Below are 55,879 nucleotides of genomic sequence, written 5' to 3'. Positions count from 1 at the left end.
TTGATTATTTGACCAGCTGGAAGAACCTAGGAGGGTAGAGGAAAATTTGTTCTACCTCATTGTGGTGAATCTGAACTTTACTAACATTGCAAAGAGTTCTCACCAAGTGTGAACTTAGATGTGTTAGGTATAAATTATATGGCTGTCAGAAAGTCACTTAAAAAACTTTCTCTGTGCCTCAGAATTTCCCTGTCTGTAGAACATACACCAACCTTGCTTGTAGAGATAATTTCAAAATATTTCACTTGGAAAGAAAGTCACCAAATCTAAGATAGAAGATAACATCATGTTCACGTTAACCTTCCTATTGTTTATAATTTAAATGTCTTTTCTTTTTAATTGAGAGTTGGCAAACCTTTCTGTGTTTGAAAGTCTGACCAGGGGGAACACAGAGAAGGAAATTCGTTTTCTTTTTAAATATCTTTAAGGAAGATATTTAATATTATAGTCCATCAGACTGTTCTAATATCTAGCCTATAATTTGTCACGATAAGACATGACACATTACAATGTAGATTGATATAACTAGTTTGGAAAGGAATTTATCAATATTTATCAACTAACCTCAAAAATGTCCATGGCCTTTGAAGCAGCAATTTATTTTCTGGGCATTTATCCTAAAGAAATCATCCTAAATATATACACGAGGCTTTATACAAAGAGATGTTACTAAAAGTGCAGGTAACTGGAAACTATCTAACTGTCCAACAACCAAAATAGTGGAATAGATAGGTTAAATTGACTGACTTGACTCAACTTTATGTCCACTTAAAGATATTAAAAATTGTTTTTATAGGCCATATGTGATAACATGGGAAAATATTGTTAAAAAATAAAGCAGAATCTGGAATTTTGTTCACTGTGTGAGTATAATAGCATAAGAAAAGAAATCAAGCAAAATCCTATAAACTAACTGGTATAATCAAAGCTGTTTATCCGAAATTCCACTTCTGAGAGATGATCCCAGGGAAATGATTGACTGGAAGGAAATTAACCACTATGAACAAAGGTAGAAACAACCCTAATGGTTTTTAGTAAAAATGTGAAAACAACTCAAGTGTCCAACAATTCAAATATAAAGGATTAGTAAGATTCATTATGATACAACTATACAACAGAAAAATGAACAGCCAATAAATGATGTAGAAACATGTTCATTGACTTGACAACATATTCACAGCATACATATTAAGTGAAAAAAGATGCCGGTTAAAAAGAGTGCATACATTAAAAAGGTAAGAATGTTTACATGCATACAAGTCTAAAAGGATATTCTCCTCAAAGGTAGCTGGTTATCTTTGGTGGGACAATAGGGTAGTTTTTTTTTTCATTTCATACATATGTATTTTTTCATATTCCTATAGTAAGTACGAATACCTGCATTTAAAAAAAGAGACAGGAAATACATCAAAATGTTAGCAATGCTTGCAGAATAGGACTATGGACCTTATTTACTTTTAAATTTTGCTTCCTGTATTTTCCTGTGTGAAAAATAATATAAATAGAGCCACTTCAAAATGGAGTCAGAGCTCTGATCCCAAAGGAACTGCCTTGCACATCTTAGTCCACAAAACTTTGGAATGTTAAAACATTAGGGCAAAATACCTTTGAACTGGGCCTAAAGCAGCATTGTAGTCCAAACAACTGTCTGTAAAGATAATAGGAAAGCAGACATTATGACCATGGGACTGAAAATTAAAGAACATTGTTTAGAATTAGCATCACTACATTAGTGAGGGGAAGCAGAGGTTGTCACCATTTTTAGATATTGATTATTTCAAGTTGATAATTTTTAAGAAATGAAAGACTCAGGAAAAAACTTTGACCTTCTCCCTATGTAAAAGAATTTAGATAAAGGACCTGCTCTAAAAAGGAAACTATCATCCTAGATAATGACAGTTTAATATAAACTAGTATATGTCAAATAAGTAGGAACCTTGCAGGGCCCCTTTGGTTAAAGTACTCTCTGTGTCCCATTGTAGCCTAGAAAACATTTTTTATCAAACATTTGCTTTTCTAGCTCCATGTGAATTGCCTTCCTGTCCTTTGAGGTCCCAAACGACAACCACCACCCCTCCCCTTCTCTTTAGTTCAAGATGGCATGGAAGCCTCAACTGTCCAAGGTGTCTTCAGATCTCATAGTTGTATGTAATACTCATATGTATTTATGTAATGAATTTTGTAATTTTCTCCTGTTAATCCGTCTCATGTTGATTATTAGTTCAGCCAGAACTTAAAAGGTAAAAGGAAGGAAAAATATTTTTCCTCCTCCACATTAGCTTATTTGCCTCTATAGAAATTCCTTCCATGACTCATTAACACCCATAGGAATCTCTTCCTTCTAGTCATGTAATTTTCTCCTTTTATATCTCATAAATTTCTCTTGCCTTCATCTCCTAATCAGAACACCATTTGGGTTTCTGCCTGAATAAGCACTTCCAGAATGGCTATTCTTTTGGATCTCAGATAAACACTTGTTGCCTCTCTCCTTGAATTTTTTATTTTTAGGTTAACACGTAATTGTCTTTGCTTCTTTCACTATGAAAGAAACATCCACATACAAAGAGATGAACGATTAGAAGAAAGCACCATGCAGCGTTCCCTTTAGAGGAAATATCTTTGGTAAGTCACTTCCCTTCATTAAAACACCTGTGTCAGATAGGACAGGCTGAGTTCTGTTGCGGTAACAGAAAGTCCAAACAACACGCTGTATTTCCCACTCATGCTACATGTCCATCACAGGTCATCTCGGAGCTCTGCTCACCATAGACTCAGATACCCAGGTGATAGATCAGCCATCTCCTCAAACTTTGCCAGCGGCCACACCAGCGGGGAAAAGAGCTCTGGAAAGTCACAAGTCAGCGGCAAAATGCTCCACGATTAGTCACATGGCCTTATCCAATCTGGAGGGGACCAGGAAGTAGGTAAAACAGGGTATATTTGGCAAATGGCACCTAATAACACAGCCTCAAAATAGAGTAAGCAAATATTGAGAGAACTCTAAGAAGACCTCAAGAAACTTATAATCCCAGTGGTTATATTTCTGGCACCTGCTGCTGGAGTCTGTAGCCAACTTGGTCTTGTTAGATACAAGCATTGTAGAAAGTGCACAGATGTGTTAGGTGGAGAACAGAAATCACAAGAAAATAGACACGCTCTTTGTGAAATCATAAAGGACCAATGCATTTGTTGATCGTGCATGGCAAAAAGAGGATAGGGGAGCATGCAATCCATACACATGCGGCAACCTTTCAAATTTACTCACAATACATTTAGTTGGGCAAAAACTGTAGCCTTCTTATATCTCTAAGTCTGCTCTGATTTACCTTATGATCTCCCATCTTCTAGGTAGAAGGTCAAATCCAATTTATTAACCTCGGTTTAGTCGCATAATTTAAAACGTCTTTGTAGGAAAACAGCCTCTACTTAGATGACTCGGTTAAGTGCTTAACAGATAAGAAGAGTTCCGCCCCTCTCTCTGCTCCTCTCCAAGAAGGCATCGGGGTGTTTGAGGGAGGAGGGTGTCATTTCCTGAGTTCATAGTGGCAAAGGGCAGATGTTAATCCTACTGAAGCAAAGCAAGATTTAGAGCTGCACCCTCCTGTTTTCTGCTTTCCCAGCAGCATAGCTAACATACTTCCTGCCCTAGTTCTTCGACCTGGGAGGAGGCTAGCAGGACAATTGTGTCTTGCGGCCTCCCTCCCAGACTCCATTCCCCCTTTCTTTTCCCCATAACTGAATCCCAAAGTGGGGAGTGGGGGAGACTTGTCCCCTCTTCTTTACGGCCTGGGGGGCCTCCCTTCTGTTCTGCACACAGGGTCTACGTATTAAAAGGGAAGCTTTGTTATTTAGAAATCCCTTTCTTTAAAAAGCCTGGGTTTTATGCACATTGTCTTACTAAAAGGAGGTCAAGAAAATCAGCTTTGAGTGATGAATAGACTCTCTGCTCTGGGCAGCACCTGTCTGTCCTTTCCTTCTTGGGACAATAAGCTTGATGACTCTGTCAGAAGGCTACCAGGAAATAGGATTTAAAGGGGGAAATCAAAATGCATTGGTTTAAGTCTTCTAAAATGTGTTCACCAGAGAGGTGAAACGGGATGAACTAAAGTGACGAGATTCAATTTCTTGGGTGTCTCGAGAGATCCATGTCTTGTCTTCATTGAAACAAACTGTAATTTTCAAAACGCAACCCTAACGAAAATATAGAATGAACGCATGTCACAGGTTGTGTGCATTGATTAGGGAACCAGCAGGATGGGAAATGTGGTACAAAGGAGAATTCAAAGGGCAGATTTATATGTTCGAAAAGGAAACACATGCTGAAATAAATTTGCTAAACAGCAGCAAAACAGGGCAAACACACACACACACACACACACACACACACACACCCCTTCTGAGTTTATCGCTTCCCCTGCACAGAAGTCTTTTGCATCTTTACTGGACAAAAATCTACAAGTTAACATGTCTGAGCCTCAATCAAGCAACAAGGCATTCCTCTGGAGAGCTGAATAACCCTTGGGTGGGCCTGTTAGTTAAAGGCCTTTACACAGAGCTTTGGTCTGACTCTGAAAGGACAATCAGTCATCCTTTTGCCTTGTTTTCAAGCATTAGGTAATTTTTCTTAACCTAGTCAAACAATGCATGCATTCCACCCACCTTTACATACACAAACCCAGGCTGGTGAGAGCCGATGGAGTGAAGAGCCATGAATGGATTTATGAAGAGCCTATGGAAATAAAAGATGGAGCTTTAAAGCAAGTCTAGGTCTCTGCCTTAGAATAAGAACCTTTAAAACCTAAAATCATGCTGTTGTGTCAAACCCACGGATTTTAGAGGCATTTTTTTACTCACAAATTACCCTTTCCTTAGAATCATAATCTAGATAGATTTAATTGGGCATAAATGATTCCGTTACCAAAGCAAATTAATCGCGTTAAATGAAACCGTAGGGTACGCGGTAATTATTTTTAATCGTCATAAGTTACGTATGTTACCGTAGCCCATGAAATACATACTGGCCTCTCAGGTTACCGACAAGACAGACATTATTTCGTCAATAAGGCATATGCAGAGTCGGCTTAACTTGAAGGAATGTGACACAGTTCACATAGAAACCACTCTCCAACTGATAGGAGTTTCCAAAAACATCCGATTTTCTAAAATCCCATAAAAGTTCATTTGTAATACCATCTTCCCTGCTCAGATGGTTGTTGAAGTACCCTCTTGGCTAGAGAGAAAGAAAAGAAAACGAATATTATGAAAGAACAAAGCCTGCTCTGATGAGCAGTTTCCCCACGGAATTTCATTTTCTGAGTAGAGAACAAGATCATCTGATTAAAAAGCTCAAATTTTCCGAACCTTTCTATTGAAGTCTATGGTGTGTAACATGAGCACATTTCCATATTAAGGTTATGGAAAACGAGAACTCACAACACTTTCCTCTAAAAGTTGAAGAAATCTAAGACATTGCGTGTTGGTGCAGACGTGAGAACTCTAAAGGTGTTTCTCACAGATCGCTTGGCTATATTTTTATTTTTCCTACAAGAAAGCAAAGACAAGCATTAGGGAAAGTATAACTCAAAAGCATGACCAAGCCTAAGAAATTTAAGTGACCGTGTCACAGAAACATGGGAACATAAATTCTGCTGGCTAATCCAAATAGATGATTAATCATGTTCCTGACAGTGTGGAATGCAGATCTGCCTGCTATTTGCAGAGACGTTAGCCGCAGGCTGAGAGCTTTCTTGCATGCTGGGATCTGGAGTGGCTTGAGGAGCTGTAAGTCCGTGATTCTGAGATTTCTTAGACCAGTAAAATTCCAGAGTAATGTTGAAGACTAACATGATGCTAACATCTATATTTTGCCAAATAATATTGGGGGGAGAATTTACTCTTTATAATTGCCAACATTTCATAAAAGATACAGCTTCACAGATTTATTTATTTATTTATTTATTTGAGATTAGTTCATAATTGGATTCATTAGTGAGTTTGGGGTCAAGGTACCTTTAAGTGACTTAACGTCTTTCTCAAACCTTTCATTGGTGACTGACAGGATCATTGAAGTACCTGCCATCCATCGATGATAAGAATGAATGCTGCTGAGACAGGCGACTGGGACAGGATTAGACTTTGGCTCTAGATAGGGGTTTGCTTCTTGAGAGATTTTGTTAGGATCTGCGTGTTTTAAGGAGGATTTTTTTTTTCAAATAGAGAGGTGATAGGGAATGTCAGATATTTATTAAATATCTTTAACTGTTTCAACTTAATTGAAACATGAAATTAATATGAAATATCTGTCAAAGGGCAATTTAATAAATATCTGGCATAAAATAGTTTCCTTCTAGACTGTATTCAAAATTTCTTTAGATCAGTTAAGATGTTTTCAGTTGTGAATAGCAATATCCAACTAAAAACAAGGAGTTTATTGTCTTACCTAGGAAGAAGTTGAGAGGTAGATGGTCATCCCAGGCTAAACTGTCACCAGTGAGCCAGGCTCTTTCTTTCCCTATATGTTGTCATCCTCAGCATATTCAGTTTTGTCTACCGTTTAATGGCTGCAATAGGGCCTCCACAGTTCCCAGAGCTTATGAAATGACAGGAAGGAAGAGGTGGGAAAGAAAGTTCTCCTCGACTATCTTGCTTTCATCAAGATGGAAAAATCTTTCTAGAAGCCTCTAGAGAGTGCTGCTGAAAGGTTCATTGACCAAACCTGGGCACATGGCCAGCCCTACTTGGAAGGAAGATGAGAGAGAAAGTATCTGGCATTTTCAGCCTCTGTTATGGGGAGCAGACCCTGCCAGAAGGGGAAAGAGGGAGACGAATGGCTATTGAGCAGGCGACCCAAAGAGTGTGCCAATTCATATTTTGGGGGAATATTCCTAATTTAAAAACCTGTGATATTACCAAAGTTCTAAGAGCATTCCCAGTAGCTGCCTCTTCTCTATATTTCCTGTTTTGACTTGACAGTTTTAAATGGGCTCTAAGAAACCCCATTCAGCATGAGAAATATTTTATACTACATGAAACCACCGCAAGTAGGTTAAGGTAATAAGTAGGCTGTTCAAATAAAAGCCTGCTTGATTTCCCTTTACTAAGGGAGATCTTCTGAAAACCTGTGTGTTGCTTTATGTCCACAGATCTCGCAGTGTTCAAAAACGTGTGCCAACGGTGTTCTTGCAGAAACATTAAGGAAAATCATTTAGTACTTTCTACAACTTTACTTTTTAGGTTGCTTCCAGTTATTTCATACCATCACTCTCCAAAGTGTGCTAAAGGGCATGGCTCCGAACTCCCCTGGGGCAAATTCCTCAGTCTGCATCTCTTCTGGGTGCCTTGCATGAAGGAGACTTAGGCCAATCAAAGAGTAGCTTTTTAGGAGCAGATGGCCTCTGCTTTTAGACACACTCCTTTAATGTTCTGCTCAGGATGGGGACTGTGTCATGTGGACCAGGAGCAGCTCTTGCCAGACAAGGAGAGGAAGACCTTTGTGTTTTCTGGGGCTGCTCATAACTTGGCTATATTCCCTGCTGGGCTCCAAAGCCAAGTTTGCCTTTGAAACTTTACTGCTACATAGGGGTAGAGACCTGGGCATGCTAGTGAGAAGGGACTTGAAAGTCTTCACCTTCTCAAAGTCACTAGTGGGTAGCAGAGCTAAAACCTGGACCCAGAATATTTCTTTTTCTATTTCTCCTCTTTTTATCCTTTAATGTTTACATGAAGTATATAATAATCAAATAGCATTACAAGGCAAATGTGTCTCTAACACACTCAGATGACACCAAAGATTGATGACCAAACATCTGAAAAGTTCATTCTTGCCATGAGAAGAGTCACTTTTATTTTTCTCAGAGGAGGAAAAAAAATTACCAAACTCTCACTCTGCTCATATTACTAAAAGGCGAGACCCTTTTCTCTCTTTAAAGAATACTGCACATACATTTTTCACAGTGAGCAGGGAGCTAACTCTACATGCCTAAAATTCATGTGCCTGCCATGCTTCCAGCCTGGGGAAATGTCTCATGTCTGGCTCCCATTGCAATTGTAGAAGAAACAATTATGTTCATCCATCTCCTGGTCTCCAATAGCTGAGAATAGGAATGAAATTGAAATGTACAAGAGAAGATAATTTTCTACTTTAGAGTGGCCCATATCCATCCACAAGAGAGCTCATTGAGCACCGTTATGAACTAGGCATTATAGGGCTGGCCAAACAGCACAGGGTCATTGCCCTTGAGTTTATAATCCAGGAAATAGGACACATGATATCATAGGTGAATGTCGTGGGCACAAATGTTTATAAAACTTAAGGACACACGCCACAACATGGATAAACTGAGAAGACAGTATGCTAAGTTAAATACGACAGTCACAAAAGGACAAAAACTGCATGCTTCCACTTAAATGAAGCGCCTAAGGTAGTTAAACTCAGATACAGAAAGTAAAATGGTGGTTGTCAGGGGCTGGGATGTAGGGGAATAGGGGGTGTAGTGTTTAATGAGTACAGAGTTTCGGTTCTGCAAGATGAAGAGTTCTGGAGATGGATGTTGATGATGGCTGCACAACAATATCAATGTACTTAATGCCTCTGGATTGCATATTTAAAGTGGTTAAAATGGCAAATTTTATGTTATGTGTATTTGACCATAATTTAAAAAAAAAAAACCTGAGGAGAAATATCAAATTATGGTGTAACATAAAGAATGTAAGTCTTGGGCTAAAAGAATTCAAGTTCTCATGCTTGCATTTCTCCTGTGTGATTGCAGCTAAGCCATTTCATTTCATTAAATGTTCTGTCCTATACGGCAGCAATAATGATTGTAAGGTTATTGGGAGAATTCAAAGAGGTAACATATGAAAAAGCCATGTAGCTAAATGTGTGGTGTAGTACAAAAAAGTTGCTACTGTGGTGGTGATGAACAAAGTTTCAAAAGGGCAATGGGATTTGAACTGGTCCTGGAAGGGTAGGGAGTAACATTTATTGAGTGCCTACTGTGTGCCTCTCCGTTTACACAGCAAAGGTTTGAAGGCATTATCCTTAAACAGATGAAATTAAGACATGGAGATATAATATGCCCAAACCCAAAAAGCACCTCTGTCTTTCAAATTCCTCTTTCTTTCCACTTACAGGAAGTTGTGAAATAAAAAGGTGTTGAAATTGGAAATAAAGTAGAAAATAAAAAAGTTGAGCTCATCAATAAATGCAGAAGCGAGTTCTTTTTAAAAATCATTTTGAAATAATTTCAAACATGTTTCCAGAAGCACACAAAGAACTCCCTCATACCCTCATCCAGATTGAATAACTGTTAACATTTAGTCATATTTGCTCTGTTCTCTCTCAGCCATCTAAGAGTAAGTTTCAAACATCATGCCCCTCTACTATGTCACAGAGAAAAAACTTTTCCTCTGCCCTCTTGGGTTAATGATTTAGGGCCCGCAAATTAAACTAACAAGACAGATTAGCAAGGGGAAAAAAAAAAACATTTAATTACATACATAGCACAGAAGTTCACGAAGAAATGTGACTCAAGGAGGCCATAGAATTTTGGGCTTGTCTACCATCTAACAGGGGATGGGGAAAGTCAGAGGGACCCTTCTGGCAGAACAAATGACTAATCTTAGGAGGTGGGGAAGGCAGGGCACTTATGGAAAAACAAATGACTTTTTGGCAAGATAAAAGGGCCCTTAGGAGAATAGGTGGGAGATATACTCTCATGGTTTTCTAATTTTCTGAAGCTTGCTTCTGTTTCATCTTCCTTGTACTCTTTTACCTAGATGCAGGTGTTCTTAAGAGCTCTATCCTAGGACACCTCTTTCCTTTTCATTCTTCTACATTCTCCCCAGACTATCTGTCCATCCTCATGGGTTCAACTACATGTTTGCAGTGCATCGGCTTGTATATGATATTGCCAACTAATTTCTTCTGAGTTCCAGACCTGTACATCCAATGTCCCACCTGAATTCCTCCCAGGCATTTGAACTCACAAGTTCCAAATTGAACTGCTTCTTTTCTGATGTCCTCTTGCATTGTTAATGGCACCACCATCATTGAATTGTCCAAGCCAGACACGTAAAGTCTTCTTGAGTCCTTCCTGGACCTAAAGTACATATAACCATCAAGTACAGTGGATTGTACTTTTGAGTTTGTCCTCTACTCGTTCGATCTCTACTGCCACCATCCTATTCTATATCACCAGCATTTCTTGCTGAGGTGACTGAAATATTCTCCTAACCAATTTCATTGCCTCCAGACTTGCTTCCCTCTAATCCATGCTTTACCTTCAGCCAAGGTGAGCCATCCAAAATGCAAATCTGATTATGGCTCTCTCTTGCTTGAAACTTTCAATGACTTCCTATTTGTGATTAGACTAAAGTCTATATCCTCCTTAATGTATTTCTAAGACTCTGGCCTCTGCTAACCTTCTTAACCTAATCTCTTGCCACTCCATGCCTACAACACTTAGTAGTGTTCAGCATATATTTATTGTTTTAAAAATAAATGGTATTTTTTTCTTACGAAATGCAAAGGAAAAAATTGTCTTGCTGCTATATCCTCAGAGCCCAGAACAGGGAACGGAACACAGTAGATGTACAATAAATATTTCATAAATGAATAAAAGAATATATTTATCACTTCTAGTGACCGTAGAATGGGAATGAGCAATAAAAATGGAAACTTTTTAATCCAATAAGCATGTTTTAGAGTAGCATATTGACAAAAGTCATACTCTAAAAGTTGACAAGTTTAAAAACCAAGTACAATGATCTCAGAAGAAAAGTATTTTAAATAGAGGGGGAAAAAAGCAGTTAACTTTTTTTGAAACTGATCATTTATTACAAATAGAAAAAGTTGTTAAAATTTAACAATAAAATACAAATTCATGGTGTCCTCATTACCTCTTATTTTTATTATTTTAAATTATGACAAAAATTAATGCATATATTTGAACAAGTAAAGGAATGCTGCGTTTTATACTTAATCATTATATAATTAAATCAGATGAAGATGAGATACTTACTTTAAAATCAGGACATCTATTCCAAAGACACTTTTTTAACCTTTAAAGACTAATAAAACAATCAACAGAGAGAATTAAAGTTTGAAAATCTAAGAGAGAAAAAATATTTTAATTAAGTTGCCGAAAACAGTATCTTTAGGTAATGATATATAAGGATCATCTCCAGATTGCTAATAAACATTGTTTAGAAATGAGAAATGCTATTTCAAGAAAAATAAAACCACTTTAAGGAAAAAATAATTTAAAAACTCTATTCGATTAAAACATGTGTGAGATATATTCTCAATTCACTGTATTACTGAGTTGAAAAGTAAATTGAGTTGCCTCCTATATAAATAAGGATGACTTATCAAATGAGAGATAATTTCACTTGTATCTATTTTCTTCAAAGAATCTAACCTTATGCCTCTTCCTGGCTGGTATGAAATATCCCTTAAGACTAACTGTCTCCTTTGATTTCACTGGTTAATCATTTGGGGATAACAAAACAGAAAGTTATATCCCTACTGTGCACCAACATAAAAATACACTGCATGTAGATTAAAAGATTTGAATGTTCAAAAAAAGATGAAATCATAAAATTATAAGAAAATGTTTGTGAATATTTATAAAATCTTGAGACTTTCAAAACATATCACCGAAGGTGAACAACATGAGACAAATAGTGACAGATCATAATATACAAAAATATAAAATAAGCATTATACTTAATTTTAATATATTCACACGTAACAAATCAAATGGTAGAGCTGAGCTTATGATAAAAAGCAGTAATAATCACTCCCATAAAAAATGGGCAAAGGATGGGGATAAACAAAAAGAAAAAAATGACTAATATACTTAAAAATGTCCAATCTTTTTTCTAATCAAAAGAAATGCAAATTAAAATGAGACACCACTTTTGCATACCCAATTATCAGAAAAAAATGGACACGACAAGGCAATATGTATATATAAAACTTTGTTCACATTTTAAGACATCAGTTTTTTTTTTAGGATTATCTTGAATTTCTAGAATTATAAAAAAAAAATCATAGATACAAAAAAAAGATTTAGCTATAAGGATATTCCTTACAGCTTTGTTTCTAATATTGTAAAATTGGAAATAATAGGGATTGATTAAATTATGGCATATTTAACACTGCAATATTATATAGACATTAAAATAACACTAGATTAATAACATTGAAAAATGCTTGTAATACACCATCAAGTTTAAAAAGCAGCTCACCAGTTTATCTATAATTTTATTTTTTCCAATAAATTACAATTTACTTTCATTTAACGTGTTTTCTATAATGAAAGCATATTTCTTTTCTAGTAAGAAAGTTTTTCTATAAAGGCCAAAATAACACATTATCTATCTCCCGTTATGATTCTGCAGTGTCCAAGCAAAAAAAAGTGTCCTGATTATGAATCCTTTTTTCCTAGGTATGCCCACAACAGAAAAAGAATATCCTGGACTGGAGAAGTTAACATACTGGAAATTGCAAAATGTTACTTCTCATTGTAGATTACTGGTGATATATAAAGCCCAGAAAGAAAATTAGAAGCAATTAAAAGATGGAAAGAAAGTGGCTGAAAAAGAAGAAAAGAATGCTAGGAATAAAGTATGAAAGTCGGGAACCTGTAAAAGAAGCTAAGGTATGGTCAAATGTGTTTGCAAACCCTTTGTAAAAAATACGAGTCCAGAGTGTTGAAAAGTAGTAAGAAGGTGATTATCACTGCAGGGAAGTATGGGCAAGGATGCAGATTTTAAAAATCTATAAAAGAATGCACATTTAAAAAGAAAGTTTAGCCTCTTTTCTAATTAAAAAAATACAAGTTCAAATAAACATGTTCAAAAGAACTTATTTTGAAATACAATATCCCAGACTGTACACAGAGTATTGTCTGATTTAGTCCTCAAAATCCACCCTACCCTAAATTTGCTCCTATATTGGTTTGTCATGGTGCCTCCTTCTGAGTTAAGATACTGTTTGGTAAGACCAAATTTAAATGCCTATGTTACTATCAGTGAACACACCTGTCAACACAGGTTATTTTGAGCAAAAACCTTAACCAACATCTTAAATAGTACGATTTTAGGTTCATTTTGATAGGGGAAGAAATGTTTAAAAGAGTCAAAGCTTTAGAGATATAGTGGACAACAAGAGCTAGCTTGAAGGCACTGGAAGCCAAGAAGACATAACAACAGGAAGCAAGATCTAACACTCACTGAGAGATCAGGGCAAATTTATGTCATAATTCTGCATTCAGAAAATAAATAATAATAACTGGAGCATGCCAGGTACCATATTAAGAACTTTTTGTAAACTTCTATTTAACAATTTTCAAAGGGAAATACTATTGTCTGTTTTAAGGAGTTCAGTCTACATAGAAAAATAAACCGAGATTTCCTACCTCACACCATATAGTCTAGAAATTAAAGGGTTCATTGTGAAAGTACAACTCTAAAGCAAATAGAAGTGTAGAATATTATTGTGACTTTGGGTTAGGTCAGGACTTTTTTAGTTAAGACCCACAAAATACAAACAATGAATCAAAAAATTAATGGATTTGACTACAGCAAGCTAACGATCCTGTTCAACAAAGGACCTAATAAAGAAAATTTATAGATGGGCAATGGACTGGGAAAAATTATTTGCAATATATAAAATGGACAAGAGATAGATATCTAGAATATGGGTTGTTCTGTAAACAGTTAATTAGTAAAGATTTCAGGTTTTGTGGACCGGGTGGTCTTTGTTGCAACTGCTTAACTCTGCTGTTGTAGCATGACAGCAGCCATAAACAACACACAGCTGAACGAATATGACTATGTTCCAACGAAACCTTAGGTGGTGAGCAGGATTCGGTCTACAGGCTGTAGTTTGCCCACCCCTAATCTAGAATATACAAGAAATTCCTATGCATCAATAAGAAAAATTTAGGACACTCAATGAAAAACTGGAGAAAGAATATCAATAAGCAATTAGCAGAATAAAAAATCCAAATGGCTAAACAATGGCAGGAGCTGTTCAGTAGGAAAATTTTGAAAAATAGTCAGTTAATAATAAGGGACAATTATTAAACATTCATCAATTTTTAGCTAAAGAAGACTAAGATACAAGGGTGTTTTTCTCTCCCTTTAATGAGAAATTAAATTACATAGCATACCTGCTTTGTAATTAAAATTGCAGCTTCCTTTAGCTATTTTTTTATACCTCCACTCTAAGTATATTCTATTATGGCATTAGGTTATGAAATACTTCCCTTTCATTGAATTCATTTGTCATGGTCTAACAAAATATACAATGGATTATTCAAATTAGCATGGCATAAACAGAATAGCTTGCAAATGCACTGAATAAAAAAGGCTTATTTTCTCAAAGAAAGTATATCACATGTTACCTTAAAAATAAATTTATTATTCAACTCTATTCCAGTGCTTTAAACTATTTCAGAGTTAAAATAGCTGTGAAATAAGTTTTCTTCTTAGTCATTTATCACATGTTCATTTATCACATTTATCACATGTTCATTTACTTAAAGCATATGTGTACTATTGTTTGGTTACTCATTAAAAGAAAAATAGCTTACATTGAATTGTACCTTTTAAACACATGAACTTTGTGGTATTTAATTGTATCTCAATAAAGCTGCTAAAAAATGTGATTTAGATATTCAGTCATTTAGTTTTACAGCTTAACTGTAGTACAATGGGATCGGAGGCAAGAGGAAGGAGTGGACGTAGGCTGGCCTCTTTTATCTGGCCCTTGGTAACAGAGAGAGAATTAATAAGAGAGGTAGGCTCTGTGGACAAGGGAGGAGACACTAGGGCAAAAGGTCAAAAAGAATCAAATGTCACAGCTGAAAAACTTTTCTTCCACGAATTTCTAAAAACCTAGACTAACTTAAAGAAGACTTCCATCAGACAGTAAGGAAAGGGAACATGATAGTCCTCTTTCTTTGTCTATAAACAGGCTACATCCAAAACAGTAGCAAGAGCACAGGAATCGTATTCAAAAAAGACTTCTTTCCGTGACCTGCAATAACTTTCACATACAGATTGCTTGAGTGAAAATGGAAAGCTGCTTTTAGAATCGAGAATTTAAAAAACAACTAAGATCATACTGTATGCAAAGGGAACAAATATTTTTTAAAAAGACAACACACAGATGATGATAAAACATAGAATGCTGGTGCACATTTATTCTTTTATTGCTAAACATCAAATGCCAGCAACTATGGTATCTTCAAGTTAAATCCTAAGAATGAATTACAGCACAGTCAAAAGGTTTATAGAAAAAAGTATCTGTGCACCATCAGTATATGGACATTCAATAAATACCACAGGACAAGTGATGACTGAGAGCCATATATCCATGAAGCACATTTACAATTTACTATTAGAACAATGACCTGTAAAAGTGATTATCGAAAGGTCAAGTTTAACTGCAAGTCTTTTCAAACTGAGATGCTGAAAAGAATATATACACTCTTTACAGATTGTAGGTGATTTTTAAAAAATCCCCCGAAGTGTAAACAATGCAGAGTAGGAACACTGAAAATAAAGTTTTACTGTTGAACAAAGTGACAACAAAGAATGAACATTTTCTTCAAATCCTCAAAATAATTCATTTTTCTAATCACTCTACAGAAATTCAAATGGATTATTTTCATAAAGATAATATACCTGGGACACACAGACCTTCCAAGTTATTTTTTTATGTTAACATATATTTACAGTAGTCAATACTTGTTATAGCTTACTTAAATAGAAACATGCTTTTCTAATCCATAAATAACACTAATCATCATCTATTCAACCACATTTATTAAGGAATTATGATCTCTCATGCAGTGCGCAAAGATGAGTATGACATGGTCCTTGCTCTAGAAGTGCCTACAATCAAGCTGAAGAGAACATGTAACATTCCTTCCTTTCTTACGTGGCGAGGCTATTTTTATACAGACAGGACTAATCTGCTCAATATTCTAATAGAGTGGTTCCCAAATCCTGAGCCTGTGGAGCAACAGACCAAGGTGTTTAAAAGCTACAAGAAAATGATGTGTTTGGGAACACATCATTTTTTCATCCAGAAAAATATGTTAATGGGTAGGATTTCTCCTATTAAATTTTTTCTCAGCTTTTAAAAAACCGACCTGCACATATACATTTTCATTAGTAAACTGCTTAGTTCATGTAATCGAATTATGTATTCGATGGCATTCCTCAAGTTCTACCTGAACAGGTCCGAACATAACTGTGCTAACACACTTTGCTCCTGAACGACTGCCTACAAATAGAAAGAATGTCTTTTTCCTGAGATAAACCAATATTTCGTATGGTTTAAGTAGTAGTGGTACTAACTGATGAGTCATTAATCAAATGCTAAAATTACATTCAATTTCTGTTTAAGAAGGCAGGCAAACTTGTAATACAATCTAAAAAGTTTGTTAAAAACGATTTAAAAGTTTAAGTGCCTGAACAGTAACTCAATGCTCTAAAAAAGGTGAACCCCATGGAATTCCTCACTTAGTGAAGAAGTGGATACATGACTGTTAGTGTTCTTGACTGTATGAGAGAAGCATGTGTTTGTCATCAGAGAAAAGGATGCTCATATGTTTCTAAGACCAATTGCTTCATAGCGGCCTGCAGACTTCCCAGATTTCCAGGGCTGCATCTCTAGTCCAAAAGACCTCCAACTAGGTGGGGGCTTTTCTGGGCACAAGAGTCAGTTCCCAGGCTCTGGCAAATCCATGTTTGTACTCACGTGTAACCATTCTCACTGCACTACCAAGTCTTCTGTGGACCCAAAGAGGTAGCTTAGGGGAAAGATGGAAAGCAAGGACTGGACGTTTTACTACGCAACCCAGAGAAACATGGGAACTGCTGGTGAGGACAAAGTATGATTCAGGGCTTAAGGTAGTTACTCCTTGAAGACAGGAACCCAGGGGCTGTGGCCTCAGTTAGCCCTAGCACCACAAGAGAAAATGTCTACCCAAGCCCTGTAGAGAATAGTCACCAGGACTGCAGAGGTCCTGTGATGTGATCTGTCAGAAGACCCAGCTCAGTTCTGAGGTTTGATCCTAATTGCCTCAGCTCACATGCTGCAAATGGGAGACACTTTCTGCAGCTTACTCTAAATGTCAAGCTAAATGCTACTTTATGAGGGAATAGGGACATGTCATCAAAGAGGTAACTCTTACGGGGCAAAATGTGTCTGAAGATATTGTAGGCTCTACTTCCTACTTTATTTACTTATTTGGCATCATTTAACAAAGATGTTCCTTTTTGTGCCAGCAGATTCTTTTATAGAAGTTTATTAATTGTAATCAGACCCCAGTTGTCAGAGTACAAAATAATACACCATTAAATTTTAAAATACTTTTCAAACAAGACAAAGGGGGAGAGATATAGGCCAAGAAAATGCTCACCCTTCTACTTGGCCAAAGCCTGGTCTTCTTCAAATCTAGATTAACGATGCTTTTTCAAGAAAATTTCCTCAATTAATTCCAACTAATTCTGTTCTCCTTTAAACTATTGTGACATGATAGTCACACAAAATGGTTACATGAATCTGTACTTGTTTAGAAACTGTTTTACAAGCATCTGAAATTTGTTAAGTTCAGTCTTTAAAACTAGAATGGATTCAAGAACTATACCTTGCATTTCTTCTGTTTACCCCCCAACCCAGAGTTTGTATACTATGGATATAGGAGGAGCTTCAAGTTGTTGGCTAAAATGTAATTTTTAAGGAAACACTTTATATTTCATATCAAGTAATGGTTTTCTATATTGCCTATTGTAACTTGGAGATTCTGTCAGATGAGCACGAATATTACCGTGCTGTAACCATCCAGAGTCCCAGGGTCACATTGGCAGCTAAAAGTACACTGCCACCAAGCAAGATGAAAAATCCTATCAGATCTTTGACATCATTGTCTCCAATCACTGAGGTAAGGGTAGCATCCAGGAAAGAGTTTAAAATCCACTGTCCATCCAAAGCAAAGCAGGGCACTGCGTTCACAATAGCCAGAGCTCCGGAGAGGGAAATCAGGTACCTGGTTAAAATCAGTTAAGGAGCTGACAGTGGAAACTGTGGAAACACATTCTAAGCGGAAAATATTAAGTGGAAAACACTGGGAGTCAGAAGATATTTGACTAGGGCTGAATTTGAGATTACAATTGACTTTCCTCCTTTTTCAGAATCTCTGCCAACCAGTACAGGCTATTCGTTCTTAGATCTCTAGTATTTAAAACAAATTATCTATATTATTTTGAAGTTCAAAAACCTTGACTAGAAAACTAAAGGCCAATCATTTGCAAACTAAGGCAATCTATATATAATGAACTACTAAGAAGGGTAAGTCTTTCTAATTCTTTAACGATACAAGAAAAGAAATGTGAAAGGAATAAGAAATAAAGGAAAATTATTTTTTGACTCTTATGAAGTATTACTCTATATTAGGAAATAAAGGTTTTGGCCCTGTGAACTCTATTTTATCGTCATCTATAAGGTTATAGTGTAAATCTGAGACAAAGATGCAATCTACAAGATATAATCTTGATTATACGCAGTTTTTAGTAACTGCTAATTTGTTTTCTATTGTATTTTTTGCAAATCGTTGAGGAAATTAAAACAATTTTAAAGTGATGAAAATAAAGAGCCCTTCCAAACTGTTTAATTTCCTCAATTTCTAAATAATAATCATAAAAAATTTTTCATCTTGTATATGCTATATGATAAATAAAAAATTTTTCATCTTGTATATGCTATATGATAACATGCTAAAGAACAGAAGATATTTCATCCTCTGAATCCCTATTTTAGTAGTGGAAACCAGTTTGATTTCCCTTATGCATTCCTCCATTTGTTCAGAGCTAACAGGCTCAGATGGGGTAGAATTCACCTCACCTCACTAGTAACCGAAGTTTCCATCCTTTATGAACTTACTCGGAGCTTTTAGACCTATCGATTCAACTCTCAATTTGTATCCTGGGTTTCTTCCCTTTTGTGTCTTAACCTTTCTCCCTCCCTGATCAATCTCTCTACTTTGACTTCTTCCCTCCTAGGTAAAATCTGATCTTTTTCAACTTTAAAGTTTCTTTTTTAGTTATTAGAAATTAATTGATAGTTGTTAAGGTCTACGCGTGCTCTATTCAAGATAAGTCTGATCAAGTTCCAAATAACATACTTTTAAAACATTTTCTACACCAGAAAGGATACTTGACAAATGTCTCCACAACCACAGGCAGATCTATGCTTAGAAAGTTAAAACGTGGGATAAAACTGGTGATGCTCACTAAAAAAAAGAAAAAGAAAGAATAATGAACATTACTTATACAGATAAACAATTGCATTATGAATTTTACCATATGGTCAAAAATTGGGCTAGCCCATTAAACTGGTTGAGAAAGGCCTTCCCAAGCATATGTGGGCAGGCTATGACCTACATATAAAAACAATCAATTATTCTAGAACATCTAATAAAAATAGTGTAATACAGAAATTCATGTCCCAGTGTACTTATATTTTGAGGTAAGAATAAGTTAAACTGACTACATAACACATAAAAATATCAAATACAGAGACTGACTTTAAAAATATAGAATTTACATCAAAAGCATTCTTACCCTTTCAAAGAAGTATAAACCTTAAAATCACAATCACTCCAATTATTATGCCATTTAACCTCTTCCTGGTCTTGGTTTTTTTTCTTCATTAACAAAACAAAGCTTAAGGCTAGAGAATTTTTATGGTCTCTTCCACTCTGCGGATTCCATAATCCTATTTTTGTTTAAAACATTTAAAAATTTTCCTGTACTAGGTCGAACCCACAGTACCCATTTCTGAATTACTTTCACATGGGACATTTCTTCCTTTGTTGATGTATTTAATATTTGTGCACTAGAGTCACTTGGTGTGAAACTCAAAAATAAGAATGACCCAGGTTGTATCTCAAGACATGACTATGAAGCAATGAGAGCCTTTTTAAGAGTAATATAAAGCCTACATGACCATTAAGTAATGAATAAATAAAGAAAATGTGCTATATCCATACAATAGAATATTATTTGGCCATAAAAATGATGTAACATGCTACAACATGAATCTTAAAAACATTATACTAAGTGAAAGAAGCCAGTCACAAAGTAGTCTATTTATATGAAATGTGAATAACAGGCAAATTTATAGAAACAGAAAGTAGGTAAGTGAGTGCCAAAGGCTGGGGGATGTTGGGGAGAAATAAGGACTGACTGTGTTTAATGGGTATGGTGTTTCTTTTGGGAGTGAAAATATTCTGGAACTAGACTGTGGTGATGGTTGCAAAACTCTGAATATATTAAAAACTATTGAATTATATGCTTTAAAAGGGTGAATTGTACATGAATTATATTTCAATGTTATTTAAAAACAAAACATAAAAAAATCTTATATAATGAGATAGACTATACAATCTTCAGCCATTTGGAGAAGCTATATATTTAGCCCAATCATGCTGCAGCAAAACAATTATGCTGGCCAGGTTTTGAAATTATATTCATACAAAATTCATGTGCCATGCACAAATTACTTTATAGTCATATCCCTATGATTCCTGGCATTCTCTGGGGTATGCTGCTCTTGCCACTGTTTTGGGGGCTTGGATAATTCAGATTATTTTCCTATAGCCTAAATTTTATTTAATGTTTAAAAGCAAGTCAACAAGACTGAAAAATGATCAAATTTTTAATAAATAAAATTAATGCATGGATTTATGCTGCGTTTCTACCACTGAGAATACATGTCATATTAATGGTTTTCTGAGGGTCTACTACAATACCCACCTGTGTAGTGAAGGTGCAGTGGATGTCCCACATACAACATATCAATCTGAGGAGGGTGTTTTACTTTTATTAAGCGAGTATGTGCTTCCAAAGAAGGTACTATGCAGAAACTTGAACTTGAGCTTGTTTTACAGTCTTTATTGGTTCTACAAACTTGGGTGGCTTCAATTGCTTTCCGTGCAGGTAGACATGTATGCTACAAATAAAATATTAATTAGTCAACACTAAAAATGATTTATTAATGAGAAAAACAACAAGTTACAGTCCTTCAGTATCAATTATGTCACCTAGCATTTTAGCAAAGTTCATGTAAAAGAAATGCCATTTATGTGCACCTAATAGAAATTAGATTCAAGAATTCACTTCACTTCGGCCTAATAAGATCTTACCACTATAAATTTTTGAGGATTCTTAGATGAACTGTGACATGTGAAATGTAGAGGTTTTAATAAAATGATATAAAGCAAAAGAGAGAAGTTTTCATAGATTCCATTTCAACTCTATCTGCTTATTTTATAATAATTACATCAGACAAGCAGGAGAGACAACTTACCAAACGCTTATTAAAATTATTTCTGTAGGAAAAACACACATCTGTGAGACTTTGATTGTTACAGCATTCAGTCGAACCATCTAGCCGTTTGTATGCTAAAGAGAAATAGTTTATTAGAATCTGTTATATAGTACATTTATAATAAAAATTTTGCTTTCAAGATAAAAATGGTAAGTAAAATGTATATGAATTCAGGAACAATGTTATAGTTCAGAGTTCAACTTGATGGTTACTCACTGCAGAGTTTGATTTTATATTAAAAAATATATTATGTCCAATTTGAAATCAAGAGGCAGCACTTACCCTAGGTTAGCTGTCTTCATATAAACTTACCCACTCATAAAGCTGGAGCTCCAGAGTCTCAGTAGGTTTTGCAATAATTCCAGATGGTCAAGTACAAATATTTAACGAGCCACTACTAGCTGTCCTAATGCCACTGATTCAATATCACTAATTGAGCTCCTGTGCTGTGGTATTAGCAAACAGAGTGGGTCAGAGGATGCCTAAGAGACTCTCATCCTTAAGGAAATCCTTATGATATCAAATACCTATCCAGGCTTACTTTAGGGCTTTCCTCACAGAACCAGGGCAGCTCAATTTAACCCCACAGATGGGCACATATTTGCCTTCATGTCGATAATCTGGTTACCATTTTTGGAAGACAACAGAAACAGGACAACTGTTTATTCCCACTATTCATTTATTTTTTAAAGTTCTTTGGTAGACTGCTTCACTGATATCTGGAGCAGAATAAGGAGGCTAAATCACTGGTATAGGTGGAACAAAAAATTATTTCTGTGTATTTTGGAAGGTTATCTGCATTCAGTACATCAAACTTGTACAGCATAAACTGATGTATGTCAAGGACCAATTAAGCTTAGAAGCTTATATTCGTACAACCATACTCAGATGAGCTGAGAAAGACAGACTCAAGAGCAAAATTACTATAGTACCACAAAAACAAAAAAAAGTGTTTCCCAGTGCTACAAAAAGCCTTTCTATTACGAGAGTGTCTTCAGGAGTACAAGCATGAAAATGTTAGTCGATATGCAATGTATTTTTATAAGAACTTTGTATTTCAGCCAAAGGTTTTTGTTTGTTTTTAAATAGCTTTTTTTTAACTACATTTTTTGAGGAAGATATTTTGTATTGGCTACATAGGATCTCCCCTAGACACCATTGCTCTCTCTCCTTGGCCAACAGAAAGTGAAGAACAAAACAGAGGTGAAGCAAACTAACCGATCCATCGATTTATCCTCTGCATTGGTTGGCTGTATGGGTAGTTTTGTTTCCTTATCATAGCTGAAGAGGTATTAAACTGTGGGTGACAAGTCATATTTAAAATGTGAAAGCAAACTGTGAATACCTAATGGCACTGACAAACCTGTGCCTATAATCACTCATCGGCCCTAACGATAAAGTATAAAGTAAAAAGTTGTTTAGAATTTTTTAAAAAATTGATCCAGGCTAAAACTGAGTACAAGTCTTCCTTACTCAAGGTAATGCTTTCAGAAAAAAGAATTGTTTTTCTTTTTTTCAGACTAGTTCTTGTCTGTAACTTTTGGTTCCTTCAAATCACTAAGTGGCGTGTGGACACCTGGCAATCCTAAAAGCAGAGTCTTGAATGTGAATGGGAGAAAAATTTTGTTTTCTATTCTGGGCAGGAATGAGACCAGAGATCTATTCCAGGTACAAAGGGCTCACCCAGTGTCCTTTTTGTGGCTTCCGGAAAGGCCACTCATTCTCTAACAAGTGGGTGGGATAAGCTCCTTAGTCTTGACCCATGCACCAAGGGCAGAGCTGGAATTAAATCGGTTTTGACTGTTGGTGACATTCTTAATTTAGCAGGTTAATGTTTAAAAATCTAAAAGGAAAGCATTAACAGAAGAATAAAGCAGGTCTCAACAATGTTGTAAAATGTAGTCATTTCAGGTAGATTAACCATATTTTTCTAAATTGCCAGAAATCTACCTGTTAATATTTTATGGAGAACACCTAGTCTGCTTAATTAATATCTTGGAGAATATCTTTACAAATTTAACAATATTCCTGGGAAAGTCAGGGTATGACATAAGAGACCAGAAATGATTGGCTAGGTTAGCTCATGAGCATTCCCAGAGTCACAACTTTCCGAGGTGGTTTTATTGTTTTGAAGTGCTGTAAATTCTTAGAATTTTAATCATGTATACTGAATTCCATTCTACATTAAACAGGAATCTTTTCTGGATTATTGGTCACTTTGTATTACTATATTTAGCTCTATCTTTCTCCTCCACTCATAATGAAGGACATAAAAGGTACCTATATATATAAAATACTGTCAGTCCGTAGCTTTCTTAAATGTCAATAGCCCTAGTGGTCACATATGCTATTAAAATTAATCTAGAATACATTTTCAATTACATTTACAGTCATTAAGATCCCTGTGAACTGGCTAAGTATATGCACTATATGCACTCAATTTAAAAATGGTTAAATAGAGGTACAGTTTTATCAGATACAGTGATCATGTAAAATCAACACATATTGTAATATAGTCGCTTCTAAGGAGATGAAATAGATATTGAAGAAGAATCATTTTGGGATTGATTTTTTATTAGTGTGGAAAAGTAATATCCCCTTTAGGTTTTTAACCCATTTCCTGTTTAGAAGAAAAAAGTGCAGCTCACTGCCAGTGTTAATTTTACATAAACATGCTCTTTGAGGCTGGAGTAAATCTGACTGGTTTTCAATATGAAAATAAAATATAAAAACTGTTCTTGGAGTTATTTCTAAACAGAACATCTCTAATCCTAATGTAACAGAAATGTATATGGTGATCAGTATTTAATAATTTTTTTCACATGGTAAATTCCAAAGCATGAACCAATATAGGCAGAACATTACATTCCGCACAAAAACATCACCACAAACTTTGGGAGGAAGGTTAGGATTGTAATCTGTGAGTTATCTCGGAGTAAACACTGCAGCCACAAAGGCTGTCGGTGAGTATTCTTGGGACAAGCAGGAAATTGGTTAAACGAATATCTACAAAATATAGCATATAACCCGTAACAGTGAAATACTCAAAAAGTTAATAAGGAAAGGGTTTCAGAGTATTTCAGGGAAACTTTTCATTCCATTCTGACAGGAAAAGGACAAAACTTTAAACATGTGAAATGCAGATATCCTAAACAAAACAATCCTATCGGAGAGAACTTTATTTTATTACTGTTATTTTGGCTTTTGCAATTCAATACAGATTATACCAAATTTAGGGAAACTGGAGGAAAATGGTAAAGGATTTAAGAAGTATGCAATAATGAATTATTTCTCTTGGAGAAGAACACATTGTGGGTTATGTACCAAACTTCTGTCATCTAGAAAATAGTTAAGTGGCTCTTGAGAGTAGGAAAAAATAACAAGTATTCCAATCTTAAAGAATCAGATTAGCCCACTGAACAATCTTCACATCACCACAAGGGAGATGACAAGACACTGTGTGCCTCCTGACATGATGTAGTAGGAAGTACTGAGTGCTACCCAGAAGTAGTTCCCCTGATCCCCAAATGGATCCCGAATCTAATCAAGCCTCTAGACCTAATTACCATTTATAGGATATTTGGAGGAACGTCTGAACATGTTAATGACATCGCAAAGATAAGATAAAACCAGACAAATCCAGAATATGGGAAATCTGACAAAACAGATGACTCAGTTTCTTCAACAAACAAATGATAGTTAAAAAAAAAAAAAGTCATGAGGAATCATTAGAAGTTAAAATTGAAACTTAAGAGACATACCATCCAACTGAAACAAGCCAACTAAGAAAAAAACAAAACAAGGAAAAAAAACAAGGAAAACCAACTAGATATTAGAAATTATCACTGATTTTGTTAGGTGTGATAACAATACTGTGGTCATGTTTTAAAAGTCACCATCTATTAAAGACATGCTGAAGTTTAAGGATGAAATGCTAGGATGCCTGGGATATACTTCAAATACTCTCCCCAAAAGTGAGCTGATTGAATGAAAAAATTGGCAAAATATTGATAATTGCTAAAGCTGGGAGGATGTATGAGGTTTCATTTATACTACTCTTTTGACTTTTATGTACATTTAAAAAATTTTAATAAAAAAGTTCTTAAAAATGGGTTAAATGTGCAAAATTACATTTGAAAAAATTTCAAAAAATCAGTACTACTTTGCCATTGGTGTACACAGTACTTTAGTAAAGTTATTCTTGATGATTAATCTTACTTCCTAAGCCTAGTAGATGTGGACAAGTATCCAGGACATTTCTTAACTTAAAGATATAGTGTGTGAGCATAATTTGTATTTTACAATACTTTCAATAATTTGGGCCTTCATAATTTTGTATAGAGAAGCTGATTTTTCGGAGCTGATAAAACTCAAAATAAATTTGGCAGCTTCTGAGAATAAACTTGCTGTGCCCTGCCACCTGCTACACAGAACAATAAACCTGACTTCAGGGGGTATTTTCAGAAGCCAAGATGACTTCCTTTGGGTGCCTGCCACATAAAACAATTCGATCCCAAATAGCATTGGACATGCCACCATCCATACAGCATAGGGGTATTTAATTACTGGAATTTAGTTAATTAGTTATGGTTGACCTTGAATGCTGACTTAACATAAGTTTTTTTTTAATGTAGAAAGAATGAAATACTAGAATCCTGAAAGCAAATATATTATGAAATTAGAAGTTCAACAACAATATGTAATAAAGGCAACATGTATATTAGTATCCAACTTACCAAGAATGTTTACTAATTAGGGCCTATTAATATTTTACTGATTTGTTTTAAAGAAATTGGAACAAAACAAATCTATAGACAAAATCTAAGAATTGGTGAATGGCAAGTACTGCTGCTTGAAGCATTATATTATACTGAGGAAATATACATACCTCTAACTGGGAAGCTTAACTGTTGTAAAGTTGACGCACTTATGCAGTAACCAATTTGAGGTTCATAGGCGATGGTATCTAGACATTCATTCCAATCTTGTACATTAGTAACAGGGCAATCCTGTAGATGGGTGACAAGGTCTCCCACAAAAAGGCCTCTGGGTCCAATGGCAGGTGAGTCCTTGGGAAGAGAGCAAAACCAAATCAGATAATATGTGAAGATAAGCTATGATTAATTTGAGTAAATAACAGTTAAAGACACTGAATTAAGTAGAATATTTTAAATACAAAAAGCTTTGAATCTAAAATGTATAGTCCTAGAAAATTAACAAAACTGAACACTTATAGTTGCTTTTCCTACTTCTCCAAGATGTTGAATTTTTTGCAACTGAAAAATACACTTTTAGTCTTAACAGCCAATTGTTAAGATCAAAATCATAGTCTTTCAAAACTATTAGTTTTTTGTGAAAGCAGTCATCAGAGTGCCTTCATTTTCCTATATCTTCAGTGGATAAAACTATAAGACAAGTCTATATCTAGACAGAGTCCAAATACGCACACAAGACTGTCTGCACAATGAATACGTGAGCCAGATGCTCACAAGGTAATTTTCCTCTTCCCCAAGTCTGAATAGAAGGATTGATGCTTATCACAGAAGTTACTGTCTAAGGGAGTGAAATACAGAGTTGAAGACATAAGATCCCACGAAATGTTCTGGCTGTCTAGCCTAGGTTTCATCTTTCTTACTTCTTAGGAGTAAAGATATTTGACTTAAAAGCAGTCAGATATGTTTTTTATATTTTTAAAAAAATGCATTATTTACCTTTACTGTTTATTTATCAACAAACTACAGGTAGAAAATCTTAATACTATTTTTGTAACTTAGAACAGAAACAATTTTTGGTATTTTTAAAAAAGCTAGCAATTTTTACAAAACAATTTTTTCGATGAGAAAGGATTACCAATAACTTCTTCATGAGAAACTAGGCATTCTATATATGAGGAAATCCTGAATAAAAGTTTCTGACATAAAATGCTAAGTGTTGCTGGTGAAAATATAAATTAATACGGCCACTATGGAAAACAATATGGAGGTTCCTAAAAAAATTAAGAATAGTACTACCATATGACCCAGCAATCCCTCTTCTGGGCATCTACCCCCCAAATTTGAAAACATTTATTTGTAAAAGATGTATGCACTCCGATGTTCACTGCAGCATTATTCACAGTGGCCAAGACATGGAAATAACCAAAGTGCCCTCCAATAGATGACTGGATAATGATGTGGTACATACATACAATGGAATATTACTCAGCCTTAAGAAAAGATGAGATACTGCCATTTACGACATGAACGAATCTTGATATAATCACACTAAGCAAAATAAGTCAGACAGAAAAAGTTGAGAACCATATGATTTCACTTATATGTGGGATATGAAACTGAAAGCAACAAATGAATAAGACAAAGAAACAAAAACCCAAAGACACAGATAAAAGTTTAGTTGTCATCAGAGGGAAAGGGGAGGGGGTAGGAGGAAGGTACATAGAATAAAGGAGGTCAAACATGGTAACAGAAGGAGATTTGACTTCGGGTGATAAACACACAATGCAATATACAGATGATATATTATTGAACTGTACACTTGAAACCTATATTTCATTAATCATTGTCACCTCAATAAATTTAATTTAAAAAAATAAAATAAAATGCTAAGTGTTACATCACAAAATCTGGTGAATGTCCAAATAATCCATTATTTACCTCAGCAACTTCAGTGATAAGCACTCCGACTCCAGTGTAGTAAAAGGGCAAGAGAATTACAGGGAGGAGAACAAGAGCTAAAACACCCAGGAGTGCAAGGACAAAATTATGCCAGATACCTGAAAAGAGAAAAAAAGGGATAAGCTAAACCAGGGACTGGAATGATAATAGGTATTTGGACTTCACAACACCTGGGCATTCTGATAAATTAGAAGTAACCAGAAGAAGCTGTGAGGCAGATAAAGCTACTTATTAGTACAGAAGACAGATGTTCAGTTAAAGGCCTCTTCCATTTCAGATATTAAAATGTAAAATAAGCACATTAATATCATATTAGGAAGACCACATGCTAATGATTTAACACTAATAAACTATATTCTATTACACACTTACCTTTGATATATATATATCATAAATAGAATATTTTCTTTACCTTCTTTTCAGAAAATACACACATTATTAATATAAACATACTTGCGATTTTTGAAAAGAACTTTAGAGCTATTCAAACAAAAGTTAAGACAAAATAAAAAAACATTCTTGCTGAACGGGGGCATTGAAATTCAAATGGTATTTGGAGAGAGATTGTTTTAAGAATTAAAGTATTATGGTGCGCATTATTAGTGTATTAAGTAGAGTGCGTATCTTACATCATCAGATTATAACCATCTCCACTATATATACAGAGACCGTTAGGTGAACCCAGTGGTGTGCCGGAGCCAGCCAGAGCTGACTATGTACATGCTTTACCAATTCCTTCTTCAGGGACTTAGGGCTGGCACCTTGAAATTTGCCACGGTGGGACTACACACTTACAAGACAGAAACCAGCAAGAGCTACACATCAGAGCTCGCCCCCTTCCCACCAGAGCCAGGTGGTAAACGCACACTAGCATGCCACTATTAACCCCTCCCCCAATACCTAAACATCCTTTCCACCAGTTTTATTGAAAGGCATAATGGGGGCACTACTAGCACTCTGAGAAATGGGAGTCTTAGTAAGGCTGTCCTTTATATTATGGGATATTTAGCATTCCTGGCTCCATCCACTAAATGCCATTAGTACTCTCCAGTCATGAGACAAACAAAAAGATTTCCCTCCCTCAAATTCCAGACATTCCTAGGAGGGTGACAGCAACAGTGGTTGAGAACCAATGTTCAATAATGAGAAATGTAACCTAAAGACATTTCCCAGATTCGCAGGAAGCTAAGTATGGTCATATGACTCTTTTGGCCAACAGGATGAGCGTGGAAGTGATGGAGACAGCTCTGTCAATGTAACTATATGATGGAGCTAAACCTGAGTCTTTAATATAGAAGCTACATATTGGGAATAGTAGATAGCTAACGAGACAAAAGGTCTGAGCCCTTCAAATCATAGAATTATCATATCAGCACTGTATTATTTATTACAGCAGGAAGCTATGGTCATACGACTGTTTTGGCCAACAGGATGAGTGTGGACATGATGGAGACAGCCCTGTCAATGTAACTGTATGATGGAGCTAAACCTGAGTCTATAAACATAGAAGCTACACAGGGGGAATAGTAGATAGGTAAGAAGACAGAAAAGGCCTGAGCCCTTTAAATTATAGAATTATATCAGTACTGCACTACTTACATTTGGATTGTTTTGAGAGTTTGAGTTTATTTTTAGCTATTACAGCAGCTAAACACCTAGCTAATACATGTTCCACATACCATATTTGCATTGTAAGATGCCCCCCATCATTTTGAGTGTTATAAGTTGTTAAATTCCAGAAGTATCCAGAGGCTACTTTATATATTTTGGACTTTTCCCTTCTCTACACATTCACATCCTATCTTATATCCGCTACAGACTATAAAGGAAGTACTCAGTTGAATGATTATTTATAAGCCAATGCTTAAAAAAGTAAGTCCCTATTAACGATCACTCAGGCTGTTTTAACTTTATACAATGCTGCAACAAAGTTTTGCTCATATTTTTGTGCATCTAAATATGCACCAGAGGGCATGGAAAATTACATAGAAATGGAATTGTAGGATCAGAAAATATGTACATTAAAATTGATGTCCAATGAGTTTGCATTGTTTTCTTATAATTGCCATATTTCCCCACCGTCTAAACAATACTGGATGCTATCATTTTAGACTTTCCCATCTGCTTGGTGAAAAGTAAAATCTCTTTTGCCTTAATTTCTATTTCCTATTTCTTTAATTATGAGTAAGCCTAAACATTTTTGTTTTTTAAAAGGCTATTTCTACTTCCTTTGAGAACTATTTACATCCATTTATATTTTTTGACTGGTATTTTTTTTTTTTACTACTGTGTATATATTATGTGTCATATATACATTGAGGAACTTGGTCTTTTGTAAAAAGTATTACAATTTTTTCTTTAACTGAGCATGTATTAAGATATGTGTGTTGTTTGGCTTGGTTTATAGTTTTGCCCATGCAGACATTTTAAATTTGCTGTGGTCAAATGGCTCCTTTATAATCATCTTTCCCAGTTCATGATTATATAAGATACTTACCTGTTTTCTTACATTGTTTTCTTAGTTTCATTTAAAAAACAAAATTAAATTAAAAAACCCCACCCCATCAATTCTTTGGCTTATTGGAATCTAATGAAACTCATTTAGGAATACAGCTATAATCCCACTTTTCACCCCGACCCCTCACCAAGTTGCTAGTTCCAACACGATTTTACAAAATAATACATCCCCACTGATTAGATTTGCCACTATTACCATGCACTAAATTCAGCCCCCACCCCCATTCAGTATGGAATAGTCTACCAGGACTGCCTGGATGCTTGTATCCTCACTATCCCTCAGAATATCATCATGCGACTATGGCTTTTCCCATCCAAACAATAGTCAGTGGGGCACAGAGCAGCAGTAATTACTCGATTCTCTGGTTAGCTTCCTATCTTGTTAGGGTGGTATCAGATTATCCCTCTAGAGCCCAGATTTGCCCATGATGACTAATCAGCAATGAGGATGGTAAAACACATACACTTCCTTTATTTAAACCTCGTCTGTTAACAATTTGTTTATAATTACATCAAAGGAATCTTTACTACAACTTTTACTTTCTCTAGAGCAAGATTTCTCACTACTGGCATTTTGGGGCAAACAATTTTTTGTTGTGTGGGATTGTCTTGTGCACTGTAAAATATTTAGCAGCAACCCCGTCCTCTATCCCCAGATGCCAGTAGCACTCTATGTTCCCTATTTTCTAGCTATGGTATTCATATAGGCAAGTTTTTAACTTTCTTTAGAACACGTACTTTATTTTTGCTTTTTCTATTAAACAGAGTGTACATATTTAAGTATTAAAAGGTCAATGTATAAGCAATGCAACTACAACTGAGTACCACTCTAACTGAAAAGGCAAAGAAATTACACTAAAAAACAGTTGTTGTTATTGATGGAAATAAAACGACTAAAATAGGTTTAAATTGACTTAACACTATTAAATTACATCTTTCAATACTATGTAATTTAGTGCAGCTAAAAGATAGGCAAAATGTGTTAGCATCAAAGAATACAACCAAAATTAAGATAGCACACAAAACCTATATAACCTTTTTTCAAACAAGAAAATACTTTATGCATATTTGTTCATTCTTTTAAAGAAAATCTCACAAAGTTATCAACCTTCAGAAAAACCACAAATAGAATTACTAACCATATTCTGAATTATATTCTTAAATGTATAAATACGAACATTTGGAAAATACAGAACTTTCTAAACTTGTAAGCAATTGGTTAACTTGAATATGAAAAGTCCCATCTGCAGCGGTTTAATAAAGAACAGTTTTTTGATGTGAAGTCCATGAATTATTCTCCTGTTGGGATCAAACTTCACAAAATCATGTTTTTCAAAATGATTTTGTATTACAGAACAAGATAAAACATCTTAACAATGTAATCTTATTACATTTATATTTTTAACTTTTTTTCCCACTTGTTAACTTTATTTTCACTAATCTATCAAAACACGACCCTTAGGTACGCAAGAATAAAAAAAATTCTTTTCTAGAAACAATACACAAGAGAGAGGCATATTTATTTCCAATTACATTCCTGGAAGATCCTTTCCTAGTTTGAGAAGAGTCTTTCCTTTTTACTGGCTACTTTTGTTCTTAGCATGTGTTAAGATATGAGATTTCAGGTTAGTTGACTGAGCAAACATCCTATCACAACTATCAAAGGGGCACACGTAGGGCCTGTCGCCAGTATGGATTCGCACATGTGTGCGCAGATTGAAATCCAGGGAAAAGCGTTTTCCGCAGCCTTCAAATGTGCACTGAAAGGGCTTCTCTCCCGTATGCACCAGTTGATGCCGTTTTAGCTTTGAGCTCTCAACAAAAGCTTTGCCGCATTCCGCACACACGTGGACTCTGGGGCCGTGGGTGTGCAGATGTTTTCTCATAGCAGAGTTATCCCTGAACATTTTCACGCAGCCTGTATGAGGACAAGCTACAGTTCTTGGAACGTCTTCTTTGGTTTTCTTTTGCTTAATTCTAGCAAATTCTGCCAGCTGTTTGGGATCTGAGAGGTCGATGCCGGGTATTCCTTCAGGAGGAAGTTTCTTTCCTTTCATGTACTCTGAATAATCAGGAGTTGGGTTCACCTCAACCTGTTCCTCTGTCTCACGGTCACTTTTATTGCTTGGGGACCACATGGTGACAGAGAACTCACCCTCCAGGGTTTTGATCTGCACCTGCTTCTGCTCCCACTTCTTGCTGCCCGCCTCAGAGCTGCTGCTGCTTACCGCCCCGCCGCCCACGGTGCTGGAGTAACTTTTCTTACCGCTGGGCTTTCCGCTGCGGTTTCGGCGTTTCTTGGCATGGCTGTAGGTCGATGACGACGCGGAGGCTGTCAGGGAAGCCAGAGTCTGCTGGAAGTAGTGGTCTTCGTCGACCGGGATGACCATCTGGTCCCCTAAGTTAGTCTGCAGGCCGTCTGACTCGTAGTAGCCCACGACTTCCTCTTGTGTCTGCACCATGATCATTTCCTGGTCCCCTTCGTTTGGGTTAACAATGAGTGGCTGCAGCGCGATCAGAGGTGGATAGTGGTGGCCACCGTGAATCCAATTGCCGCTGAGATCCCCGTACTGAATAGTTTCTAACGCCAAGGTCTCCACAGGAACAGTCTCCACATGGATCTGGTGAAGCTGCACAATCTCCGTAGGTATCTGCGAGTTTTCTGTGGAGATGTAGATGGCGTCGTTTGAGGCCATGGCTGAAAGTTCTGAAGAGGCCTTGGCTACTGGGCAGCAGGCGAGTGAGTAGAAGGCCACAGGAAAAAAACCGAGAGAGAAGTTCGAGTTCGAGAAGAACGCGCGAGCTCTGAAATAGACTGTGAGCGCCGAAGAACCTCGAAGGCGGTTGAGGTCAAAAATGCGGAAACCGCGGTGGCTTCTGGGAACGCCTGGCGCATAGGCTTCTGGGATTCTGGGCATGCCTGACGCATGCGCTTCCCGACTTCTGGGCACCTGGCGCATGCGTTCTCCAGCACCCCAGTAAGTGCACGCCTATGCTCAGCCCCACACACTCACGCACATGCGCGCCCAGGCTCATCCCCACGCACTCATGGATGCGCTAGCTCTCGCGACTCTTCACTCCATGCTCATTCGCCAGGCTTTTTGAATATTAATTCAGTAACCAGGCTCTTCACTTAATTTTTCTACATTTCGTTTCCGTTAATTTTATTGCGCCCCCCCCCCCAGATGTATAACAGTATCTGAAAAAAAAAATGAGGCCTCCTTTCTAATATTTCTGCTTTGTTCCCTCTTATTTAAATGCACTGACCGGTTTACAGACCATTTAATAGTATCAGTGATAGTTGATAGTAGGATTGTTTTGTCCTTTAATAGGACTGCTTCTCAGTGTTATAGCATTAGAAAGTATTTAGCTATTTCTACTTTTACCAATTTTTTTTTTTTTTAGCCATTAAGAGATGTTGAATTTTGTTAAATACCTGCTTGAATATCTTCTGAGATGAGGCTTTTCCCCCACCAATGGGTGTTTACCACATTCAAACAGCTTTCCTAATATTAAACCATCCTTAACTTTGTTTCAATACACCACGTGTCGTGTCTGTGGACGTTTTCGGTGCTTTAAGAGATGTTATATCTGTATTACATTGGCTTTAACAAAAATCTTAGTTTCCTTTTCTGTGACATCTGGAAAGTTTACAACAAGTTGGAATTTTAAAGAAAAATCTTTTTCTTTAAGATTTGAAAGAATTCCACTCATGAAGCTTTCAAGGGTATTCTTCAACTTTCTTAATTTCTCCCTCTGTAATTAGCCCATGTATATATATTTTTTCTATCTCCTTTGGGGTTTTTTAGGATATTTATTTTTTTATAATCATCTAGGTTTTTGAAAATTTTTTTTTGCAGAGATGAACAAAGAACACTTTTATAATTGTTTTAATTTTCTCTGTATCAGTTATCATTCCCCAATCTGACTGCTAATTCTGTCTGTAGAAGTTTTCTCCCATTGTTTAATCTTTTTCTTCAAAGAACTAATTCTTGGATTTAACAGTTCTGTTTTTCTGTTTTCCAATTATTTTCTGCCTACATCCTTACTAATTACATCATTTCTTAACTATTTATAGTTTTTTTCTCACTTCAGTTGAATGCTTAACTGATTTACTTTCATTTACTTCATAACTACCTAAGGCAGTGGATTTTCCTTTTAGCAAAACTTTACACATTTCATTACCATTTTTAAATATACTGCAATTATGGTTTTGAATGAAATTATACAATTTTTATGTTTCATGGGCACTTGAAAAGAAATTATGGTACAGAGTTTGACATATTTATTGAATTTTATCTTATTAAGAGCTGCAATGATCTGACTTCATACTTATATGCCATGTGTTGAGAGATATGAGTCTCCATTATTACATCTGCTTTTTTCCATTTTTGTTTTGATGGCTTGTTACTTGATATAATAAGATTCACAATGATTACATTTTCATTGTGGATTATACTGCATATGATTATTAAGTAGCCCCTTGTCATTTAATACTTTAGTGATATTTTCTGTTCACATTTGCATTGTATGTTCTGCTCATTTTACTTTTAATCTTTTAAAAATAATTTGTTGGTTTTAGTTGCTTTTAATGAAGAAACTGGAATATAAATTCTTTTGCTCTACTACTTTTAACTGAGAGTCTTATAAGTTGAATTTATCAACCAAAAGATATGTTTTCATTTGTGATGTACTTTCCATAAAACCACTAATGACATATAGATGAATAGAGAAATTTGTCTGTTACCTGCACAAAATATCCTTAGCTGCTGGACTGGTGATATAAGTTGCAAATGAGTGGTGAACAGATCAACAAATGCTCCAGGATAAATAATGAAGAGAAAAATCCCAAAGCCATTAAATCGAACTTGTTCCCTAAGAAATCACATAAGAAAAAGGAATTTACTACTAGTATTGCATTTTTCAAATTAATAATGTATATAATCTTAAAACTTCCCACTATACTTCAAATTCTTGTTTAAAAAACAGTTCTCTGAACAGTCAAAAAAGTTATACCTACATATGCGATATATATCTCATGATTTTACAGTATAGTGTACAGGTTTGGTGGGTCATCCATGAAATTACATTTCGTAAAATGCCATTGTGATTACTCAGCTAGAAGAATAGATGAAATACTGCCATTTGTGACAACATGGATGGACCTTGAGATAATCATACTAAGTGAAATAAGCCAGACAGAAAAAGTTGAAAACCACATGATGTCACTGATATGTGGGATATAAACCTAAAAGCAACAAACATGATAAACAGAGACTCATGGACATGGACAAAAGGCTAGTAGTTACCAAAGGGCAGGGGGTAGGAGGTAGGGAGATGAGATAAAAGGGGTCAAATATGTGGTGACAGAAAGAAATCTATGAGTAGTGAACATACAGTGCAAAATATATATGACTCACTATTGAATTGTACACTTGAAACTTACTGGATTCCTTAACCATAATTTAAAAAATACAAGTAAAAGAAAAAAAAGACCTACACCTTCAAAATTTTTAGAAACCAATATGCTGAGCAAATAACTTGAAATTAGTCACACACACATAAAGAAATGGTTTAGATTTCTATGAGAAACTAAATGAAAAACATTTTTATGGTTTACTCTGAATTATTTTCAGAGGACACAGTAGAAAATACAATTTAAATAAATTATCTAAATATTTATATTTGTCTTAGCTATTCTAAATGAAGGTAGAGGTTTAAGTGTATTCTTACTGAATTAATATCTAAGTAAGGGCATTTGAAAATGCATAATGTTCAGACTATCCTTAGAACTATTTTTTTTATCAATTCAGTCTCTAAAAATGAAATTACACATAATAGCCTCATAAGACAAAATAGCTACTCTAAAAAAAAAAAAAAAAAGCATCACCTAAACATATTGTGCTGTCACTTAGTACTAAATATATTTAACAATGACTGTAAAATTCACCTTTTCTTGGTGGGATTTCATAAAAATAATAAAAAAAAAAAGACCCACATTATTTCACAAACATACTGTGAATTATTAAACTGTTGTTAATAACCATGCTTTTATATGTAAAATCCTAAAGGCTGCACTGCTAAAATAAAAATGTGGAAGCAAAGGTGAAAGAGGTTAAAAAAAAGTAGCCACCCACTTAAACCACTACATAGCACACTAGTGTAATAGTATATGCTCTGTCAAGATGAGGGCTTATTACTAGTCAAAAGACTTATTTATAAGCAACTGGAAAGTATTAAGAAGTGATTAAATCTTCTCATCTAAAACCTTTTATCTGGTCCACACACACAAAGGATAAAACACACTCCCATCAGTATGTGTGTTCCTTATGACAGTAATTGTCAGTGAGAGTGAAGGGGAGTATGACTCACCTTCTCCTCCATTATGATTTTATAAGTTCAGGAGCCTTTAAATGCTTAGGTATAATTATAACGATACATTTGGGTAGTCATGATAAGAAGAGGGCATAATACTTGAAGCAAATCCCAAGTCTCATCCTCCCTTATCTTGCACTTGAGTGTCTAAATAGGCTATGATATTTGTTTATAAACCCAGGGCTTTCAGTGTCTTTGCTCTAGCTATCAGAGGCCATGAGTAGAAGCTGAAATCAGCTGATAAGCCAAAAAAAGCAGGTGCAGAGAGCTTTAGTGGAGAGGTTATCATTTGACACAGTGAATAGATAGATCAAGTTTCAGGACTGGATGAAGATCTTGAAGTACCATTAGGATATAACCATGCCAGCAAAGGATAGAAAGACCCAGTTTGTAGATATGTACATAGTTAACTGAGCATATTCAATATATAAATTGTGCAAAAGAGGAGGTAACTCAATAATAATGGATATATAGTGGATAATATCCACAGAAATAAATACTGTCAAATATAGCAGATTTTAGTGACAAACCCCTGTAAATGAAAAGCTTCTTCACATGTAGTAGAAAGAAAAAGGTAAATATCATTACCTAATAGCTGCTATCCCATGTCCAATTTCATGTACAACACCACTAATGAGGACTGCAGCAAAGAAATAGGTCAGCTGGTTGACAGGTAAATTTATACCAGGAACCTGTTTGTAGACACAACAATAAATATACACTTGGACACCAAGAGAGAGACAATGTTTACGCTGTATTAAAGCTTAAACTTCCAATCTGAAAGTTCTATATACTAAAAGTAATATGAGTATCAATGGTTCACTTCTTCATGATAGAAATGAAGAAGACATCAGTTTTTTGAACTGGGCGGTTTTTGAACTAAGTACAACACCAATCTAAAAAGAACAGGAAACACCGGGTTAAAAAATTAAAATTTTAGCTTCCTGACCTACAACACAGGAAAGAATTAGGGAGCCTGGCAAAGCGCCAGGGAATGCAAAGTGACACTGAAGGAGTCTGCAGCTGATTCGCCCTGAAGGGTTGGAGGTCTGATTTTGGAATTCCTGTTAGAATTCCTAGTCCTTCCTCTGTATTGTTATTCTAAGGTTCCAAGTACTTATGTGAGTAATACAGGATATCCCCACCTCCCATCAATGAATTTCATTTTACTATTCTCAAGTTATATGAGAGTTGGTAATTAAAGGTAGCCCGACAAAGCACTTTGTTGGTATGGGAATATCATGCCCTCCATTTCTGATCCCATCCGTTAGTCCAGTATATTGGTAGTTTCAAAGTCATACATAAATATTATATTAAAATTGAAATTTAATGCAAAAAGTAAAGCATTTGGAACATGCAGACATGTTAAGGACCTATGAAGAATCAGGGATTATCTTGCAATCACAAGATGTTATACATGTATATATCACAGCATTCACAAAGGAACTTTGCTATTGTAATTTTTTTTTACATATACAAGAATATGCTTGTAAGATAAATTGCTCCCAAATCATGTCATCTGTTGAGAGATTCTATAAATTAGGCTAAGTAGTGGGGCATACCAGGCATCATTAATATTATTTACATATTGAGCATCTATTTCTTCCAGTCCAGGAGTTGGGACCCTAAAGGTATCCTTCTGGAGAAAATTCCTTTTTCCTTTGATTAACTATTATTTTAAATTAATTATAAAATGTTTAAAGCAGGAAAACTTTAAAAAAATCAAAGGAAAATAGAAGCCTATAATACTGCTCCCAAAACACAACAAAAAACCATTGTTAATGTTTTAAAGCATGTCCTTCTAGTCTTTTCATGTACACATTTTTAAAAGTATACTTTTATTATAAATGTGGTTTTAAAATCTGATCCTTTCACTTAATAGTACCACAAACATTTTCCCTTGAGTAGTTTCTGGTTCCACATGATTTTTAATAGCTGCATTGTATTCTATGGAATAGACTGTTGGGCATTTAATTGTTTTAAGAGTTTCTGCTCTTATAAATACTATAACAAACATATTTGAACACATGTACCCAAATATTTTGGGGAGATAAATTCTTAGACAAGCATGGTTGGTTTAGGCTCCAGAGAAATTTCACTTGGGTTTGATGTTCTGGCTCTATCACTAACTAGGAAGTTTGTATTATTCCAACACTTCAATTTCCTCATTATTAAAATGGAAACAACTACATTTACATAAAAGAATAATTTTGAGGATTACATGAGATAACCCTTGTCCAATGTTTAATATTATGCCTCACAGAGAGGGTAAAAAATGCTTATACTAAAGAATTTGATACATATCAAACTGCTCTAAAAGCAGACTCTTCCATAACCTTGGGCAAGCTCATTTTATTCAAATCTGCAATTTGAGAGATATAAAAAGCATCCCATTGTTTGATTTATGTTTCTTTGATCATTATTAAAGCTGAGCCTTCTCCCTACTTTTGACCATTGATGGACCTTTTTAGAGTAGCCATTTCATGACTTGTCTACTTTTTATTCCTAGGTGTTCACATTTTTCTTATTGATCGTTAAGATCACTTCAAGTATCAATTATCTGTCCTCTGTAATACATGTCACAGATGTATTTCCAAGTTTTATTTCTGCCATTTAATTTTATTTTGCCTTTAGTTTTTCGATATATAAAAAATTTTATGTAGTCGAATCTATCAATATTCATGGTTTCTCCATTAGTTTTATGCTAATGTCTTCCTCATTCTGTATTCAGATAAGCAAAAACCTGTTTATTTCTTTCAAGGTCTTTTATGAATTCATGTTTTAATTTTAATTCAATTAGAATTTATTCTGTGCACAATAGAGGAATTTTACTTTTAAGCCTCCTTTAGTAACTGAAGAGATTCAGACCATGCTGCTTGGACTGCTTTCTAAATTCATTAGTAATTCCAAGTGTCCTTTCCCTAATTATCATTTTTAATGCATATATACTATTTCATTAAATAATTCCATAATTTAACCATTTCTCAATTACACAGGTGGTCATTTCCAATTCTTCACATTAATAATGTTAGGAAAAGGAGGTTGATGAATACTATTTCTTCTATATTTGGGACATTTTTATGATGCTCATTATATAAAGTTCTCTTTATCCAGAGCCTACTAAGCAACTCTTTTCAAGTGTATCTTTTTCTACATACCTGCTCCATTCCCATTTTGTCAGGTGTCTTTCTGTTCAGATCAGTAGTTTCCTTTTCTCTGACCCCTCTCTAAATTAATGTACTTAAGATTCTCATATATTCCCTCTATCTTACAAAGTATTCTGGTTACTTTACCTTTATGTCAAATAAATTAGTAGTCTTGACCCAACAGGACATTAGTTCCTTCTCTTTATAATTTTATGGATGTAATAATGAGTTAAGGTAAGGATGTGAGCGTGTGACTACACCAACAGATGGTAGGGCTTATTTGCTGGCAACAGTATGCGACTGCCCATCTGTCTCGGTCATGATCACTGAGGTATTAGATGTACCAGAATGCTGATCTCTCAATGACAGAGTGCCAGGTTTTTGGGAATTAATACTGAATGAGATTGTAGGGAATTATAGAATAAACAGAAAGTGTGTTCTCTAAGCTACAAGAGCTCATATCAAAGTCAAGAGACCTAACATTCCTAAACATATACATAAATATGCACAATGAACTACAGAAGGCAGCTGACTTCTTATTGGTTCCAAAGCATGACTCGCCTAACAGAGTCAATATTTTTGTGAGCTCTATGAATAAAGTGAGAAGCAGAAAGAATAATTTTTTCTCTGGACAACATTTTTCCTTGGTAATCCTAGCATCCAGAAAGGACAATGATCACATTTCCTCCAAACCTGCTTCTTGCTCTACTATCCTCTTTCCTGGTCAACAACAACCAATTGTGTAGCTCTGAGGATAGTGAGAGATGAATGACAAACCCACCACATACTAGCTGTGACCACAGGCAAGTGACTTAAGATCTCTGTGCCTTGGTTTTCTCATCTGAGAACCATACCTCCAGATTGTTGCAAGAATAAAATAAAATTGGCACAAAAACCTCGCATGGGAAGCACTGCATATTAACTAGGTTTTATTGTTGTTGTTATTATTATTCTCTCCACCTTTCCATGTTATATGGTTCCCTCTGTTACTTGGATGTTCAATTGCTATCTTCCTGTCCTAGGCTATGTGGACTCTCTTCACTCTTCTCCTGAAGCTCTCCTCTCCTCTCCTTCAGTGCCAGGCACATCTCAGCATGCCTTCTCTCTGTGCTCAGCATCTGATACTCTATGCAACTGCAGTACAATCATAGTAGCTCTCCCTCTAGACTAAAAGCTCCATTACTGCCAGGATTGGATTTTGTTCCCAGTATAAGCAGGACTCAACACAGGGCCAATTGTCAAAATATGCTCAGTAAATGTTTGCCAAAGAAATAAATAATCTCCTCGGAGGCCTCACCTGGAGAATCCTTTTAACCTCTAAGAAGAGCTATAACCATATGGGAGATTATTGTTCTCTACAAATGGTTTCTAAATCTTCCCATAGTGACCCAGTCTAGTAGAGGCCACAAAGTGATGATTTAAAAAAAAATCTGTCACTAACTCTTAAATAGTCTATTCCATTAATAAGAATACGATTAAAAACAAAACATCCATGACCCCTGGAAATGGAAACTATAAATATAAAAAATCTGAAATACAAGTTAGCCAGTGGTAAAGCACCCTTCCAAACACTAGGGACATAAATGGATAAAGTAAAGGTATACATATGTGCTTTAAAGCGAGATTTATTATAGTCATTGTCAAAGGAGTACAACTCAGCACATTATTCTTTACATCAAAAATCACAGTGACCATTCAAAAAAGTCATATACTTTTAATTAAAAAAATATTATTGGTTAGAGTATGAAAGCCATTCAGAGGAAAAGGGAACACTGTGCAGAGAATAAAACTGTAATCTATCATTATAGAGATCTTAAACCAGCATGCTTATTCTTTGACAGTAACAATCACTCAACATCTCAAAAGGTAACATATATTAAGTCAAATACCATTTAATTGTTGTCAGTCTTGATGATGGTCTACTTGTTCTATTACTACTATTACTACTACATGACTACTACATAGTGCAACAATTCCTTGCTGTATTCTTATTAATGTTTTTGTTTAAGCAAGTAATTTAAGAAATCGTGAGACTGATCATTTATTTTCATATTTATATTATGGGTAGAAGTTATGCTATCCAGAAGAAATATCTTGTATTTATGTTTCAACAAAGTTATTTAAAACAAAAAAAGAAGGTACTTACCACAACCTGTAGCACCTGGTCGTTGTGAAGTGAGTAGGAAGAGGAAGAAGAGGAGGAGGAGGAGGAGGAAGAAGAAGAGGAGGAGGAAGAAGAGGAGGAAGAAGAGGAGGAAGAATAAGAAGCAGAAGAGTCAGCCATCATTTGTGCTAAAGTCTGCATCAGTGTTTTCCCCAGGAGAAAAAAAGAGCTAAACATGGCAATTACTCCAAACACCATTCCAAAATTGAACCTGTTAAGAGGAAAAAATTGCATAAATGTACAGTTCTTCACCATTCATGGACTAAAAAAGTTATCAACCAGCCACATTTCATAGCTTCAAAATAACATCTAAAAATCTCAATACCTCTGTCTCTTTTTCCTACCTGAACTTCAGATCTGTGACTGAAGCACAGGGACCAGTCTCTTTAAGCAGTTCTAATAAATTACAATTCTCTCATAACTAGAGGTTGAATATTCTTCCCAGTAAGAAATTTGTTTCCTCTCATGTCTTTCGATCATTTACATAGCATTGTTTTGATCCTGTTCTCATATAGTTATGAAAGTTCTTTTGACGTTACAGACATCCATTCTTTTTCATCTACCTATTCTATTATGAGCATTTTGAGCTGTATTTTGAGCTTAAATATTAACACAGTAAAGTTTGATAGTTTTTTTTTTACTGTTTCATTAATTAGCAGTCGCCCTTCTCTAGTTGGAATAATCTATTATATTTTCTAACTTTTTGATAAGTTGTGTTTTTCAAGGAACTTGTCCATTTCATCTAAATTGTCAAATTTATAGGCATAGAATTGTTCACAATAGTTTCATTTTTTAAATGTCTATAGAATCTGTTTAATGTTCTCCTTTTCAATTCCGATTTTTAGTTACTCGTGTTATCTTTTTTCTTGATCAGTCATGATATGGGTTTATCAATGTTATTAATCTTTTCAAAGAAACAACTTTTGGATTTGCTGATTTGCTCTTCTATATACTTTCTATTTCACTGATTTCTGCCCTTTATTACTTCCTTCTTTCCATTTTGTTTGCTTTGGTTTGCTGCTGCATTTTCTGCTTTTTGATGATCTGATAATTTTCATTTAGCTCTACTCCATTTGGAGCTAAATTTTTAACAAAAAGGAATTTATACACAGGTCCCCTACTCCCATCCTAGGAATTCACTCAGCTACAGAAACTGTCAGTTCCTAGGGTGTCCCAGAGATCATTGTAAACCCCCTACCCATAAATACCATAAACTCTTTGATTTTTTGTTGTTGTTGTTGTTGTTAAACCAAAGGGGTATGCCTTATATGGCAAGGGGGCTCCAGGATCCCAGTGCTGCAGTGTGGCTGGCCATTTTCCCACTTGGTTTGTATATATGCCTTAGTGTTGTTAAATATTTTAAATATCCTTCCCCTGGAAGAGTATCACAAAAGTTTAGGGGAAAGCCTTCAGACTGTTGGATGTCTTATGACTCCTAGGACCCTTGCTTCTATGTGTGATGATGGGGGAGAGAATTCTCCAGGATTATTTTCCTGATGGAAAATGCTCCATATGTTTTTTACTTTTCCATTAGTGTGTAATATACAGAGTAAAGTGCACAAGTCTGAAGTGTACAGCTCACTGAATTTTTACATATGGCACCCATGTACCCACCACCCAGATCAATATATAGAACCTTGATTTTAAGGTATGCGAAGGCACAATGAGGCAATTTCATAAGTTTATATAAGATCAGAAAGTTTTTATACTGTCAACATTTTAAACTCAGTAGATTGGAAAATGATAGAGACAGTTCATATATCAAGCATTTCTCATGATCACAATGACTAATTTAAATCGAAAAGAGAAAATGAAGCATACCACTGGTAAAGCATCCTCGCCTTCCGCCGTCCCCAACTGTAAAAGGCACGATTGAAAATAGCAGTTTGCCATCTTATGTGAAAAGGGGAGATGCTCAATCCATTGTGTTCCAGCCAGTCTTCATAGGAATGCTTAAAATATACAGATGACTAAGAGAGAAAGAAAAGTTCCACATCACTCAGTTTTAAAGAACAATTTCTAATGTTAAAAACCAAAAAGAAGTGTTTTCTACAGGAAAGCAACAAATTGATTGCCCGAATGCTTATCATTTTGAAGCTTTATGTTTATTCTTCAGGATATTAAAGTGAAGGTCTCAGACTAGCTTGTGTGCTGAGATTAGGTCCAGTAAACTATGGCCCATGGGCCAAATCTCACCTACGACCTGTTTTTGTATTGTCTATGAGCTAAGGACAATTTTTACATTTTTAAGGGATTGTAAAATGACAACAAAAAACAAGGATACATAACAGAGAACATATGTGGCCCATAAAGCCTAAAATACTGTCTGGCCCTTTACCAAGTTTGCTGACCTCTGTTTAGAATGGTGCGGTTCAGCAGAAATATTATGTGAGCCACACTTGTGTGATCAAAAAAGGGGCCACGTATTAAACAAACTCAGGGAAGATGGTGGGCCCTATAAACTCAAGAGACCAAAAGTAACCATATAGGATGGTCTGAACATAAAAATTTCTAACTAAAAGCAGGTCAGGGTAGGCAGTCACATCCTGGGCCTGTAGCTTTCTTGACGAAGGTCAATCACTACCTTAAGTGAGCCCATCTATTATTTTTTGCATCTAATATAATGTACATTTGGAATGTCAGAGCAATCCCCTTTTCCCAGACCCCTCAGGGCACAACCCTCTGCACCAGAGCAGGAGACCACAGAACCCCTCATTGTGATCTTATCCCCTGCACACCACCTCTATGCGCTGTAAATGTTAATTAACTCTCCTGTACCCACCAAAGTAAAAGAAGTGTGTCTCTCCATGTTACTTTTATCCATCCCAGAGATTTCCCTGCTTTGCTTTGTCCCACCTCCCTCATCTACTACCAACAGATTTAACGTAACCCTCCTTATGTCTCCTTCTTTGATTTTTATGTATAAAATAAGCTGCAAAAATGCCATTCTCTAGAGCATTTTCTTAATCCATTGACATTTTGCTTCCTGGCAATTGTCATCAGTCTGGCTCAAATAAACTCATTAAAATTCTTTATAGGTTTGGACGTTTGTTACAGCGACATCTACTTGGTGTAGTTGGCAGGATTCCAAAGAAGCCCACCCAGGACCACCCTGCGGACTTGGACCTGGTGCTAAGTACCAGCAGGGGCCCATTGAGCCCCACCAGCTCCTCGCTTTAAATTGGGTGAACTTAGGTGAGTTTTTCTTAGAATTCTGTATCTCCCTGTTTTAAGGTAGGAGGCCCTGATTTTATTTGAGCTGTTTTTTAAAATCCTCCAGTGGCATTAGAAGTTAACGGTTGAGATAATCCAGGCTATGGATAAGGACTGAAGATAACTCAGGGACAGGAGAAAAAAATGGGTGTCTGAGTTTTGATTTTGGCTTTTTAATTGGAACTGTTTACTGGGAATCTCAGCAAAACCCTTGCTAGATAAATGAGAATCTGAACTCGGGTTTCAGCTCCAAAGATAAGGGGCATTTACTACCTCTAGCTAGAATTTAGAGTATTCTTAGGTAACTAAGAATCTATGTGATCTATGTGGAGGTGTTTGAGGATACCCCTAAAAGCAAGCAGTGGCCCCATAGGGAATCCCAACACAACTGTAATTAAATAACTGACTCATCTGGGGATGAACACATGAAGGCTGGTTACCTAGTGCTCCGAGTCCTCACAGTTGTATTAGACAGCTGGAGAGAGAAATGAAGACACGTGAGAGGGTTAAGGCGACTCTGGAGGTGACAGCCCTTTGGAGCTAAACCCATAAGCGTCACACTTCAACCCACTATACAATATCCCTATAAATTTGTTCAGACTCTGCAGGTCTCAATAAAAACCCTAAAATTAACAAGAAATCATGTTTGCAAGGCCGACAAGTTCCCAGACCCTGTTAATACTCCTGCAGATGTACAATTCCTAAAGAAATTTTACTCGCAAGTACTTACAGAAATGGGAGGATTTAACTAGAAGTGATATCAATTTAAGATGGCCAAAATGGAGTTCTTTTGACACCTAAATTATTTTTGTGTGTGCAGTCAGAAAAAGCCAGCTCTAAAATCAAACTGAATGAATGGGAGGCTCACCTCAATTAGGTGACAGAAGACTCTGAAATTGAGCATAGAGAGACGTTCTCTCCAGGAAGTTAATAAGAATATTTCAGAGACTACCTCTGAACCAAAGAAGGCTTCCGAAACTGTTCAATGCTAGCACCCCACTTTTCCCTCTTCTTCACCTGCCCAACTGTAGTTTACTCCGTTGTACGGACTTACTCTCCTTTCCTCCTTGTCCTCTCTTCGACACCTCCTCCACTGCAGCTCCCTACTAACCTAGGGGACACTCAGAAAAGAAACCCAGACTAGGACAGACTAGAAAAAAAGTCAGAAATTCAGCATCTTCCTTTAGAAAAAGCCAGTGTCAGGCAGCGGGGAACCAACAGTTGTATACGTTACTTGGACTAGAAGAGAACTAAGGAATCTACTAAAGAGTCCCCCAACCCACTCTGGGACCGAAATGAGTTCTCAAAGGAATTTGATTTAACTGTTAGAACATATGATCCTGGTTATTCTGACTTATTCCAATTAATATATCCACTCATTTCTGAAAGCACAGCAGCAGAATTGGTAAATAAGGTTTGCTGGGAAACTTCTGTAGTGGGTCTGCTTTTATTGTAAGAATTCAGGTCACCTTAGGAAGGATTATAGACAACTGAAATGGGATTTAGAAAAAGAAAAAAAAAAGCAGCAAGTATAGGGCTGACCCAAGGGCTATGTGAGGTCATTTCCCTTTCTCCTTACTTATACTTTAGAAGAAACTGAAATTACTATAAAAGGGGAAGCTACTAAAGCCCTTGTAGATACTGGGGCTACTTTATCCTTTCTTAACCTACCCAAATTGCCTTCTCCCTTGGACTAGGCTTCTGTACAAATGGTGGGGACATCTAATCTACCAATGTCTGTTTTTAATTCAGAACCTGTTCCCTTCCAGCTAGGGAATGTTATGGGGAAACATTTTTTACTAGTCAAATCTGCCCCAATTCACCTGATAGGGTGAGATTTTTTTTGAAATCAATTATGCCCACATATCCTTTTCCCAGAAGGGTGAAATGTATTGAGAACTAAATGAAACAGACACTGAACCAATTAGGAAAAAAGTGGTTTTTAAAGACCCTCCACAAAAGGAAACTAATCTTGGGACTGAAGAATGTTCATTACAGGATGTTTAAATACAAATTTGAGCCTTTTCCAGTACAGGTATTGACAAGATTAAGCCAACCATTCCTTTTAAAATAACTATTGACAATTCTTTGCCTCTACCTAATATTCACCAATATCCTTTAAGACCTGATGCATGAGCTGAATTTATTCCATTATACAAAATTAATAAAAGGGGGGAGCTTTTAATTCCATGCATGAGCCCCGGTAATTGTTCTATCCTTCCAGTAAAGAAATCCAATGGGAAAGTATGGAGATTTGCACAGGATCTCATAGCTTTAAAAAAGACATCCTGTGGTTCCAAATCCACATATCTTATTATCAGATATTCTTGTGGACTATTGATATTTTTCATTGATAGATTTATGTAGTGCCTTTTTAGCATTCCTGAAAAAGAGGACAGGAAATATCTCTTTGCTTTCTACCTGGGAAGATCATGAGTTTACTTGGACAGTAATGCCCCAGAAGTATATAGGAAAGTCCCACCTATTTCTCTCAGACACTAAAAGCTGATTTGAATAATCCTGAATTGACCAGATTCCACTCTAATGCAGGATGTGGATGATGTACTTTTATGCTCCAGGACAGGGGTTCCTCCAGGCTGCAGACCCGTACCAACCATGGCCTGTTAGGAACCAGGCTACACAGCAGGAGGTGTCTGTGGGTAGGTGAGCTGTGGGTGGGCGAGCTAGCAAAGCTTCATCTGTATTTGCAGCCGCTCCCCAGTGCTAGCATCACTGCCTCAGCTCCACCTCAGATCATATAACATTAGATTGCCATAGGAGCAACAATTCCTGGTGCCAAAAAGGTTGAGGACCACTGCTCTAAGACATATTAGACCCCAAGAGTACACAATTGACTTATTACAATAGCTAGCCATAAAGAGACATAGGGTATCAAATGACAAGCTTTGATTCTGTTCACTCCAAGTAAAATACTTGGTTATCTAATATCTAAGGACGCCCTACTAATTAACCCTGAAAGCCTCAGAGGAATAATATTCTTTTCTCTTTTAAAAACAACACAACAGCTTAGAGGATTCCTGGTATAACTGGATACTGTCCAAATTTTTTATTAATGGCCCAGTTTCCATATGTCTTATTAAAATCAGATCAACTTGATCCCATTCAATGAAACCCCAAAAAGAAACAAGCTGAAGAAGCTCTAGAGGAAGTACTATCTAAAGCTCCCGCCTTGGGACACCCTAATTATAAACTTTCTTCCTTTTAACACATGAAAATAAAAGAAATACTTTAGGAATATTAAATAAAAACACAGAAATTATCATAGACCTATGAGATTATAGTCAGCAATTAAACTCAGTAGCCAAAGGGCTCCCTCCCTGCAGGACAGCCACGTTATACAAAAAAAAAAAAAAAAAAAAAAAAAAAACCAGAAAAAATATAGGCTTTCCTCTATGTTCCTCATTCTGTTGAATCTTAACTGAACTCTCTTCACACTCAACACTTCTCTGTCAGTTGACTGGCTTTAACTGGATATAACAGTCTTACCCCAGCAACTTTGCTACCTCCTTTGCAGGATGAAGACACCCATGATTATGTTTTGCTTACTGACTACCTGGTTCCTAGGAATGGTTTACAGGAAACTCTTACAGATAATGCTAACTTAATTTGGTTTACAGGTGGCTCTTATCGGAAAGATGAACAGGGACATTACTGATAGGCAAAAACTTCCATGGTGGACATAATTGAAAGTTCTTATCTACCTGAATAAGATCTGTCCCCAATAACCTGAATTAATTGCTCTAACTGCACCTTGAGAATTGGCCAAAGATCAAATAGGCAATATTTATACTGACAGTTGCTATGCCTTTGGTGTAGCTCAAAACTTTGGAAGGTTGTGGAATGAACGAGGCTTCTTAACTCCCTCAGGGCAGCCCATAAAGGATGAAAAACAGGTTGCAGAATTATTAGAGCCATACAGCAACCAAAACAATTGGTAATTATCAAAATTCCAGGACAGTTTAAAGCTGCCACCATGGGGAAAAAAAAGGAAATAATTTAGCTGACAATGCGGCTATACAAACAGCAATAAGCAGCCAAATTATCCAGACCTGACAATGTTTCTTCTTCCTACTAAAGCAATAAAAACCTCTTTCACAGTTCCAATGGACAGCTGCAGGAGAAAAAGAGGAAACGGCAACAAAAAGGAGGAACCTTGACTCAAATAGATATGGTTTGGACCCAATCAGAAACCAATTTTCCTGTAGGGGTTCAATTGCCTATACTCCAACATGTACACGAGCTAACATTGGGGTCCTGAAAAGATGATTTCATGGAGTAAACAATATTACTGAAAACCTTCTCCTACTATAGCTTATAAGGTGTATACCAGATGTTCTATCCATCCAAAATACAGCCCTGGAAAATCACTCCACAGGTCCCATGGACATTTCCCACTTCTTTTAAGCCCATTTGAGGTATGACAATTCAATTTTATCCAAATGCTGCCACCTCAAGGATACAAATATGTGTTAATTATGATTTGTATGTTGTCTCACTGGGTGGAGTCACTCCCTTGTAGGAGAGTGACAGCCTTAACAATAGGCAAATTATTATTATTGGAAAAAAATAATCCCCATTTTGGGAATTCCCTCTGAGTTACGTAGTGACTGAGGGACTTATTTCACTGGGCAAATAATACAATCCATTTGTAATATCTGGCCTATTCTACAGCATTTTCACTATGCTTATCACCCCAGTCCTCAGGATTGGTGAAACATACAAGTGGTACCATTCAAACGCAACTAGGTAAATTTTCAAAAGCTTTTACTCTCCCTTAGCTAAAAGCTCTCCCTATAGTTCTTGTTAACCTGAGATCTACCCTTTTGGATAAACACAGCCTTTCTCCTCATTAAATAGTCACTGGTCACCTTATGCATCTGGATGAAAGGTCATATGAACCAACCTTACTGAAGGGAGACATTCTACATTACTAGCAAGAACTTACTAGCCAGGTTAAAGAAATTGATAAATTAGTAACTGATTCACTTCACATTGTGCTCCTGGGAGATGAAGACTTAAAAGAACATGACTTATAACCAGGTTATGTCCAAAAAGACAGCAATTAAAGACTCTCCAACCTCATTAGAAAGGACCTTATCAGGTATTACCGACTAATCCATGTGCAGCCAAACCTAAAGGAACTAACTCATGGATTTAAATTTCTCATTTAAAAAAGGTGCCTAATCAAAAAAAAAAAAAAAGAAAAAGAAAAAGAAGTCCATTTAAAAAATAGGCAGAAGACCTGAATAGATATTTCTCCAAAGAGGAAATGCAGATAGCCAATAGATATATGAAAAGATGCTCAAGGTATTTAATCATCAAAGAAATGCAAATTAAACCACAATGAGATATCACCTGACACCTGTCAAAATATATCAAAGAACAAGTGTTGGTGAGGGCAGGGAGAAAAGGGAACTCTCATACATTGTTGGTGGGATTGCAAATTGGTACAGCCACTATGTAAAACAGTCTGGAGGTTTCTCAAAAAATTAAAAATGCTATATACGTTTAGACCCAGCAATTGTACTTCTGGGTATTTATCCAAAGAAAACCAAAACAATAATTCACAAAGATCTATGCACCCCTATGTTCATGGCAGCACTATTTACAATAGCCAAGAAGATATGGAAGCAACCTAAATGCCCATCAACAGATGATTGGATAATGAGATTATGGTTCATATATACAATGGAATATCACTCAGCCATCAAAAAAAAAAAATGAAATCCTACCATTTGCAACGGCACATAGGACGGTCTGAACATAAAAAATTTCTAATATCCTGGGCCTGTAGCTTTTTTTGACAAAGGTCAATCATCTTAAGTGAGCCTATCTAATGTCTTTTTGTTTCTAAGATAACATATCCCTGGAATGTCAGAGCAATCCCTTTTCCCCAGACCCCTCAGGGCACAACCCTCTGCACCAGAGCAGGAGACCACAGAACCCCTCATTGTGATCTTGTCCCCTGCACACCATCTCTATGCGCTAAAAATGTTAATTATTAATTCTCTGTACCTTCTACCCCCAATGGGTTTCATGTAACCCTCCTTATGTCTCCGCCTTTGATTCTAACGTACAAAATAAGATGCAAAACTGCCACTTGCCGGAGCATTTTCGCAATCTGTTGAGATTTTGCTTCCTGGCAATTGTCGTCAGTTTGGCTCAAATAAACTCACTGAAATTCCCTACAGGTTTGGACATTTCTTAACGTCGACACATGTTAGCCACATACGTAATTTAAAATCTTCAGTAGCCAAATTTCATAAACAGAAACAGATTAAATATATTTTAACTAAAAACATCCAAGATATCATTTTGACATGAAAATATAAAACATTATTGAAATAATTTACAACCCCATTCATTCATTCATGCACTAAATCTTTGAAATCTGGTATTAACTCCACACTTACAGCACATCTCAATTCAGACTAGCCATTCAATGGCTATGTGCAGTTAGCGGCTACCATACTGGACAATGCAGGCCTAGAAGCCTTGTTACCATCGAAAGAGTTGTTGTAATTTTAAAAGATCTATAACCAATTCAACAGAGGGGATCAGTGCTATCCTCTTCTGAGCAACAACCCTAAGAAATTAGGTGACTTTGATTACCTAAAACTATTTATCTAAAGCCAACTTGGTCTCAGTAACTTCTCTTACATTCTTCAGGGTTGGAGGGATAGCTGCTTATACATAACCTAACAAGAGTTCTATCTTTAGGTAAGTTTGAAGTCCTTGAGTAAGGATCTTGGATATGTAAGGCTGTTTTATATACACTGACGCTGACCCCTATTACCTCAGTTACAGTAAGTACAGTAAGTATTTTGTCATATCGGTGTCCATTTGAGAAACTTTTCTGTCCCTGGATATTTCAGCTTTATCACATAAAAATGACCTGAGTCCAAACACAGGTATGTGTTTGCCTTTGGATCTGTAATGTCCTCTGCTCTCAATCATCAGGTGAAGTTCCTTAAACCTGCCTATTTCCCAGGACTTGGAAGAGTGACACATCCCTTCAGCAGATGTCTACTGAGGAAATCCTAGAAGAATCAAGGGTGGAACAGCAGACCATGTTGGAAACAGAAAAGTTGAAGGCGCAGACTCTGAAAACTCTAAGGTCTCTCCTTTCTCCAGGCAGATACTCGGAATGAGACTTAGGTCTTTTGCTCAAGGAATAGTGCTCTCTTAGGGTGCCGAGGGCTGTTACTGAAATTAAAGGACCACCCTGATCACCTCACATACTTGACCAGAGACTGTGAATGTTTGAAAAGTTCATCCTATTTTGGACTTTTGTCACATGTACAACATGAAGAAATCATGTGGCTTTTTTTTTCTAAACAACATATCACTGCTTAAAGAAGCAGTGGCCTGTACTGCTTATGACATGCTAAACACTATACCAATTATGTGCAGAAAAAGCACCTGAGGGATCTCGTGACGCTGCAGAGTCTAATTCTATAGGTCAGGGATGACGACTGAGGTTCCACATTTTTAACAAGTTCCCAGGTGATTCAAGTGCTGCAGGTCCTTAAACCTCAGGTTGAGTAACAAGGCTTTATGTGGATGAAATAGTGTAATCCTCTCTACAGTATTAGGAAGCCCTTACTATTTTTACCCCTATTTTAAAGATGAAGAAACCAAGGCACAAGAGTTATTTGCCCAAAGTCACAACAGCCTAACCCTTGCTCTAAGGACTCCATTGTATAACCTCCTCACTTTATAAGTTTTAAATGCAACAAAGGACAACTATCGTTTCATTTTACTGTTAAACCTAAAACACAATACTGAACTATAGTATTTTACTTAAAACGGTATTCATAACATGGTTTTACTATCTATAATTGTTTTTATTAAACCATTGAGAAAATTATGATTTTATTCCACACTGTCCAATACTCACTAACAAAAGATTGCCTGAACCATGTGGTCAAATATTCATAATTTTTGCTTCCCTTCCCAAATAATCGGAGAATGGACCATACTCCCAGTGTGTGTGTGTGTGTGTGTGTGTGTGTGTGTGTGTGTGTGTGTGTGTGTGTTGGGGGGGTGTTAATGTGAAGAATAGGATGCAGTATGCAAATTAGCATTCAAGACGCCAGAAACTAGTTATCTTAAATCCTTACTACTGAGGATGCTACTTTGAAGGATGGTCTGTAGTCCAGCAAACAGTAATGGTTGCACTTGGGAACTGATTAGAAACGCGGAACCTTAGGCCCCGCCCCGGACCTGCTGAATCAGAATATGCATTTTAACCGGAACCCCAGACGATCCTATGCACTTTACAGTTCGAGACCACTGATCTAAATCACAACTTTATTTCCACTGATTCCAATGCCAGAGTCTCTAGAGGGTCGTGGCCTTAAAGACAATGAAAGAAAACAATGCCTTTCCTACGCAGACATTTTATTTTGCTAGGCACTGCTGCGGCCCTCGCAAAACCACAACCTGCGCCTCACGGGCAGGATCGGAAGGCTACGCACCCCGCAACGTGACTGCGGCTGCTGCGCAGACCGCCACACCCCTCCCGTGGCCCGCCATGCTTTATTTACTCCAGGGGCCCGGACGCCATGCGGAAGGCCGCACGTGGCCACCCGCTGCGCGGTTTCCGTCCCGGCAGGCGCGAGGTAGGGGAAAAGGCCTCGGGCCTTGCGCACGGGCCCTGGGTACAGCGGGCTTGGGCCAACAGCCCGAGGCCCTCACCTTCAGCACCAAGTCGGTCAGGTACACAGCAGTCCAGCCGCCCACTACCACCACCAGCAGCGACACCGGAATCATAGCAGCGGCTGAGGCAGCGGACGAAAAGCGAGCCCTGGCGTCCTCCTCCCTGAGAGCCGCAACCAGCCAACCAAACGGCGCCTACAACCACAGCATCCGCGCAGGAACCAACGTGCTGCCGGCTCCTTTCTCGCGGTGGCGCTGTTTCCTTCCGGACGCTTACGGTGGGACACAAACGTACGGACGTGCGGGCACCGGAAGAGTGTGCGGGGCTTGTTTTTGTGGGGCTCTCGAGCGCCGCCGCCCCGGCTTCAGCTTCGCTGCAGCTGCCAACCCTGTAGCGATTTCTGAGGCTTTGGCCCTCCCTGCTGTTTGCTCTCCATTCTCTCTGGTTCTGGTCTGAGGTTTGCTGTTTCTCTTAATCTGCCTCCCACACCTTGTCATAGGTATCCAGATTTAAATCATTAGTTATTTTTTTGAAGTTAATTTACATATAGCGAAATCACAATAAAGATCTTAACCGTCCATTTCGATGAGGTTCAGTACCTGTGTACCCTGATCAAAGTAGTATTTTCCTCTGAGGAATGTATTTCCCAGTCGACTTCACACTCCGTTTAATTTATTTAACCTTTATGTAAATAGAGTCATACAGTAAGTACTCTTTTGTGTCTGGCATATTCCGTTCAACACAATATTCTAAAGTTGTAGAGGAGGAAAATTTGCCATCCCAAAGTATTCCTATTTGGCTTGTTGCTTATTCTAAACTTTTTTTTGTAAACAAAAAAACAAAAACCAGTAGACGTAAGAGAAGCTCTGAAAACTAAGTAGAAGTTGCCCTTTTGTAAGAAACACTTAATATTTATAAAGGGAATCTCCATTTGTAAAGGTGACTCCCTCTCTGTACCAGGAATAGCAGGATGAATAAATCTCTAGAAACTTATCAATGGCAAAGGCAAGGATAAATCTACATAACATCCTTAACCCCGTTTACTGTGGTTTTCCTGATAACTTCCCATAACTAGCCTCCTCCCCACCCCAAATATCTTTTGTCTTTGGCTGAAGATGGTATTTAAGGTGATGGCTTCCACCTTTTCAGAATTACTGAGTTTTCCTGAGTCTCTACCGCGTATACAGAAGGTATACACATAATTAAACTTTTGCTTGCTTTTCTCCTGTTAGTCTGTCTCATGTCAATTTAATTCTTACACCAGCCAGAAGAACTTAGAAGAGAAATTTTTCCACCTCAACAGAGATTTATACATGTTTTTTATTAAGTTCTTCATTTTTTCCGTTACAAAATTTGAGATTAGTTCTATGGCTTAAAAAAAAAATTGGTGCACTGAACATCTGCATATATTTTTATGTTGACATAGTTCTGATTATATATTGACCTGGAGCAGTGGTCCTCAACCTTGGCTGTACATCAGGTTCACTAGGGGACTTTTAAAATTCTTTTTAAAGTTCTGTGGCCCTAACCAGTTGAATCAATGTTAGTGTGGAACCCAAGCATTAGTACTTTTTTGAGCTCCTTAGGTCATCCCAGTGTTAAGCCAATATTGAGAACCATTGAACTAGACAATCTCTAATGGGAAGGAAAAGTATTATTTATGGAGTGTTTTCTGCATTCTCTTAATGTTAAAAT

The 55,879-nt window shown here is 36.5% G+C and overlaps 2 protein-coding genes across 2 annotated transcripts; both read right to left on the bottom strand.

The window, feature by feature from the left end:
• Positions 1 to 15,188: 15,188 nt before the first annotated feature.
• MBTPS2 (membrane bound transcription factor peptidase, site 2) lies at positions 15,189 to 54,445 on the bottom strand. Its single transcript, XM_016166123.2, has 11 exons — positions 54,223 to 54,445; positions 44,110 to 44,258; positions 42,271 to 42,499; positions 37,567 to 37,670; positions 35,351 to 35,478; positions 28,066 to 28,184; positions 26,301 to 26,481; positions 21,392 to 21,486; positions 20,839 to 21,034; positions 19,238 to 19,313; positions 15,189 to 18,071 (listed from the first exon to the last, which is right to left on the bottom strand). Exons 1-11 carry the CDS (start codon positions 54,295 to 54,297, stop codon positions 17,849 to 17,851), a joined length of 1,575 nt encoding a protein of 524 aa, XP_016021609.1. The 5' UTR covers positions 54,298 to 54,445; the 3' UTR covers positions 15,189 to 17,848.
• Positions 28,191 to 33,602, bottom strand: YY2 (YY2 transcription factor). Its single transcript, XM_016166124.2, is given in 2 exon segments — positions 28,191 to 33,364; positions 33,367 to 33,602. Coding segments are annotated over 2 exon segments (1,350 nt in total). The 5' UTR covers positions 33,533 to 33,602; the 3' UTR covers positions 28,191 to 32,180.
• Positions 54,446 to 55,879: the final 1,434 nt, after the last annotated feature.

The sequence above is a fragment of the Rousettus aegyptiacus genome, unplaced genomic scaffold (assembly GCF_014176215.1).
Source record: "Rousettus aegyptiacus isolate mRouAeg1 unplaced genomic scaffold, mRouAeg1.p scaffold_m13_p_9, whole genome shotgun sequence".
NCBI classification, from domain to species: Eukaryota; Metazoa; Chordata; class Mammalia; order Chiroptera; family Pteropodidae; genus Rousettus; species Rousettus aegyptiacus.
The sequence above is the reverse complement of the archived record's forward strand: the minus strand, read 5'-3'. Positions and strand labels throughout refer to the sequence as shown.

Excerpts from the sequence above, each read along its gene's own strand:
- MBTPS2 (XM_016166123.2), bottom strand. The coding sequence starts at position 54,297 with ATGATTCCGGTGTCGCTGCTGGTGGTGGTAGTGGGCGGCTGGACTGCT. Across the intron at positions 37,671-42,270 it reads ACCAGGTGCTACAGGTTGTG|GTTCCTGGTATAAATTTACC; the intron begins GTAAGTACCTTC and ends GTCTACAAACAG. Across the intron at positions 21,487-26,300 it reads GTTAAGCTTCCCAGTTAGAG|CATACAAACGGCTAGATGGT; the intron begins GTATGTATATTT and ends ATTTCTCTTTAG.